We start from the raw sequence: 72,089 nt of genomic DNA, 5'->3' as shown, positions 1-72,089 counted from the left end.
CCATCCACACCTAGCCTAATTCGACATGGCCATGTCGAATTTAGCGCTACTCCCCTCGTCGGGGAGGAGTACAGAAGTCGAATTAAAGAGACCTCTATGTCGAACTAAATACCTTCGCGGTGTGGACGGGTGCAGGGTTAATTCGATGTAACGGCGCTAACTTCGACATAAACGCCTAGTGTAGACCAGGCCTATTATGTACTCGGTATCCATACTGTTGGTCCGTTGCGTCTGGAGTGCGGTACGTATGTTTTAAGTTCTAATGCTATTTCTAGTTGATGTTTTACCCTCTCCCCTGAGTAGAGTTGTAAAAGTTTTAAGTTAGATACCATTTTAATTGATGAATTATCTTTCCCACTTGTCCCTTCCCAATCCAAGTTGTAAACCATCCCATATTAATAGTAATAAAGCAGCCACTTGGCTTTAAATCACAGCCCATTGCATCCCGTTCCTTTCTCCTCCTCCCCCATTAAACACCCACCTGAACCTCGCTTGTCTTTGACAGCGCCGTGGCAGTGAGCCACCACCCCGTCAGACTCTGCATAAGGCCTTTAGAATTCTGAGTTACAGGTCCACTTCATTTTATAGGTTACAGGACCCAACCTCTCATACAATTTAGTTTCTGTAAATCAGGCAAGTTAATATTTTATATAAAAGGTGAAATCATTTTCACTCATGTAGCACAATAAACCTGTACACTATTTGACACTGGAGTCTCTAGTCATTGAGGGTACATCTACACTGGAATAAAAGACCTGCAGCATGGCCGCGGCTGGCCTGGGTCAGCTGACATGGGCTCATGGGGCTAAAAATTGCTGTGTAGTGTTTGGGGCTGGAGCCTGAGACTCTCCCCCTTTGCGGGGTCCCAGAGCTTAGGCTTCCGCTCAAGCCTGAACATATACATAGATTTTTACAGCCCTACAGCCCAAGTCAGCTGATCGAGGCTACCCAGGGTGTTTAATTGCTGTGTAGATGTACCCTAAATGAAAGTGTCTATAGAGCTAGTTGTTTAGGTGCCTAAATATACAATCTTATTTCCACTGTGATACAGCAGGGCCAGAGGGCAGCAGGAGAATTATCGATGGGAGATATATAATCCCCAGAATGATCATAGCCTTATTCCCTGTTGACTGAGGAGAGGTTACTACAGGTTAATTAGAGCACCTGGAGCCAATTAAGACTCTGCCAGAGAACTAATAAAAAACCATGCTTCAGTCAGAGGGGAGAAGGGAGGGAGAGCTGATTGTATTTAACCAGAGGATCAGAGTACCAGGGGAAGGGAAACCCTGCTCCAGCAGAGGGACTCCCCAGGCACAGAGGACTGAGAAAAACCCTGCCCAAGAGGAGAGAAGTCAGGGAGCCCAAGAAGCTAAAGGGGTTGGGGGCCAGAGTAGAGTGTGGGCCTGGGTCCCTTCCCCACTCCCCTCTTCTCTCCCACCAGCGGAGCTGCCAACACCCAAGAATAGGGGCAAGAGGCGGCAGCCTGACCCATCACATGAAGGAAAAGCGCAGGACCCACCATAATAGTGTCTGCCATTTGCCACACCACCCAGCCAATGAAACACACATACTAATGCTTTCCAAGACTTTCAAACAAAAAAAATCAGTTAATGCAAGTTATTTATAGTGCTATCTTTGTGTCACAGGGCTGCCACTTACTGCCTCCAGAGTATCCCCTCATGGCCATGGGTGACCCTGAAGTACCCTGCCTCTGTTTTCCCCTTCCTTGGGGCTTCCTAAACTCTCCCCAGTCCAAAGGAAAGTAAACATTCCACAATTAGGTCCAATTTATTCAATCATCAGGTCCACTGGCCCTCCAGGCCCCAACCCCAGGTTCAATGTCTCTGTGTTACACTGGATTATCAACAGAAAGTCTTTCAAAATAGAACACAAACTCAGTCCTCATCCCCATTTCAGTTGAGCACGGCTGCTTTTCCCTGAGGATCTGGCTTTCTGCTTTCCACCTGGAGTTTGACCTTCTCCATAGCCCTTCACTGCTGGCACCTTCCTCCATGCTGACTCAGGGTTTTGAAGGAACCTCTTGTTCTCTGCAGACATAACCACAGCTTTCTGAACACTTTCCTCTTCCCCCTCAACTTCCAGTATAAAAGCAGCAGGACTCATTTGATTGTTCTCAGGTGGGGCTCATTCTCTAACCAGGGTTGGCTAGCCCCAGCCCTCCTGCAATTAAGGGACTAGCCACCCCGTTACACTTTACAGTGACATTGTAAGAAAAAGAAACTAAAGTAATATTTCACTTGCAATTGAATTACCCACAGTTGTTAATTCCAAGTTCAAAGTCCTGGTGCCTTTACTTCTTAGAGGCAGTTTTCAAACACAGCAGATAAGAGAGCCTAAGATGAGACACCTGCTTTTATACTTTCAATCAGAGTGACACTTGCAACCTCAACTCTTCAGACAAGAGTAAATGTACAGTAACTATAATATAATGAGGCTGCTTCTCTCTGTCCAATTCTTCAGCTGCAGATATTTTTAGGTCAAGAAAAGTAACATTCCAGTCAATGCAGCCTCAGTGTAATGAACTTTTTTTGAGCTTCCAAATTTGCAGCTTTGTGGTATACTCTAGATGCAGAACCAAGTTCCATCATGGGGGGGGAAAAAAACAAATGTCCCAAAATTATAAAAATCAAAAGACTACACTTTGCCCACCTCCTAAAAGCTAACACGGTTACACATTTTATCTATATATTTCTCCATTAATAGACACATATTAATGAGTTTTGGATCCAATGTTAAGAGATTTGATGGGTGCAAAACAAATGATGTTTCAAAGCTTAGTATTGGCATACTGGTACCTCTATTTTACAGGAATAATGTGCTTTGTATAAAGTTGATTTTCACCACCATGCCTCTCGTGTACCTATAAGACTGCAGCATTCAATGGGAGCTGCTGCATGTTCAGCACTTTTGAAAACCTGACTTTAGGTTCCTAAAGATGGATTTACGAACTTAACATTTTGGAAATCTTGTCCCTAGTAACCTGATGCATACAGCTGTAAAGCAACAAAGTCCCCAGTGCATTTAGGCCATAACAGCTTTAAACTTTTTTTCTTAAACCCCATCTGTCATGGAAGAACTTGCCTGTACTTTAGCACATGAGTACACCAACAGTCATCCTCAAGAATCTAATTGCCATATAATCATGGTGTCATGTTGTTGAAATCAAGTTACGTGTTTAGCATGTCTATTTAGGAATGAAGAAAAATCACTTAATTCAAAACAAAGTGCAATCAAATTATCTGAGAAAGGAAAGTGAACAACAATTAAATCCATATCAGAGAAAGTACTCCTGACTGACTTCTACAAAGGGATTTAGTGACAAAAATCTGTATATGTTCATAATAAAGCCATGAAACTGAAACCATTAACATTTCAAATTCTGTTGTAAAAATGACAATACTTAATCATTGGTATAGGGGATACGTTATTTCCAGTGCTAAAGATCTTATTTACATGGATGCAACTGAATAATTTGAGAGAGAAAATGAAAACTAACCTCAGAAGAGCAAGGTTTCTGGTTTGAAAGCAAAGCAACATTAAGGGCAGTCAGACAGAATATTCTTGAAAAAGCACTGCATTAGTTCTAACTCTTATTGTCTATTAGACAAACATAAAGCAATTCTTCTTTGAACACGGAAAGGAGCTGCTGTCTAGAACAAACTAGACAAACGTATTTTAACAATCACATACCAGTTCATACTTTGGAAGGAACCTGCTAATGTGTATTACAGATTTACAAAACAAAGTAAAAATTTCCAGAAAGAACCATAATGTGTCCTGAAGACAGCATCTCTTCCAGAAGAGTTCCTTGTGTCACATGGTATTCTGTGGAAGTGGAGAACAGATCACAATTCAAGCCAAGAGTATAATCATCACCAAATCCTGCAGACCTGGATAAGGAGACTAGCACTTCATTTAAGAGGCTATTCTATTGCCAGGGCTCTTGGTAGTCTGTGAATTTTCCAGCGGAATCCACTCTTTGCCACGGAATTTGAGTTGCAAAACCTAAGCTCTATTCTTAAAAAAAAAAAAAAAAATCTAGTCATTGGTGGGAAAAGTACCTTAAAAGGTGAACAAAGTGAAAATTGATGCAATGTTGGTGTCTTGAATTTTTAGACTGAATACAAGAGATCTGAAAAGCATTAACTGTCCCATTCATGTTGACTTGTTTAACTCTGAAACCTAAAAATGTCAATTTCACTGTCAATATTTGAGCAGTAATGTCTAACTTCTTTGCTTATCCTACAACCCCAAATAGCCTCCTTTATCTCCATAGAAGCCAAAAGTCCTAACTATCCACTCTGCAGCTTGCAACATTTACAAAACAGTTCAAGAAGTCATAGCACATTGAAAACTGAAGATGTAAGGACTGTGTAAAATAACAAAATGTAATAGCTACATAAATAATACACAGGCAATTAGGCTGATTGCAGTACAGTAACTCCTCACTTAATGTTGTAGTTATGTTCCTGAAAAATGCGATTTTAAGCAAAAGGATGTTAAGCGAATCCCAATTTCCCCATAAGAATTAATGTAAATGGGGGGGGGTTAGGTTCCAGAGGAAAATGTTTTTGCCAGATAAAAGGCATTATATACATTTTAAACAAGCAATTTAATACAGATATTAAACAGGCTGACACCCCCCTATCAGCTCCCCTACGCCCACCCCCCCAGCGCCTCCCGCCTGCTGGTGGACCCTGCGGATCAGCGCCTTCCCCCTGCTCCTGCGCCTCTTGAGAGCGACAAAGAACTACAAGTTGTCAGCCTGCATCTAGCTGCTTAATAAATATCCTCTTTTGATTTGTTCTACTGAAGTCCTCTCTTGTCTATAATCTGCAGGGTCACTCATATTTTCAAATTAATGTACAAATATTAAATCAGTTCTCACAACACACCTGTGAGTTAGATAAGTACTAGCCACATCTTACAAGTTGCTGCATCTGAGAAAGAGATAATAAGTGATTTGCCCAAGGTTACATTGCAAGTCAGCATCAGGACATACCTGCTTCCAAAGGGAAAATGAACAGCCTGAGACGCACTTCTCAACTAACCCTGGCTGGGTGGTTGGTTTTGGTTATTTGGGGGAAGGGGATCATTTGAAAAAGGAATCACATAAAATATAAATGTGGTTAATCAAAATTATATATATCCCCTGACAATAAGTGAATTCAGACCATCTTGTTCATAGCCTATTTGCACTGGGACCAAACATAGGTTCTCTTTAAAGCTCTTTATTAAATTCCTCCACTACTGTCTTTAACATCATTTTAACAACTGGAATAGTGGAATTTGTAGTAGCAATGGCTGCCCCACCAGTGAAAGCCTTGAGAGCCTGGGAAATTCCCCCCAAGCCTGAGGATAGATAGCCACATGTCAGAACAGATTTGATTTCTATCCCTACTTCTATGATCAGTGCACTAGACTATTTTGTCTCATAGACAATTCTGCCATTACCCAACTCAGTCATTCTGCATCTTCTTTGACTTTCAGAAAAGACATGTTTATGAAAAGCAGATGTATGTCACGTGGGATCATAATAGATGTGCTGTGTGACATGACCCAAGGATGTCCTGTGTCAGCTTGTCTCTGGGTCATGGATATTTTTGGAGCTTTACTGTCATTCTGTTCTTCTGACTTTTAGGGGGCATACCATGTTCTGGTACAGCAGTTTCTCAAGGAATGGCAATCTGACCAACCACCACACAAATAGACAAACTTTGGCACATTTGGCCGATTCTGCTGATGACTGGAATAGCAGTTCAGGATTGAGTTACATTGGCAGAATTGTGTATTACCCTGTAAAAAGCCTGCCTCATTAGTACTACCAGTCAGCTGCTTTGAGCCTAAATGGACTCCCTCCAAGTTAAAGGTAGTATAAAGTGTTTCTTGTCAAATGTATGTATTTTTGTAATCCAGGTGTTCCTTTTTCTTGTTTACTTACTACTCTCTTTTTTTTTATTGTTCATTGACTTATTGTGAAGTGCTTTTCTCTCAAAAGTAAAGAAATAATTGCCAGTGCTGGTGAGATTTAGGACCTGTTCCAGCTCCCATTAAAGTCAACTGGAATCTTTTCAGCTGATTGACTTCAATGGGAGGTGGATTAGTTCCTTAAACACACATAACAAAAAATATATTTAATGAAATTGAGAACTTTCAAGTAAATTTCAGCCACCAATGTGTTCATTTCTAAAGCTTCTTACTATTTTTTCTTAATTACATTTGTCATGTTTACAATGTAAATGAGTCAGAGGCTCTTTTTACTTGTGCAGTAATAGGACTTAAAAAACAGCTGAGGGTGCTATGCAGAGGTCAGTGTGTGGTGCTGCTACAATTCATCATGACTGTGGGTTACAAGTTGCAGTATTGATTTGAAGTTGGTGGCAGATATAAGCAGATAGGTATACTTTAATAGGACCAGTGAAGTACTCGACTTCTAGTAGATAGTATGTAGCAGTAATTCCATGTGTCCTGAAGATGGCTGGAGTAAAATTAGCAACTGCCCACATATTTTGCAAAACAGGTCAATCTGATTTAGGACAACAGCTGTTAAAGCCGGATGGAACAAAGCCACCATCATGGCTGAATTGCATCTGTTTTTCAAGAGTCATCTACTCAGCCATCTGTGACTTAAACCAATGGTTATCTTGGCTACTGAAAACTAGAAGGGAATGCCTGGGGGCTAAATTGGAGGGAGTCATTAATGCATCCCTAAAAAAGGGAAAACTCAAGCAACACTCAAACAATCTATGATAGAGCTGTTGTTCAAGAATCCAACTGGAAATACTAGCATCATTATAAAATATTGCTTGTTTTCTAATTACCCCTTTCTGGGGTAGGTCACTGAGAAAGTGTCAAGACAACAGCATCTGCTATCTTCAAATTATTTGGATCACAACCATGGCATGCAAGTGGTGTTAATCACAGAGGTGATAATCTCATCAGAGCAATAGACAGGCCGAACATTCTTGTTACCGCAAGTTTTCAGCACCCTTCAATACCCATCGATCATGGGATGCTGTTGACAGAACTGCAGCACTTTACAGGGGCTAATGGAATCAACTTAGAGTGATTCTGGTCATTCTGTTCAGAGAAACCCCCCAGGGTGATGCTAAATTCCATGATTTTTGTATTCAATTTCTATGTGAAGTTGCAGGGAGAGATTGTTAGCTGGAGTAGGCTACTACATAATCAGCCTTGGAGAGAGTTATTTCCTTACTCTTCCAATATCTGGCCCCTAAAAGAAAACCAGCTGGTTTATAGTCAATCTGAGTAAAATGAAGGCCATGTGTATTGGCAGGGGAAGCATTCTGAGGATCTACTGCAGTATGCAATTTTTCTCTGAGGTTAGATCACGTGTCACACGTTATCAAAGTGGTTTGCAAACTCAAGGTTTTACTGACTCTTCTCCAGTCCTTGAGGCCCAAAATGCATGTGTCTTTTTTTCCATCTGTGATTGGTCCTTTCCCTCTCAAATGTGCCCCTTCCCATAGACATCCAGCATTTGTTACCTCTACACTAGACCAGTGGTTCTCAAACTAGGGCCACCGCTTGTTCAGGGAAAGTCCCTGGTGGGCCGGGCCGGTTTGTTTACCTGCCGTATCCGCAGGTTCGCCGCTCCAGGCCAATGGGAGCTGCAGGAAGTGGTGCAGGCCGAGGGACGTACTGGCCGCCACTTCCCGCAGACCCCATTGGCCTAGAGCAGCAAACCGCGGCCATGGGGAGCTGTGATCAGCCGAACCTGCGGATGCGGCAGGTAAACAATCCGGTCCGGCCCACCAGGGGCTTTCCCTGAACAAGCGGCGGCCCTAGTTTGAGAACCACTGCACTAGACTACAGCAATCTTGAATGCTAGAACCTTTTCTAAAGTGATTTTCTAATTTGATTCTGACAGCTATTATGGGTGTTTTTGGTGACCATGACCCTGAGCAGAACCTTTCCCATAGTCCATAAAAAGATTCACCATTGTGGCAGAGTGGCTGCCTACTGAGCATAGGGATCACTTTGCAGGCACCCTGACCCTTCAACTTCTCTCAGGCCCCTTAAGAACTCCAGACAGCACTCCCACCCAGTGTGGTTTTAATAATAGAAAAGGTTCAAAAAATTCTCCAGATCCTTAATAATAAATATGGTTCAAACAATCTTCAGAAAATCCCCAGGATAAAGTCCATAACCATATCACAAAAGATCATACTCAGCCCTCATTCTTCTGCAATTTCAGTCTGCTCTAGCCCTTAAACATTGGTTTAAGAACAGTGACACTTCATCCTACCCTCAATCCACACAGCACTGCTTTTAAACAGGTTTCAGAGTAGCAGCCGTGTTAGTCTGTATCCGTAAAAAGAACAGGAGTATTTGTGGCACCTTAGAGACTAACAAATTTATTAGAGCATAAGCTTTCGTGGACTACAGCCCAGAAGTGGCTGTAAGCTTATGCTCTAATAAATTTTAGTCTCTAAGGTGCCACAAGTACTCCTGTTCTTTTTGCTTTTAAACAGGCAATCAGTAACATGCTCTTTTAGCATTAATACACTGTGACATTACACTCCATATTCTTTATGAAAATATGCTTATGATATGAATATGACATAACTGAGATGTACTTTATGCAAGATAGCTCATGTAAGATATCATTGGAAAGGTTATGATTTACTGAATATGATTATCCTATTTGTATGCATGTATCATTTCTGTATCTAAAGTTCGGAATATGGTCTATGTAACAATTACAACTGGGTGTGTATTTGGAAGGCATCCACCAGATGACAGGCCATCAGATTTGATGGGCCATTAGGGAGGAACAATAAGACTGTGAAGATACTAATCTCTCTCCCTCCTGGGATGTGTCCTGGGACATAACTGTGACACTACCAAGGGCATGTCTTCATTAGTAGCGTTAAAGCGCTGGCCGTGGCAGCGCTGCTGCAGCAGCGCTTTAACATGGCTGAGTAGTTGTGGGATAGCACTGGGAGAGAGCTTTCCCAGCACTATAAAAAACCCACCTCCACAAGGGGAATAGCTCCCAGCACTGGTGCACTGTCTACACTGGCACTTTACAGCGCTGAAACTTGCAGTGCTCAGGGGGGTGTTTTTTCACACTCCTGAGTGAGAAAGTTGCAGCGCTGTAAAGTGCCAGTGTAGACAAACCCTAAGTCAAGTGATCTTGTCACCTGATACTAAACACTATCTTGGACTTCTTGTAACTTTCCACTAAAAAGGGAGGGGGCTCAAGTTTGGGAAACAAAGGATTCCCGCCTTATGTAAACCTTATTTATGGGTGGGGAGGAAGGCAAATGGGAATCTCTACTTCATGGCCTGTCTGCCCAAGAAGAAAGACTGCTAAAGATACCCAAAGGACAGGCAAGTGGGGAGTCCAGACTGAGACAGGGGTCCAGTCTGAAAAGAAATATAACTGGAACTCTAAGCTACAGAAACTTTGCAACCTGCCTAAAATAACATTTACGGTAAGAATGTAACCTGTTCCTTAAGTATATTGAACTTAGCTTGCGTATTTTGTTTTATTTGCTCTGTTATCTGCTTTGTTCTGTCTGTTATCTCTTATATTTACTTAAAATTCACCTTTTGTAGTTTATAAACTTATTTCTTGTTTATAATATAACCCAGTTTGTGCAATTCATAATTAGGGTGGGGGTTAAGAGGCTGTGTATACCTTCCTCCACATTGAGTGAGGAGGCGGATTTCATAATATACCTTTGGGTCTGCACTCCAAGTGAGGTGGACACCTGAGTGCTGGGGCAAGCCCTTTAGCTGAGTCTTCCCAGAGCTGATCTCAGTGTCTGTGTTGTTCTGCAGTTGGGTGTGGCCTGCCTGTGTGTGTGCTGGAGGAGGCTTAATAGCCTGGCTCAGCAAGACAGGTAAAAAGGGTTCCCAGGCTGGCAGAACAGGCGGGCTCAGTGGTATCTCAGCATATCAGATGGCATCTTAACAGGGGGCAACCCTTCGCAGTGGCATAGTCGAGCAGGATAGTGTGCACAGTTTATTGCCCTTAAACACTGGTGGTGATTTTAGTGAGTTTTAAGTGTAGTGGCTGGAGAACAGACAAAGTGATTTTCTGTTTGCTTATTTCAGGTAAGAGAAGTAGGGACAGGAAAAACAGCAAAATGAGTGAAAGTGAAGCTACCAAAAAGTTGGAGCTCCTTCAGGCACATAAGAACATAAGAGATAGATGGAATTAAAATAGATGGAAATTGATGAGCAGAAGGCTATACATCATAGGACCATGGCACTCAGGCAGCTAGAGGCTGACAAAGAAATGGAGGCACAAGCAACCAGACAAAAAGCAGACCATGAGAGCACCATGGAAATCCAGAAGCTAGCCTTTGAAGAGAAAGAAAAAGAGAGAAAGCATGAACTGGCTATATTGGAGTGGAAGAGACAGAACCCCACACCAGGGGGCTCCACCTCTCCAAAAATCCACAAGTGGGAGTGGCTGTGTCCAGCATATATCAAATCTGGGGACATTGCTGAGTATTTCATCATCTTTGAGAGAATATGTATGCTCCATGCAATTTCTGGTGATCAAAAGATGACCACTTTGGTTGCAAAATTGACTGGGAGAGCTCTGGACATACTCAATAAGATGCCAATGGGTGGTGCTTCCAATTATGGTAAATGTAAGGACTTGGTTTTAAAACAGTTTCAGATTACACCTGACATTTATAGGGTAAAATTTAGAAGCCTTAAGAGAGGGGCTGGATTAAGTAATGTGGCTTATGTGAACCAAATGAGAGATCTACTGGATAAGTGGGTGAGGAGAAAAGGTATTACAAGCTTTGAAGGAATGTGTGATTTGGTTGCTCAGGAACAGTTCCTGAATATGTCTAGTGATGATGTAAAACAGTGTTTATGGGATAAAAAGGTGGAAACAGTTGATGAACTTGCAGCTTTTGCAGATAAATTTGAGCAATCTCAAGCACCTAGAGAAGTTAAAGTTTGGTGGGAAGCAAGGTCCCCATTTTACCCCTGGAAAGAAGGACGGTGGATGGGAGGCTGGATACTCACCTCCCCAGGTTCACTCCTCCAGTCCTCATCCCAGATCTGAAAAAGCTGAAGAGCCCAGAAGGTGCTATTATTGTAATTCCACTGAGCACCTGAGGAATAAATACCCTGTGCTCATAGGTGGTGAGTTATATAGGCCCATGGTGCCCGTGCTCCACCAATATTCAGGTACGTGGGCCCGGCTCCACCAATGTTTGGGCTTATATTTTACATACATTTTGATGTGAACAATGTCTCTGTTCACAATTTTCCACTCAGCATCAACTTGAAGGGAACACTTAACCTTATTTTCTTAAGGTAGCACAAACCTGTGTTGTGAAAACAGGCTAAATAATCAGGGTGCTTTTGTGACGCACAGGCTTCCGACAGTCTGCACACACAATTATGACAATGACATGGGACTGCGATGCAAACCCACGTCATTTTCAGCATCGTCTAAGCAGGTGGTTGAAAAGTCTCTGTCGCGAATTCACCCACTCTGCACCATTGTATCTCTTACAAATAAGGCCCTGATCCAGCTTCATTTGAAAGCCATTCATACTTTCAAATACTTTAACTGTATGAGTGCCTAAGGGAAAAAACATACAACTTAAATTCAGCGGTCAGTTTGGGGTATGATCGTGTTTAGCTCAATACTTGATTATTTTATACTCTTTAAAGTAAAGTATATAATTGGTTGTATACGCATACTACAAAATATAATGTATTCTCATAGAATCATAGAAGATAAGGGTTGGAAGAGACCTCAAGAGGTCATCTAGTCTAACCTCCTGCTCAAAGCAGGACCAGCCCCAACTAAATCATCCCAGCCAGGGCTGGACATTGAAGCAGGTGAGTGCTGCTTCTGAGTTTCCACTTTTAATTGGCCCTTGTGTGCTGCTGTAGCTTCATTTTATCCCTGCAACAAATTCTCAATTCGTAATTCCCCAACACATGGGTGCTTAGAAGGGCCAACCTGGCCAGAGAACGTAGGAATGCCAGGAGCAGCTCATCTTGGGTAAGTTTAATTCTGTCACTCTGTTAATTTCTTTGTTTATAAAGCCACACCCTAGTCTAGGGGTGAGTTCAGACTATTTCAATGCAGGCTAAGAAACTGTGGACCCCACAGTTCCAGCAGGAGCTAGCAAGCTAAAGGATCAATGACTTTGATGAAATCCCCTTCTATGAATCATTGGCTGCTCCAGGCCTTTGGAATAATAAACCTGAGCCAGGTTTGGCAAGCTCAGACAGATATAGTGTCCTAAGTGTTACCTTGTCAAAATTTGCAAGATGATGGCCTCTCTCTCAGAATTAATTTTCCCTTGCCTTTGCCCATTCCCTAGTTCTTGTGATGTCAGTTTTGAATTAAATTTGACTTAACTCTACTCCTTGGAGCTGGCAATAGCCAGTGGGAATGATTCAATAGCAGTGTTACCATAAGTAGACATGAGGAAGGACTAAATAAAGTGTGCCATCATTTGTGTTGTAGGCCACAGATTTGAATTCCAGCAATCATCCACATGCACCCAAATTGCCATTGTATGTGTTTGGTGTAGTGGTATTGAAAGGTGGAGGGATCAGTTGGAACAGCTTAGCAGAATTGTCACTGTGATATGGGGAGAAGGACATGTATAATTTGAGGTATGAATTATGCCTCACTTCAGTGCTGAGTTCTGTAGATTGTATCAATAAAGGTGCACCAATGGGAGTCTTCTTGCCCTGGGGACGATCACCAGGCTGGTGGGATACGTAACAGTGGTCTCCGAGGCTTAGTGAGGGGTAAGTGAAGGCAATGCGTGTGATGCTCCCCAGGGGTACTCTGGGTTGTGAGACACTTCATCACCACCTGCCCATAGCATGAAGCAGTTTTGCCTAATGCCTGCTGTAGCTCAGCTTTGACACCAACAGTCTCTAGCCACAGATAAGCCCTGAATTCCAGGGCTCCGCAGACCTCACTCTCTCTGTGCAGGCTAGTGACAGTCACACACCAACCCTGCTCCCCCGAGCCCCTCCGCAGTATCCAGCCTGTCACTGGACACTCCCAGAAATGACCAGATAAGCTGTCTCTGAAGAGATGGTGAACACACAGCTTGACTAGCACAACTCAGGATCAGGTCCTTTGTAACATTACAGCACTGAAATATGTTTATAGTGAAATGGTAAGTATTTTATCAAAGAATAAGTTTTAAGAGATGGTGAATAAGGATAAGTGGAAGCAACTGGTTGCATGTAAAACAAAGGGCATAACACACTTCTTAGCTTTAAAATTTAAACTGAACTCTAACAGGCTAAAATCCTTGTCTAAAAATGCTTCTCACCTAAAGCAGCCTCTCGCAGTGTCACTATGCCAAATGGCCAGGATCTAACTTTCACGAATGCAAAAAGCACTGTCCTTTTTGCTTCCTCAGAGATGGATAACAGGGTGCTATCCCTGTCCCCCCAGAGATAGTCCAGTAAACCTTTGAAGTGTGTCCTTTTGAAGTGCACCCCCACATATAAAACTCTTCTCCCCACTTGCTTGTTTTCCTGTGTGCTCCTTTCCTGTTGACTTCATAGGTATATGTTGATCTGGAATGCAAATGTAGCTCCCATTGTGTCTGGCTTACAATTCTTAATCTACATATCAACTGAGGCAATGACTAAACATCCTATGTCTGACAAAAAACTTGTTTGCCAACTCTGCTTCTAAAATGTATCTTCAGCACATATACATAACTCCTTAAATATCACCCATTCATACATCACGCGATTATAAGGATCAGTATGATGTAAGCTTCCATGGGATACCTCACAATACGTTCTTTATATGTGCTAGTTGTAATGAGTTTGTCAGGCCTGATGGGAGTTGCTGTTACAGAACATTGAACCCTTTGCCAGTTGGCATTGTTCTTAAGGTCACAATGTCTCAGAAGGAATCTGTAGGAAAAGGGTGAAGGAATGATAACATTTTGTAAGTCTGGGGTGGTTTATGTTGAGTAGAACAGAGACTACTCAGGTTTCAGAGTAGCAGCCGTGTTAGTCTGTATGGTGGGGCGATTGCCCACACTCAGAGAGGGTGGGCTGCAGCAGGTCTAGGCGCCTGCGCAGCCGCCCAACCAATCAGGGAAGGGCTTACAGAGGGCCAATCAGAAGACAGATTGGGGCCAGCCAATCAGGGCCCGCCTCAGCCATATAAGAGACTGCCCAGAGCAGGAGCAGTCAGTCTGTCCCAGGCCTTCAGAGGGGAAGGTATGTCTCCAGAGCTGGGAGGCCAGCACCTCGGACAGCGCAGTGCAGGCCAGCCTGAGAGTGGGAGAAAGCCCTACTCCATAGCCTGCTAGGCGGCAGGCCTGGGAGGAGGAGGCCTAGCGTAGCGAAGGGCTGTTGGGGAAGCGGTCCAGAGGGATAGTCAGAGGAGTAAGGAGAAGGAAGACAGTGAGACTGTCACTCGAGGGCCTCTGGACCGGGACTCAGAGTAGTGGGCGGGCCTGAGTCCCCCCCCCCTTTTCCCCCTTTGTTTGCTGTGCTACCCTGCGCACAGCCGCAGACCGCAGGGAGCGGCCGGTCAGAACCACACCAGGTCCTGGATTGTGAGGATCGGACTTGAGGGTGTGGGACTGCTGTTTAACACACCTCCCCCGGAAGGGGGTGTGAGTGGACAAGGGGCACTGTCGGAGCACAGTGCTCCGAAAGAGGACTCCGTACCTGGAGGGCGACGCAAGTCCGCGGCCCCAACGCAGGTGGAACGACAGGCTAGACGCCACCCGAAGGGGCGCCCTACTGGTTCGAGCCAATTCCCCAAGACGACCAGGAGGAGGCGCCACAGCGGTGAGCTACAACCCTGTCACAGTCTGTACCCGCAAAAAAACCCAGGAGTACTTGTGGCACCTTAGAGACTAACAAATTTATTTGAGCATAAGCTTTCGTGGGCTACAGCCCACTTCTTCTGATGCATAGAATGGAACATATATTGAGGAGATATATATACACATACAGAGAGCAAGAAAAGATGGGAGTTGTCTTACCAACTCTGAGAGGCCAATTAAGTAAGAGAAAAAAACTTTTGAAGTGATAATCAAGATAACCCAGTACAGACAGTTTGATAGGAAGTGTGAGAATACTTGCATGGGGAGATAGATTCAATGTTTGTAATGGCTCAGCCATTCCCAGTCTCTATTCAAGCTTAAGTTGATTGTATCTAGTTTGCATATCAATTCAATCTCAGCAGTTTCTCGTTGGAGTCTGTTTTTGAAGCTTTTCTGTTGCAAAATTGCCACCCGCGGGTCTGTCATTGAGTGACCAGATAGGTTAAAGTGTTCTCCTACTGGTTTTTGAATGTTATGATTCCTGATGTCAGATTTGCGTCCATTAATTCTTTTGCGTAGAGACTGTCCAGTTTGGCCAATGTACATGGCAGAGGGGCATTGCTGGCACATGATGGCATATATCACAGTGGTAGATGTGCAGGTGAACGAGCCCCTGATGGCATGGCTGATGTGATAACATCCTATGATGATGTCACTTGAATAGATATGTGGACAGAGTTGGCATCGAGCTTTGTTGCAAGGATAGGTTCCTGGGTCAGTGTTTTTGTTCAGTGGTGTGTGGTTGCTGGTGAGTATTTGCTTCAGGTTGGAGGGTTGTCTGTAAGCGAGGACAGGTCTGTCTCCCAAGATCTGTGAGAGTTGGTAGGGCAACTCCCACCTTTTCATATTCTCTGTATGTGTATATATATATATCTTCTTACTATATGTTCCTTTCTACGCATCTGATGAAGTGGGCTATAGCCCACAAAAGCTTATGCTCAAATAAATTTGTTAGTCTCTAAGGTGCCACACGTACTCCTGTTCTTTATTCTAACAAGATTCTCTCATATCTTGTAGAGTATTGCTCACCCAAAATCCTTGCAGCACTTTGCAGCCAGGTTAATTGTGACCCTCCTTACATAAAACAAGCACACTATCAATGTGCCTCCTCATTTAGGGTTACCATATTTTACGTTCCCAAAGAGAGGAGATTGGGCGGGGGGAGGAGAGCTGGGGGACCTGGAGGGAGATATAGTTGGGGGTACTGGAGTGGGTATGTGAGGGGTGCTGGAGGGGTGTGTGTATTGGGAGGGGTACCTGGAGGTGCTGAAGGGGATAGTGGCAGCAGAGGTTCTCACTGGACACCTGCACAGTGTCACTTCTTGTCATAGTGGCAGGGCGGCTGGCACAAGCCCCTCCATGGAGCCAGGGCTCTTAGAGGAAGGACCAATTGGAAAGTGCACCAATTGCGTCTTTTTCTAAGCTGCAACATCTGCTCTGCAAAAACCCTGGACTTTAACTCTTATTTCAAAAATCCACCTGGACGGAAAATGGACTACCAAAAAAGAGGTCACGTTTATGAAAACCCAGACATATAGTAACCCTATAACCTCGTTGAAGGGCTCAGTGTATTGCTTTGCACTTCAACATATACCAGAAGAATCTTTTGTCTTTATTCACAAACAGGACACCCCCCTTGCTGTTTGTTTATTCCTGTAGATTTCATTTCTTGTAGATTTTGTAGTCTCTCAGTCCGCATGTGGCTTCGGATGCAAATGAGAATACTCTGTGAGGCAATACTCTGTGAGGCATACAATAAATAGTATACAAGTGACCAGACAATGAGTTAAGTATAAAGGAACATTTCCTAGGCATGTCACCTCCTGGTAACCTGTCTTAGCTCCAAGACCTTAAGAACATAATTTTCACTATAGATATGTTACTTCTTAAACATTATACATAAATATATTTTGCAATGATAATGATGGGAAGTGAGCTACTGGCGCTCGGTAGAGACCTCACATGTCACCCTGTGGTGAACTATTATGCAGATACCGATCCAAGGGATCCCTGTAAAACCCTACACACCTCCCGTGTCCTCTTCTAGTTGGCATGAAGAGGATCCTGGGTCACACATGGACAATTTTATTTTTCCAATAAGAATAAAAAAGATCAGACTTAACAGGAGCAGTACACTTGTGTGCAGGCATCAGTTGATTTTTCTAGTCTTCAATACCTATGAAAATCTGGCCCGAAGAATGTAAGCCATACCTGCAGAAGGGGAGACTCTCTCCTGGGAAGCAATGATTCTGAAAAGGATTTACGAGTCAGAGTGATTAAGCAACTAAGCAGAAGTTCCCAGTGCGACGCTGGGCTAATATGATCTTTGGTTGTATAGAGAAGGAGTAGTGAGTAAAAGGGAGGCCATGTTACCTCAGTATATGGCATTGGTGAGATTGATACTGGAATACTATATCGTGTTCTTAAGTATTATTAGTTATTAAAAAGGATGTTGAAAAATTGAAGCAAGTGTAGAAAAGAGCCACAAAAAGGCCTTACAATGAGAGACTTAAAGAGCTCCATCTGTGTATCTTATCAAAAAGAAGATTGAAAGATGGCTTGATTATAGTGTAATACGTACCTTCACAGAGAGAAAATACCAGGTGCTGAAGGGTCAGATACATTAGGCCCAGTGCAGGGATAAGGGGTGACATTATATGGCCTGTGTTATAGATCCCTTCTGTCCTTAAAATCTATGAAATATCATGGAACTGTGATAATGTAAAGACAATTTATTGGCCAGGGCTATGAAAATAAGATATCCAATCAGAAATATAAATAAATCAGTAGTAAAATGAACATCATTTGGCCACTTGACTTCAAGGGATTATAGGACGTTTCTGGAGGCCAATCACAGTGCAGTAATGCAACACTTCGTCCACACTGACACGTTTCAGCCAGGGAGCATGAAGCTCTATGCTTCTCGTGGAGGTGGATTAAGAGGGGTTCTCCAGCCGTGGAGTCCAGGCGCTCTAAGTGCCTTGTCAGTGTGGTCACCTCAGGAATTAGGGCACCCGGGGCTGATTTAATGCGCTGTAACTTGCAAGTGTAGCCATAGGTACCGACTCCATGGGTGCTCTGGGCTGGAGCACCCACAGGGAAAAATTAGCAGATGCTCCCACCCACCAGCAGCCAAGCTCTCCGCCCCCCCAGTGCACCATGTCCACTCTTACCCCTCCCTCCCAGCGCTTCCTGCTGCCTAATAGCTGTTTGGAGGCCCTTAGGACTTTCTGAGAGGGAGGGGGAGAAGCAGGGTCACGGTGCACTCAGGGGAAGAGGTGGAGAAGAGGCTGGGCAGGGGTGGGGACTTGAGGGAAGGGGTGGAATGGGGGTGGGAAGGGGCAGGGACTTTGGGGAAGGGGTGAACTGGAGGCAGGTCAAGGGCGGTGCAGGGGCAGGAAGAGGTGGGCCAGGGGCAGGGCCAGGGTGGGGGGTCGAACGCCCACCAGGCAAAGTGGAAGTCGGCATCTGAGTGCAGCCAAGCCCTAAGCTAATGTTATAGGTTTAAACTGGTATAGTTATACTGCCATAACGCTGTGTGTGGACACAGATCATAGAATATCAGGGTTGGAAGAGACCTCAGGAGGTCATCTAGTCCAACCCGCAGGACCAACCCCAACTAAATCATCCCAGCCACTTGTTCAGGTATATGAGTGCCTTTTTAAGTTTAGCTTGGTTGGTTTGTAAGAGTCTTAAACTAAACCACAAAAAGCACTCTCACATGTGGCACCTCCCAGCCCCGCCCCTCCCTATCGCGGGCCGCCGCAAAGTCCCGAGCCTCTGCGCCGGCGCCTGCCCCCTCCATCTGTCTCAGCCGCCCCTGGGCACGGCGTGGCCCCTGCACAAAAGCTCCCCACTCTCTGGCCCCGAAAACGTTCCTTAGAGCTACGGGAGACGCAGCAAAGCAGCAACTTCAGGCGACGCTAGTGAGCATGCGCATACGGCTGGCGCGTGCTCAGTAAGGGCAGCAGAGCGGGCCGGGTAGTGACCCTCCCTCGCCCCGCCCCGCCCCGCCCCACTCCCGTGCTGATGGCCCCACCCTGCGACTCAGCGGGGGAAGGTAACGGCCGCTGCTGTTCTCGCTCCGCCCCGGAAGGGCAGTGCCGGGCGGGAAGCTGAGCCGAACGGAGCGGGCAGGATGGCGGCGCCGGGGCTGACCGAGGCGGCTGCTCAGTGGCTGCGCTGGGACAAGGTAAGGAGCGGGGCCCGGCGCGCTCTCCCTGCCTGTCCCCAGCCTCGCTGTCCCCGCCATCGCCCCGGTCGGCGCACGGGTGGCTGACTGAGCTCCCCGGGCTGTCGTGACAGGCGGCAGAGTGCCCGGCACGCCCCCTGGGCCAGCTGCCTCTGAGCTCTGGCCGGAGCCGCTCGCTCGCTGCCTGCCCGCGGGGTGTGGGTCGCAAAGCGCAGGAAGCGGCGGCGTCCCAGTGCCTCCTTCGCTTTCTTTTATGGAGCTGACGGAGAAAAACACCCCGCTCGGCTCGGCTCGGCTGTGAGGGCACCTCTAGAAACCCTCGCTAGTACGAGAGGAAGAGAGTCGCATCCGGCCTGGGGCTGGAAGAAAATAGCTTCATTAAGCCTCAAGTTTTAGGCCAAACGTGTTGATTAGAATAATACCTTGATAGAGCAATAATACTCTTGGATGCCTTCCCGCCCTAGATCCCAGAGCCCTTGGCAAAGGGAGTATTGTTGTTACGTGTCGCTAGGGCTGGAGAACAAGCATTGCATTTCCAGAACAATTATGAAATCATAGAAATGTAGGACTAGAAGGGACCTCCAGACACCCCACTGTTCTGGAGGGAGAGGGCCCCGCCCCTCAGCTGGCCTGGTGGTTAAATATAAAAGTCAGGCTTGATTGAGAGCAGGAACTTAAACTTTGGTTTCCCACATCCCAGGTGAATGCCCCCTCTTTCTCTCTGGTTTTGACCAATAATTCCATTCTGAACCTCAGAAAAAAAATTAATCCAAACAGTTCATTTCAGCAAAAGCTCCTGGCCTTCTGTACAGTGTTACAGAACAGGAAAGTGAGGCACAGGGATGTGATGTGCCTAAGGCTACCCAGCAAACCAGTGTAGTGTAGAGCTGGGCCTAGAACCCAGATCTCCAGAGCCCCTGCCCAATACTCTGTTAGGTCCCACTGCCTGGCTGCTATCATAATCTCTACTACTTTTTTCAGAGTTGATTTTAATTATTAGTAGCCCCTTCTTAATGATGGCACTTTACTTGGCTTTTGAATATCCTATATAAATAAATTAATGGAGATATCCTATCTTCTAGAACTGGAAGGGACCTTGAAAGGTCATTGAGTTCAGCCCCCTGCCTTCACTAGCAGGACCAAGTACTGATTTTTGCCCCAGACCCCCTAAGTGGCCCCCTTAAGGATTGAACTCACAACCCTGGGTTTAGCAGGCCAGTGCTCAAACCACTGAGCTATCCCTCTCATCTGGCTCTTACATTTAGTTTGTTTTCAACAATGTTGTATTTTAATTTTCCTGTTTTGTCCCTATGACATTACAGGGTGCAATCCAGACCAGAGCGGCTGTGTCATCCCTGCCCTGCTACCTGCGGTGCCTTGCAATGCTTTGCTGTTGTAGCTTCCAGCTTGGGTCACTCATAATTAGCCTGCCAGTATGCAGGTTGCACCCTAAGTGTCTGTGTAAAGCCACGGCCCTGGTCCAGCGGCTTTGACCCCCAGCAGCTTCCAGGAGTCTTGGTTACTATTTGCAGGTGATCCCAACATGCCACAAATCCTGAGTCGTCTTCTCCCCCCCCCCCCCCCCCCATGTGTGTTCTGCAGTGTCCAGTCCTCTCCTGGACAGTCAGGGTGCACTAGGCCCTTTGCCCCTCTAAGGGGATCAGTACATAATAGCTTGTTGCCTTCAATTGAGTTACACAAACAATTCACAACACTGGATTAATTTTTGATTAAAGAACAAAACTACAAAAAGATAGATATTGAGTACAAGAAATGAGGCATTAAAGTCAGAAATGGTTACAAGAAAAATAAAGAGAAAACGCTTTCTAAACTTAAACTAGACTTGCTTCAAAGTGAAGTTCCGTACCACATTTCCAGTAACATTGCTGACCAAACTCTCAGGCCAGAATCTGGCCCCAAAGTCCAATGGTTGTTTCTCTGGTGGTCTTAGGTGGAGAGAGAGATGGGTACGTAACAAGAACTTGGGGTGTTTTTGCCCCTTACTTTTATAGTCCAGTCTCCCTTTCAAAAGCATTTTCCTGAGTGTGATGTCTCACTAAAGTTCTTCCCAGCTGAGAGCAAGTAGACATGGAGTCTGGTGGAGGAAGGAGGCTTCATGGTGTTTCTTTTCATCTATTTATGCTGAAATGTCGATTTTTCTTTCTTCTCCCACTTGCTGTCTGAGGACTCTTTTTACAGCTTAGATGCAAATTGAGATAAACATACGTTCTTTTGTTTGACCGGCCTCCTTAACCAGTTCTACTTAATCAGGGCTATGTGAGTTTGAATATGTGCCTTTAACATCATACAGGGGATTTCATAACTTTACACATAATGTTGCTACTGTTCATACATTTCACCATAATATTACTGACCAGTGAGTCATTAGTTTTCAAATTATAGCTCACAAGACATATTTTGTACAAATATTATTATTGTAGTACGTAGGATGTGAATACAGGGGTGCATCCTTTTGTGTTGCAGGGGAGCTTTATAAATAAATAAGACTCTTTAAAATATAACTCAGAACCCCATACAGTATTTTTCATCTGGTGGTCCTGTGTAATTGGGTCATAATTAACAATGTCTTCTAAGGCAGGGTTTCTCAAAGCTGGTGCACCGCTTGTTCAGGGAAAGCCCCGGCGGGCTGGGCTGCGGCCCCAGGTTCGGCTGATCGTGGCTCCCACTGGCCGCGGTTCGCCGCTCCAGGCCAATGGGGGCTGTGGGAAGGGTGGCCAGCACATCCGTCGGCCCCACTGTTCTAAGGTGGATTGACTTAACTCAAGCAATTTAAATCACCAATTTTAATCATGATCAGCAAGCAGGAAAAATTGTTTAAATCATTGATTTTAATTGTAGTTTTCATTTCTACTTAGGTATTTTTCTAAAGAAAAGTTGTTTCTAATTAGCTGGTAACCATTAAATCATGTTGATTTGCAACTAAATGTGGTCTTTGCCAAAAAGTACCAAGTTTAATGTAATGAGGACCGACCATATCATTACTCACTTATGATGGATTATTTATCTTAAAACAGATTCAGATTGTTAATTTTTACATTTTTATTATGTTAAAAATGGGGAAATCATACACTTCTTAATTACTAGACTAATTTTTCACTTGTAATCTTCTAATAGAAATTGAAATTCAATTTAGCATGTGCAAAAACATTTTAAAGTTGTTTGTATTAGTTGACTAAAACTACCTGAATGTACTGGATGCATAAGCTTTTTTGTCTTATCGAAACAGGTGTAGTATTTAAAACTAACTGATTTATTAAAGAAAGTAACTATTATGTGTAGTTAGTAAATTAAAGTAGAATTGGACATTTGACCAATCCAAGAATAATTGGTCAAACATTGGTCAAATAATGTCAAAAATGGCCAAATATTTTAAAGCACTAATTCATTAGAACATTAGCAAAGAAAAGTAAGACTGTTGTCTCCAATAGGCTTAGCCTTAGGTACTTATTCTTAATTACAAAAAACCAAGTTACTTACTTTAATATAGAAAATGCAATTAACTCCAAGTACAATGTAATGAGAACCTCAAAAAAGAAAGTGTAATTATCTTTTTTAGCAATGTTAGGTTGGCATTTAAAAGAGAACATTAGTCATAGAATCATAGAATATTAGGCTTGGAAGAGACCTCAGAAGGTCATCTAGTCCAATCCCGTGCTCAAAGCAGGACTAACACCAACTAAATCATCCCAGCTAAGGCTTTGTCAAGCCCGGCCTTAAAAACCTCTAAGATGGAGATTCCACCACCTCCCTAGGTACCCATTCCAGTGCTTCACCACCCTCCTAATGAAAAGCTTTCCGTAATATCCAACCTAGACCTCCCCCACTGTAACTTGAGACCATTGCTTCTTGTTCTGTCATCTACCACCACTGAGAACAGCCTAGCTCCATCTTCTTTGGAACCCCCATTCAGGTAGTTGAAGGCTGCTATCAAATCCCCCCTCACTCTTCTGCAGACTAAATAACCCCAGTTCCCTTAGCCTCTCCTAGTAAGTCATGTGCCCCAGCTCCCTAATTATTTTCGTTGCCCTCCGCTGGACTCTCTCCAATTTGTCCACGTCCCTTCTGTAGTGGGGGGCCCAAAACTGGACACAATACTCAGGTGTGGCCTCACCAGTGCTGAATAGAGGGGAATAATCACTTCCCTCAATCTGCTGGCAATGCTCCTACTAATACAGCCCAATATGCCGTTGGCCTTCTTGGTAACGCGGGAACACTGCTGACTCATATCCAGCTTCTCGTCCACTGTAATCCCTAGGTCCCTTTCTGCAGAACTGTTGCTTAACTAGTCGGTCCCCAGCCTGTAGAGGTGCATGGGAGTCTTCCTTCCTAAGTGCAGGACTCTGCACTTGTCCTTGTTGAATCTCATTAGATTTCTTTTGGCCCAATCCTCCAATTTGTCTAGGTCGCTCTGGACCCTGTGCCTACCCTCCAGCGTATCTACCTCTCCCCCACAGCTTAGTGTCATCTGCAAACTTGCTGAGGGTGCAATTAATCCCATCATCCAGATCATTGATAAAGATGTTGAACGAAACCGGCCCCGGGACCGACCCCTGGGGCACTCTGCTTGATACCGGCTGCCAACTAGACAAGACTGAACAGTTACAGATGGGGAAAAAAATCAAAATAGAAATAAAACACAGAGCAACTGGAAAAGAAAGTCATTTTTAAATGACTAGCTAGGGAACAGGCCTACTCTTCAAACATCTTGCTTATCCTCTTTTGCTTTATCTTTGCATTGATGACCTGTTATACAAATAAAGATGTACATAAAAGTTTGTTCTAAGATTCTAGCCAATCAGTCAGTTTTGTTTTCCCAACAGGTGACATTAGCATGTAGTAAAGTGAGTGATTAGGACATTTAAGTAAGCTAGCTAACAAATGGCACCATGATACAATCAAAAAGCTAGGCCACTGCCTACATCAGGACATTCTTTGCTCGAATATTTGACCGTAGTCAAGTAATAGGTGGTTTATGGAGAGCGCCTCCCAAATGTGGGGCAGCATGGTAGAAAGCATGGAGGTGCTTGTGGGAAAATTTTAACAAGTAGGTTGATACTGAATGACAGGTATTGACTGTGTAGGGCCTTGGAAGTGAATACAAGTACTGTTACCAGATTTGCCCGTTACTTTGGGGTACGCTCATTTATTAGGGTTACTCTTCTGGGCTGGGGGGGGGTTCTGTAATTCTATCAGTGTACAGCTTGTGTCACTTGTGTGTTCATATGGAGCTCTACTTCTCCCTCCTGCAAGTCTCTTCCCAATGGAGCTATCCTGCAGGACCTAGGTTCCCCAGGGCTGTGTTCTTCCAACCCCGGAATCAGATGAGTGTGTGTGTGTGTGTGTGCTCTCTCTCTCTCTCTCTAACAGAGCAAGTCTGAGTGGACTGGTCAGTCAGTACTTTAAAGCTGACCCCTTATATGTCTCTGGACTCAGTGAACTGGGTCAAGCAGGATTTCCAAGCTGCCACCCTTATATGCCCCATGGCTCAATAGTCCAGGCCAAGCAGCACTTCCAAGTTGGCACCCTTATATGCCACAGGTACTACACCTGAATAGAGTAAGCCTGAGCAGGCTGGGTCGAACACCACTTCCAGGCTGCCATCCTTGTATGCCCCTGGACTCAGTAGTCTGGGTCAAGCAGCACTTCCGAGCTGCCACCTTCATATGTCACAGGTTCAGCACATCCCTATCCCCACTTTCAGGTTACAATTGTTCTGGCAGTAACCCACTTGATGAGCAAACGGCACAGTATTTTGGGCACTACAGGGATCTTTCTCTTAGGTAAGAGAAGTGTTGCTGCAGAGTAAATAGGGAAGCCAGAAACACAAAAGATTAAAGTTCAGAGAGGGAGGGAAGCAACCAGCTTAACCATAAAAGTTATTTATTGAATAATAGTGATAACCACACAAGGAGAGCCTAAACAAACATAACAGTTACATTATAAAAGATTACAAAAGTCATATATAGAAAACTATACCTTATCAAACAAGTCAGGGTTAAAAAGTTATACCTGAGGTGGAAAAGAAAACACACAGAGAGAAAGCTGGGGTTTCACCACTCCATGAAGCTTGAAGTGGTCGGGGTGATGGTAGCTGAGGGTCCTGAGGGCAGGAGACAGGCAGAGCCCCCAGCATGATCAGTCAGGAAAAGATGAAATCCCAGTGGAACTGATGCAGAGTTTGGATCCATGCATCAGAACACTTACTTGAGTGTGAGTAGGGTTTTTTTGTAGGGAAACAACAATGGTTCAAGGGAGAACAATAGATTTGTTTATGGGTAAACTGATGACTCAAGGGTTTTCTTTAGGCTAGACCAGGAGGTGGTCAACCTGAGCCTGAGATGGAGCCAAAATTTACCAATGTACATTGTCAAAGAGCCACAGTAATACGTCAGCAGCCCCCAATCAGCTCCCTCCCCCCCCCCGCCAGCTCCTCCTGCCTGCCAATCAGCACCTCCTCATCCCTTCCCACACCTCCTGATCAGCTGTTTCATGGTATGCAGGTGGCTTGCAGGGGGAGGAGTGAGGGCATAGCAGGCTCAAGGAAAAGGGTGGAGTGGAGGCAGGGCCAGGGGTTGAGCAGTGAGCACCCCCGGCACATTAGAAAGTTGACGCCTGTAGCTCCAGCCCAGAGTCGGTGCCTATACAAGGAGCTGCATATTAGCTTCTGAAGAGCTGCATGTGGCTCCAGAGCCACAGGTTGGCCACCCCTGGGCTAGACAGTAGGAGCTGATCACTTCTAGCTATGGGTGGTGGTCCTTCCAGGGAGCTCACGGTGCAATTAGGCTGCTTCAGTATTTTGGATATCAATCAAGGATTCATTACTAGAATTGGTCTGATAACTGCTGAGCTGGGTGTGTGCAGGCATAGGTTCATTAACATCTGGAGCAGAGATCCCCCATGATGCAGTGCTTCCCTGCTTTTCTGGTCCCAGAGTTCACTGCGGTAATCTCTGTTCTCAATTCTGTATGCTAATAGAGATGCCCCCCGTCTCATCTTTGATGCAGATGAGGCTAGGGGAGTTGCCTTAATCCTGTCACCCTTGTCAGGAGGGGTTTAGGTGTGTCTCCCACTGCCTTTTCATTGCTTTCTGTAAGTCTGTCTTCTGATGGGTTTTGGTTCAAGCAGAGGCTGGGAGGTGGGGGGCGGGGGTGTCCTTCATGAGTCAGACAGGCTGGATACTGCGTCCTTTCCCCAAGAACACAGAGCCGATTGGTATCAATACCTTATGTTGGATGTGATAATGAAGAGGGAGCCAGTGGAGGGATGCAAACAGAGGGGTGACATGGTCAAAGCAACGGGCATGGAAAGTGATGCAGAAGCATTCTGAGAGGATACAAGTGGGGCAAGATTGCATTTGTCAAGGTCAGAGAGAAGGATGTTGTATTAATTGAGATGCAAGATGATGGGAGCTTGGATGAGGGTTTTAGCTACATGAATGGATAGGAAAGGCCATATCTTAGAAAGGTTATACAGAAAATATTGGCAAGATACAGCAGAAATGTGAGGACCTTGAAAGATCTGAAGTGAAGATAACGCAAAGGCTGTGGGCCTGAGTGACAAGCTGGATGATGGTGGTGTCCACAGTGATCAAGAAAGTAGGTATTCTCTCTGCACCTGCACAAGAAGCTACTGCTATCAAAAGCTGGTTTAGCACTTCAACAAACTCTCGTTCTGCTTGCTTAGCCAGTGACTTTTATGAGGCCTGTCATAATTTCAAATTTAATTTTAAGTAGTTTTTCAAATAGAAAAATGTACTTAAACATTTTAATACATTAATTTTTATCAACTGCTATCTTCTTTGAAATTGCAGATGTTCTTGATTAACATGCTGTTTGGTCACTGTGATGATTGAGAAAAGGGGATGAGCCAGTCTGCAACTGTTTTTCACACAATGAGCTCCAAGAATATTTGTTGTTGAGCAAACCCAATTTGAATTGCTATAACCCTTGTACGCGTACTGTGATCCAAGTAAACACCACTCAGGTACTTGGATTCCAAGGGGCTTGCTTTAATCCCAATCGAAAGTTACAAAATCAAAAGTAAAGTTCACTTCTGATCACTGATAAACTGCATATCACTATCCCAGTTATAACAAAATAAGGTCCTGATCTTGTGAACTGTTATGCATGAAAATGGTTGCATTGATTTTGTTGGAATTACTCCCATGAGTCACAGTTTGCAGATAGGCCCCAGGATACTTTGTCAATACATGATGTACACAAAGTTCATTTTCTGTATTTATTTTCCTATTGTGAAATAAAGTATTTTTTAATATGTAATTATGTTACTTTGTGGGGAGAGCTTGTTTGTTTATATTTTTAAAAAATCCTGTAGCTGTTTTTACACTTTACAACTTTGTGGTGAGCTTTGCACTCAGCAATTCTCTGTAGGATCCTCTATAGGATGTAATTATTTTAAAATCTAACTTTTGTTGCACTTCAGTAGACAATGTGTGCAGTCATGGGATGGATAATTCATTGCACAAGACACCACATATCACATAGCATTGTTGCCCAATCTAGCTAAGGTACTCTATTGGCACCCATCACTGTAGCATCTGAATGCCTGTGATGTTCCCCTCTGGTGTTGTTGGACAGCTAGGTCACTCCAACTCTTGACCCTGGGAGCCAGCCTTACCCTGTTCTGCTGTGAGAACCCCCACTCCTGGGCTGTTCATGCACAGCCTCTGGCATGTAAGCTGTTCCCAGCTACTCACAAGCGAATGACACTGGCCAATATCTCTGGTCCCAGACACGACCCTAGGAACCTCCGTCTTGCAGTGTCCAGTTATGCCCGCTGGACGCTACAAGCTTATCTGAGTTCGTCAATTTAACAAATAAATTGATATGTACCAGGCTTGTTATCCCAAGAGGAGCCTCTGACATACTTCAAACACACTGCTTCAGGTAGAATAAACAAATTTATTAACTATAAAGATTGATTTTAAGTGATTATAAGTCAAAGCATAATAAGTCAGATTTGGTCCAATGAAGTAAAAGCAAAACGCATTCTAAGCTGATCTTAACACTTTCAGTGCCCTTACAAACTTAGATGCTTCTCACCACAGGCTGGCTGGTTGCTCTTCAGTCGCTTGGTGTGTGTCTGTAAATGTAAGCGCAAGAGAGCGAGCATGGCAAATGTCTCTCCCTTTTAAAATGTCCTTTCTTCCCTCTTGGCTTTGAGCCCCTTCCTTCCCCCTGCCCCTTCAGAGTCAGGTGAGCATTACCTCATCGCAGTTCCAAACTGACCAAAGGAAGGGGGGTGACTCTCTAAAAGATTCTTTTGTTCCTGTGAGGCTGAGCTGGGTTTGCCCCACAGCTGCCATGATGAGGTGTGAACTGCCTCTCTGCTCTTGGAGAGTTTTTGCCTGGGCTTATTTTAAGCCAGGGGTCTCAAACTCAGATGACCCCAAGGGCCGCATGAGGACTAGTGCATTGGCCCGAGAGCAGCATCACTGACACTCCCCACTTGCTGCCCCTGGCCCCGCCCCCACTCCACTCCTTCCATGAGGCCCTGCCTCTGCCCCGCCTCTTCCCACCCCTTCCCCTAAGTCCTCACCCCAACTCTGCCCCTCCCTGCCCCCAGGGTGGGCAGGACGGGTGTGGGGTGTCGTGGGGGCTCAGGGCAGGGAGTTGAGGTGCAGGAGGTGTGCAGGGTGCAGCAGGGGGCTCAGGGCGGGGAGTTGGGGTGCGGGCAGGGCTGGCTCCAGGCACCAGCGCAGCAAGCAGCTGCTTGGGGCAGCCAACGAAGAGGGGCGGCATGTCCGGCTCTTCGGCGGCGGGTCCCTCACTCCCTCTCGGAGCAAAGGACCAGCCGCCAAATTGCCGCTGAAGACTGAAGCAGCGGTGGTAGAGACGAAGTGTCGCAGATCGTGATTGCGGCTCCTCCCACCCCTCTTTTTGCTGGTTGGGGCAGCAAAAACCCTGGAGCCGGCCTGGGGTGCAGGAGGGGTGAGGGGTGCAGGTTGTGGCAGGGGACTCAGGGCAGGGAGTTAGGGTGCAGGAGAGGTGTGATGCGGCAGGGGGTTGGGGTGCAGAAGGGGTGCGGGATACAGGCTCCGGCCCGGCGCCGCTTACCTAGAGCGGATCAGGGGTGGCAGCGCCGTGCACGACGACCAGGGCAGGCTCCATGCCTGCCTGCCCTGTCCCTGTCCCCGGCACGCTCCGCTCCAGGAAGCAGCCGGAGTCCCTGGGGAGGGAGGGGAAACAGCAGCATGTGCTGCTCTTGCTGCTTCTCCTGGTACCTCCCCCAAAGCTCCCAGGTACCTCTCCCAAAGCTCCCATTGGCCGCAGTTCCCAGTTCCCGGCCAATGGGAGCTGCAAGAGCATGGAGCCCTCTATTCACCTCCCACTCCCCTGCCCGGGGCTGCAGGGTCATATGGTACTTCAGCCACTTCAGGGAGCAGCGCGGGGCTCGCGGCGAACGGGGTAGGCGGGGGGAGAGGGAGCGCGGTGAGCTTGGCGGGCCGCGTGAAAGAACCCCATGGGCTGCATGTGGCCCACGGGCAGTGTGTTTGAGACCCCTGTTTTAAGCCATGAGGATACATTTTTGAGCCTCATAACTACATGCATGAAATTATAACCTGTAACAATAATGCTCAGTGCATCATGAGCCTTCTGAAGACACCCGACATGACAAACTTTGCATTGGATACCACACAATCATTTTACAAGGATGCACATGGGGGTGCTGATGTTCCCCCTAAGGTACAGAGCATCACAATGCCTCACAATCATTAATGTATTTATCCTTACAACACCCTGTGAGGTAGAGAAGAAGTATTCATCCCATTTTGCAGACAAGGAATTGAGTCAGAGAGAGGTAAGTGACTTGCCCAAGGTCACACAGGAAGTCTGTGGCAGAGCAAGTACTCGAGATCAGGTCTCACAGGTCCTAGGCTAGCACCTTAACCACTGGACTATCACTTGTCTTAATGTTCTGTCTGGCTCATCAGAGCTCAGGGAAATACAACTATTGTAGACATTTGAACCCAATACTCTTTTTAATATGGAGATTGCAAATGTAAGGGTATATTAATATGGTGAAGATCTTGTGCACTTCATAGAATGAGATATTATAATTGTTTCGCATGTAACATTCCAAGAAAAGGGGAAAATACCTCCAAAGTGGTGCGCATAATGAACTAAAAAACAAAATAAAAAAAAAAACCCCAAAGCCCCCACCACATTATGAATAGAGTAAGGTTGTATTCTAGAATTGGTGATGAGACCCTTTCTTCTAATTCCCTCTTCAAAACTCACTTATTCAAGGAGGATTAAAGTAGCTTATTATTAATCTTAAAAAGTGTAACCGTCAGGATGGATGAATATATTCTCTCTGATCTTCTCTCCATTTTCATCCCTTCACTTATTTCCTTCTCCTGTAGTTATTGTATTAGGAAGACTTTAAACTTGTGGGGCAGAGATGCTGCCCTTCCATCCCCCACCCCCTGCTTCATGCACATTTGTAATACTATACAAGTAATATTTCAGAATTATTAATCTCCCTAAATAGCCTTTCAGTATGCTTTCTCTTTCAAATTCCTTTATTTGCATAACTGAAATTCTCTCATCTTGTATTCTAATATTCTTGTATCTGGCAGACTTTCAAAAGTAGCAAAGATTTCTAAGATTTCAGCGTCGGGTTCTCAAACTGGTATGCAAACTGCAATTGGTATGCTGCATTATGGGTATAGTATTGGAATAACAATCCATTTTAATAACACTGATTAAAATTATGAAGGTGTTATGACCAATACTTTGGAGTTTTAGATGTGCTATACCAAGTCTAGTCTGAGAATCAGTTCAGTAGAAGAAATGGTAAGGAATGTCACAGTTTGAGACTAAAGTTATAACAAGCTTCTTCAGAATAGCAATATATTGTAATTTTATCTTTCTACAGAATACTAAAACCTCAGAAATAGTGAAGCAACTGGTTGCTGAAAAAAATGCAGGAGAACTACAAAAATGTTTTAGTTCACGGATGGAGTTTGGGACAGCAGGACTCAGAGCACCCATGGGGGCAGGAATTTCTCAGATGAATGACTTGACTATTATCCAGACAACTCAGGTACCAGGTTCACTTTGTTTTTTCTGTTATTACTTAACTGCAGGGTTTTCTTATTCATTTCTACTGAATGCAGATTTTTAATGAAAAAGTAACGAGATGAAATATGGAAATAAAATTGAGCTTAACCACTGTCCAAAACCTCAAGGGTGGTTTTCAGTGGGAGCAGAGTTAGGCCAATGTTGACCACTTCAGAAAACCCACTAACATCTATTGAAATTCCACAAAAAGAACAGGAGTACTTGTGGCACCTTAGAGACTAACAAATTTATTAGAGCATAAGCTTTCGTGGACTAAGAAGTGGGCTGTAGTCCACGAAAGCTTATCCTCTAATAAATTTGTTAGTCTCTAAGGTGCCACAAGTACTCCTGTTCTTTTTGTGGATACAGACTAACACGGCTGCTACTCTGAAACCTGTCATTGAAATTCTAGTTCTTCTTCAAGTGATTGCTCATGTCCATTCCAATTAGGTGTGCTTGTGTGGCAGCCGGAAGGCTTTTCCTCTAGCACTACCCATTGGGTCGGTCTGGGCACTCCCTGAGGTAGTGCCTTCATGGCACCGAATGTAGGGCCCTACTGACCTGTCACCACTTCAGTTCTTTCTTACCATCTGTGATAGTTAGCTGGAACACTCGTTAGCTCTTGCTTTGCAAGTGCAACTTCTCTAGTAGTTTGAACTTTTGTCCTGTAAATAGTTAAATTAGTGTCAGATAAGTTTCAGTTAGCAGGTAATCCCCTGTGACCGGAGTCCCAGGGGAGCCAACTTAGGTCACTCAGGGTGAACTGCAAAGAATGGGCAGACAATCCCCAAAGCTGGTGGATATTCCAATATTTAGATTTACCAAGCCAGCACAAAACAGCTTCTGTAATACCTCACTCGTTACTCAGAAGCCAACAACATAGTTCCCTTAAAGTAGCCCAGCCTCAGGCCTCCACCCAGATGCCCAAATCAAATATGATGAGGATTACTGAAAATCTTATTCATCATATAAAGAAGTTCTACCAATTCCAAAGAATCAGACACATTACCCCCCAGGTTAATGAATACTTCAGATATTACCCAAATACATGCTTACAGCCAGTTCTTATTAACTAAACTAAAATTTATTAAAAAAGAGAAGAGAGTGTGTTGGTTAAAAGATCAGTATACCTACAGAAATGAGTATAATTCTTGAGGTTCAGATTCATAGCAGAGATGGTGAACTTTGTAGTTGCAAAGAGTTCTTTCAGAATTGGTCCATAGGTTATAGTCCAAATTATATTCAGGGTGGTCCAGTCAGAGCTGGGATCTCAATCTTGTGGCTTAAGCTTCCCCTGCATTGAAGCATCAAGCAGATCTGAGATGACAGGATCAGGACCCAAGCGTCTTTTATATACAGTTTTCTAACAGCCACTTGACCATACAGTTCTGGGTGAACAATAGGCTTCTAATGTAACCTGTTTCCTAAACCTCACCGGTAATTAACTACATGGATTAACATAAACTACTTAATGGATACATTATCTTATCACAAACTTTAAAGAGACACACAGACAATGACATTATTGCACCCAAGATTCATCTAAATGTTAATATTCCCTTTTGATCTCTGAATCAATAGCTATAGTGACAGACAGGAACTGTCTGTTTACTTGGCTAGCATTAAACAGGGTATGAGTACACGCATACAATTAGCATTACCTCTGATTTCTAACGATATAGGTTTGCATTTCAAAGTTCTACCTTATCTACCATAGAATGGCCTTAATTACCATTCACACACTTTTCTAAGGTGTCCTTAATTGTTGACCCAGAGTCAATCAACCTGCAAGCTGCTTAACTCTTTCTGGCAATGTGTCACACTTTATATAAGATTTGTTGCAATTATATAACAGTTGTAGCAACAATAGTTTGCATGATCATATTTTAATTAGATAACGTCACACCCTCTCCCTTTATTGTCCCCGTTTACTCCGGTACTGGGGCATGCCTCGATTCCTGGGGTTTAAACCCAGTGCAGTGTGTGGCGAGTCTATGCCAAGAAGTAACCCCCATGCTTCCTGCTTGAAGTGTTTGGGGGAGAGTCACCAGAAAGAATGCGGCAAGATCTGCAGGGGATTTTATCCGAGGACTCAGAAGGAGATGGATCAGCACCTCAAGATCCTTCTGATGGAGGCTGCTCTACGTCCTCGCTCAGACCCTGGCTCGGCGGAGCCGACAGAGCACCTCAGCATTTGTGTGCAGTGTGCCAGCACCGATGAGGCATGAGTCAGCGCTGAGGAAGGACTTTGCCAGAGACCCTTGGCACCAGCAGGGTTCCCTACATAGGTGTCCCACATAGGGTAGTGGGTGGCACCATTCTCAGTCCCCAGTGCCCCATAAGAGGAGGAGACCAGAAAGGGGCCGCTCCCGCACGCCCAGACCAGCGCAGAAGGAGCCCACCACCCGCATTGGGCCATGTAACTGCTAAATTTTAGGTTTCAGAGTAGCAGCCGTGTTAGTCTGTATCCGGAAAAAGAAGAACAGGAGTACTTGTGGCACCTTAGAGACTAACAAATATGCATCCGAAGAAGTGGGCTGTAGTCCACGAAAGCTTATGCTCTAATAAATTTGTTAGTCTCTAAGGTGCCACAAGTACTCCTGTTCTTCTTTTTGCTAAATTTTAGTAATTTTCAGTTCATCTAATATAAGTACTGTAGAGCAATCTCGCTATCATGGAAGTGCAACTTACAAATGTAGATTTATTTATTTTTTTTATTACATAACTTCACTCAAAAACAATGTAAAAATTTAGAGCTTACAAGCCAAACACTAAGACAAACAAGTTCGTTTACGGTGCCCGATTCTTTACAATGTCATCTGAAAGTGAGAACAGGCGTTTACATGTCATTTTTGTAGCTGGCGTTGCAAGGTATTTACGTTCCAGATGTGCTAAAGATTCATATGCCCCTTCATGCTTCGGCCATCATTCCAGAGGACATGCTTCCATGCTGATGATGCTCGTTTAAAAAAAAAAAAAAATGCATTAATTAAATTTGGGACTGACCTCCTTGGGGAAGAATTGTATGTCTCCTGCTCTGTTTTACCCGCATTCTGCCTTATATTTCATGTTATAGCAGTCTCGGATGATGACCCAGCACATGTTGTTCGTTTTAAGAACGCTTTCACTGTAGATTTGACAAAACGGAAAGAAGGTATCACTGTGAGATTTCTAAAGATAACTACAGCACTCAACCGAATGTTTAAGAATCTGAAGTGCCTTCCAAAATGTCAGAGGGACAAGGTGTGGAGCATGCTTTTAGAAGTGTTAAGAGCAACACTCAGATGCAGAAACTACAGGACCCGAACCACCAAAAAAGTAAACCAGCCTTCTGCTGGTGGCATCTTATTCAGATGATGAAAGTGAACATGCATTGGTCCACACTGCTTTGAATCGTTTCAAGCAGAACTTGTCATCAGCATGGATGCATGTCCTCTGGAATGGTGGTTGAAGATGAAGGGACATAGGAATCTTTAGCGCATCTGGCATGTAAATATTTTGCAATGCCAGCCACTGCAGTTCCATGCCAATGCCTCTTCTCACTTTCAGTTAACATTTTAAACAAGAAGCAAACAGCATTATCTCCTGCAAATGTAAACAAACTTGTTTGTTTGAGTGATTGGCTGCAAAAGAAGTAGCACTGAGTGGAATGTAGGCTCTCAGGTTTTAAATTGAAACTAAATTGAAATTGTTATATTTTTGAGTGCAATTATTTTTTTGTACATAATTCTACAAATGTAAGTTCAACTTTCATGATAGAGATTGCACTACAGTATTTGTGTTAGGTAAATTGGAATACTATTTCTTTTGTTTCTTTTTTACAGTGCAAATATTTGTAATCAAAAATAAATATAAAGTGAGCACTGTACACTTTGTATTCTGTGTTGTAATTGAAATCAATATATTTGAAACTGTAGAAAACATCCAAAAATATTTAAATAAGTTATTTTATTGTTTAACGGCATGGTTAATTTTGATTTTTTTTTTAAATCACTTGACAACCCTAATTTATGTACAAAATTGTTAGCTTAGTTAAAGGAGCTCCATTGCTTTTCCTACTGTCTCAAGCATTAAAAATCTAGGAAATCACAAATTACTCAGATTTACTAAATTGGCTTAAGCCTCAATTTGCATAAAAGTTCTAATGCCACATAAATTCTAGAGTAGATTTGCTGTACATGGAGATGCTGAATAAAAGTTGGGTCCTATCCCGTGTCACTGATTTATTTTGTCCTAAACAGGCTTCATTTTGGTGTTTTCTGAGATTAAAAATAGAATGTATTGACTAGTAGTGATTTACTTTTTCAGGCCAGAAGCATGGGAAAAGAGCATCTGTATTAATCATTTTTGAAGTTCTGTAATCCAAATTATCATTTTTATCTAGTCTACCTGGATTAAATTTTTCATTTGGAATTATTCACATTATAAAACCCATCAGTGTTAGTTTTTTGTTTGAAGACTCTCCATTTTCTTGGTTTTCAATCAATATTTCTTGCTCCCGGAAAATTGTACCCTAACCCAATTTAGAGTACTTTACTTGCTTTTTTTAAAGATTTTAAAATTTATTGCAGTCACATTTAAAAATACTAAGATTGAGTTCTGAGTTTTTTGTCTTTAGGGATTTTGCAGGTACCTTGAAAAGAACTTCAGTGACCTAAAGAAAAGAGGGGTAGTTATTGGTTTTGATGCTCGCGCCCATCCTTCAAGTGGAAGTAGCAGCAAGAGGTACGCTTAGTAATCTGTAGAAATGATTTTCTTTGCATGTTATATGGAATGTATTCTAGTTTGGTCACTGCTTGAATAGCATTTTCTTAGGAGCAGTTAGATGTGTGTGCAATTTGAATGTAAAAATGTGTACACTGTACATCTGAAGATCAGAAATAAAGCTTTGCTCTTCTTTGGCATTTTGGTATGAAATACAGGTAAAATCCAGTCTGTACTGCATAATTTGGACCATGTTTGTAACCAGAATAAGGGACAAATGAATTACACCAGAATCAAATCTATATGCTCCTTGTGAGTTTTATTTAACTGTCTAGTAAGAGAATCTCATGAATGTATTTCCAAATAAACTTTTATTGTCATTTAGGTTTGCAAGGCTTGCTGCAACAACTTTAATCAGTCAGGGAATTCCAGTGTACCTCTTCTCCAATATAACACCAACACCTTTTGTGGTATGGTTATCTATAATTTCTTTTTCATACAACATAATGGGGTACTATCAAGTACAAAAAACTATTATCTTTTTTTAGAAAAAACAAACTGATTTATCAGCTCATTGGTTTGCTACTCTCAGGCTTATTTAAGATCCTAGCTGCTTCAGGTACAGTAAGCCATAGAGGAACTGATTAGGATATGCAGTCGATATTTTACCCTGAACTTCTCAGCTTCTTCTGAAGCAGCCAGTGTTCTGCCTGTTTCTGATTCCGTTTAATCATACTGTGCTGCTGCCCAGATAGCAGCTCTTCTGAAGGATGGGGATGTGAGGGCCACCAGAGTTTCTGAAGGATATGTATGTCCCTTCACACCTGCCTGATGGGGTACATGTTACTTATTGAATTTTGGAAGCTTAGCCACTACACTTCTGCTTATGAGCAACGGCTGATGTCTTCCAAAAGATGCATATATATTTATAGATAGGGGAGCTTGAATGCCAAGAATCTGGACAATATTTCCAGCAAATAACATTATTTAAACTAGATCAGCTACTAACTAGTTGGTAGCTGCCAATGGTATTGGGTATTTCAGGACCTCCTGTACTGCTTAATGTGTTTGCAATATCATATTCCAGTAACTTCTATCTAGTGTTAAACTGGCGCTATAGAAGCACACCTGTCTAGTAGCAAAAATATTAAGCATTTCTTAGATTGAAACAATAAAGTCATATATCTCCCATCATCCCTGGGTTACTATGTTCTACAAATATATTATTCTAATTTCAAAATAGAAGAAAAAAATATTGGTTTTCCTATACAATACTCTTCAATGAGGCCATGCTTCAATGATTTGTCTTTCAGGAAATTATTTTAAGCCATGTGATGGCAATGACTGCTCTTTAATGAGGATATGCTCTTGTAATGGTCATGCTTAGGTCTTTAGTGTGTCTTGTGCTCATACTTTTTCTACATGTTTGCTCATGTAACAGCTTTCATTTCCTCCTTTAACGTAATACTGTGTGAATTTTTCACTATTGCCTGTTCTTGACTGTTGGTTTGCTCCTTTTGGCCATGCTGGGCTGCCATGCAACTAACAAGATTTGGTCCCTAACCCAGTGCACAAAATGCCTACTAACTAGTCCAGTAACACAGTGGTCTGGCTACTGCTCTCAGGAGACAAGCATTATTTTTAAAATGTCCTCTGAGTTAGGAACACTTCTTGATGGTGACAGTCGTTCACTGTGCTGTCCCAAATTGGAGGAATCTACTGTACTCTGAATTCTGGTTGACCTAAATATGGATACTCTATAGCTATAATTTTAAATAAACTTCAATTGAAACATGCTGTGAAGGGAATTAGTTATACTTACATTTCACAGCAGTAAAATGAACTGGGCTAACATTTTTCATATACATTATTTCTTTGTTTTCATTATTTTGGTATATTCAGTCCAGATTTAGTCTTTGGAAAATCAAATATTCTTTGTTTGACCTTACACTTTTATTGGACATGTGTGGTACTGAATATGGCTGCACTTAACCAGTCAGGCCACTAGATGGCATGGCTCACAATCAATAAAGAGAATACAGATATTTTCTAGACTTGAAATCATGATTGTATGGTTGCATCGATGGCTTGATTTTCAGAATTTGACAGGATGGAGACCCCAGGATAATTCTCTTTATACTATTGTTTTACAGCCCTACACAATAACTCATCTGAAACTTTCTGCTGGAATTATGATTACTGCTTCCCATAACCCAAAACAAGATAATGGTTACAAGGTATTCCTATATAACTTAAATCTTCCACTGTTTTCAGACATGACTATGTAATAATAGCATTTATAATAGCACTCTGTATGTTCAAAAAAGCTATCCAGTCCTTAATCTTCATAGTAGCCCTAGGAAGGAGGGAGGTAAGTAGTATAATCCCCATTTTACAGATGAGACAGTGGTTGGCCCAGGGCTATACTGCAAGTTAGGGGCAGAGGCAAGATTAGAACTCAGATCTTTCATTCATCCTGTGTTCATTCCTCCAGAATGTGTTGCTTACTGTTCTAAAATGTTTATATATAATGTTTTTAATTTTCAATAATCTTGCTGCTTTTTCAAATATGTTCAGACCTTTGAAAGTTTTAAGAATTTTATAGTAACATGACTTTAATGATTTGTTGCATGTGTGGAAGTAGTTCGAAGACCAAGAGAAGCAGGTGGTGTTGGGGACTAAAAGTTTTTGACTGCTTTTGCAGTTAAAAATTGTCTTTTTTTTAGTACCCCCTCAAAAAAAAAATCTTCCCTCCCTCCCCACTCCCCCCACCTCTTGTCTCATGCATAGTGGTTATATATAAAATTAGAGGAAACTATGTAGGTTGATACAATATACTATGGACAAGTATTAACTACCTGCCTAGCAAATGGTCTGAAATTTAGTTTTATCTCTAAATGAGATGAGCCTGATGGTAGTCTACTTGTTTTCCATGGGGGATTTAAATATAGGGTATGACATCCTCAGAAAAACAAAGCTTGGGGAAATCTATATCCAAAGTATGTTACACTGTATTGTTTTAGCTGTATTTACTGGAATCAGCCATGAGTTGTTCCAGGATTTAGCCAGCTAAAATCAGTAAAGGTATTCATGTTTAAAATAACCCCTGTGTGTCCTGTGTACCATTTAGGTTTATTGGGAAAATGGTGCACAGATAACCTCACCTCATGACAAAGGAATCTCTCAAGCTATCGAAGAGAACCAAGAGCCATGGCCTCAGGCTTGGGATGACAGTCTGGTTGACAGCAGCTTGCTACTTCATGATCCTTATGTCACTATCAATAAGGACTACTTTAAAGACATACAAAAGCACTGCTTTCACAGGTGAGCTGGTGATGATTGATTGTCATTCTCTTGGTGACAAACCTATATTTTTAACTTGATTTTAAACAAGAAAGATTAAAACTAAAACTGGGGATGGGGAGGGGGAGCAGCTGGGTACTAAAACTTTAACTTCTGTCAGTTACATTAACTTCATCCTTAGGCTAGCAACTGCTAAACTCAATATACTAGAAAGCCAGGAATGTATGAAAAATGATGCTGCAATATTACAAACTTAGGAGAAGAAATGGTTTTAGTTCTTAGTTGTATGTGCCTCTAAGTAAAGTATTTAAAAATTATAACAAGTATATGGTGAGTGACAGATAAATAACATAGCAACAGATAGTACTGTGGTTCAGTTTAGCTTCTGCTCCTATGTAGAAGTCTGTTTAAATGCCATTACTCAACTTGGGGTACTGAATGTTATCAGCCAGTCATGCATGTTATTCCCCTCCTCTGGTGCTCTATAAGGTTCTGTAGAGCTTATCTTATCTGATGTCTTGGTACAGTCATATGTAGGGCTAGAGATAGTGGTAAAAAAAGGTACCTTTTCCAAACTAACTGTCTTTGGTTTCATAGTTTAACATTGTTGCAAAGTATTGAGTCATGGTTGTTTCTGAACCCTGTTAAGTGGCACACAGTGGCCATATTAATTTAACATCATCATTAATTTACTTCATTTCAGGAATATAAACAAGGAAACAAAGCTAAAGTTCATCCACACTTCTGTGCATGGTGTAGGCCATGAATTTGTGCAGTCAGCCTTTAAGGCATTTGACTTTAAACCTCCATTGGCTGTTCCTGAACAGAAGGATCCTGATCCAGAATTTCCAACAGTAAAGTACCCAAATCCTGAAGAGGGTAAAGGTGTACTGGTAAATATCTTTTTTTTTTTTTTTTAATATTTGCAATCTATATTAAAAAGTGTTCTCTCCACCAGCCAGAAATTGTCACTGTAAACCTAGATATGAAATTTTTATAAAATAGTTTTTTCGTTTTGAGTTTTTATTCCGTTCGATTTCTTGAAAAGCTAACAAGGGTCTTTTCATAGTTCCTGTTTAGCTTTTAATGAACTGGATAATAACAAGATAAACTACTAGAAGATTTTTTTTTCTTTTGCTCTCTAGTAGAATATACAGTATCAGCATGGAGACTAAAATGGCCCTTAAAAAAAGAGAATGTTCCTCCATCTTTAAAAAATGTCCAATTACAATAAATTTAACAACCTGAATCCAACAGCTGTTAACAGTTAAACTATAGAATAAGATGATACCAAATTAGCTGAGGGATGAAAACATTATCTAAGGCCTTATCTGCAAACATTCATGGGAGTAACTTGACTTGTGTGAGTAGTCCGTTAACTTCAATGCAGTCTCATTGAATTCAATGGGCTTTAAATCAGCCCCCAAATGTAGAAATAGGTGTAATTAATTTACTCTTCACACTCCCTATCTTATTTTGATGTACTGCTGCTACCCATTGAGATCTCTACAATACTGAGGGTACCCTTGAATGAATTAAGGAGTGTGTTTCTACTATAAACATAGCTTTGTGATTTTGTGGGGTCAAGTGAAAATAACATGGGAGTGTTACAGACCTATAAGAAAGTGAAAATATTATTTGGAAGTATTGATCTTTCTCTGGTGTTGCACTTTACCATTGTTTTCTAGACGTTATCTTTTGCTTTGGCTGAAAAAGAAGGGGCTGGAATTATTTTAGCAAATGACCCAGATGCTGATCGACTTCTTGTTGCAGAGAAACAAGAAAGGTACAGTAATAAAAATATGCTGTAGTTCAACCACAGCTATTTGACTTGAAACCTGAATTAATTCTAGGAAGTCCTGTGGCCTGTATTATGCAGTCAGACTAGATGATCACAATGGTTCCTTCTGGCCTTATCTTTTGTAGATTCATAGATATTATTGGGAAAACCTGAGATCTTTAAAAGTGTGGGGGAGAGGGGCGGGGGGGAATTGCTAATACCTATATTGCAATAGCACCCAGAGGCTGCAATGATGATTTAGAGTCCATTGTGCTAGGTGATGTACAAAAAGAAGACAAATATGAAGAGACAGCTCTTACCCCAAATAGCTTAGTCTACTTTATAGTTTATCAAGGTTTTTAAATAGAAACCTTCCGTAGTACACTGCAAAACATGCTTTCTCACTCATTTAATTTAGTAAGTAGTAACTAACATCTTTAATTGCATGTCACTCTTTCATTGACCTCCAGAATCAGGGGGACAGCATAGTTCATTCAGATATCAACCCCCCTTCTATCTTTTCCCCAGTTCAAGAATAGGGGTAGTGATTGACTACATATGGTAAGATATTTATCAGACACCTTGAGCCTGATTTTTCAAAGATGCTGTGTATCTGCATCTCCCTTTGACTCCTGTGAGATTTGTAGGTGCTCAGCAACTTCCAATGATCTGGCTACTAGTTCTCAATTCCATTGTAAAACATGCATAGCTGGACATTTGTACCTGTTTAGATTCTGTTGCTGGGGCCACAGAAAGTGGGGACCTGCCACATTTGTCAGATGTGCCTGTAGCCTATGTGACTTGTAATTCTGTCTTACCATCCAGTAGTCCCCTTGAGTGACCAGCATCACATAGACAGCTTCTGAAAAGCTGTACTAGATGATAGAGATTCAGTTGGAGTGCACTGCTGAATACTACCACCCAGAAATTTAATGTTTCTCATTTCACCTAATCTGGTAGAGCAGACATTAATCTATACAGCTGTCAAGCAATTAAAAAAATTAAACACAATTAATCGTGCTGTTAAAACAATAATAGAATACCATTTATTTATAGTTTTTGATGTTTTCAACATTTTCAAGTATACTGATTTCAATAACACCGAATACAAAGTGTACAGTGCTCACTTTACATTTATTTTTGATAAAAAAATATTTGCACTGTAAAAAAACCAAAAGAATTAGTATTTTTCATTTCTCCTAATACAAGTACTGTAGTGAAATCTCTAGCATGACATTGAACTTACATATGTAGAATTATGTACAAGAAACTGTATTTAAAACATAAGACCGGTCATGCTGGGTCAGATCAAAGGTCCATCCAGCCCAGTATCTTGTCTGCCAACAGTGGCCAATGCCAGGTGCCCCAGAGGGAGTGAACCTAACAGGTAATGATCAAGTGATCTCTCCTGCCATCCGTCTCCACTCTCTGACAAACAGAGGCTAGGGACATCATTCCTTACCCATCCTGGCTAATAGCCTTTAGAGCCTACAAGTTTATTCAGTCCTACTTCTTGTTCAGCCAGTCACTCAGACAAATAAGTTTGTTTACATTTGCAGAGATAATGCTGCCCGCTTCTTGTTAACAATGTGACCTGAAAGTGAGAACAGGCGTTCGTATGGCACCTCATGTAGTTACAAGGTATTTACATGCCAGATGCGCTAAAGATTCATATGTCCCTTCATCTTCAACCACCATTCCAGAGGACATGCGTCCATGCTGATGACGGGTTCTGCTCGATAATGATCCAAAGCAGTGCGGACTGATGCATGTACATTTTCATCATCTGAATCCGATGCCACCAGCAGAAGGTTGATTTTCTTTTTTGGTGGTTTGGGTTCTGTAGCTTCTGAATTGGAGTGTTGCTCTTTTAAGATTTCTGAAAGCAATGCTCCACACCTCGTCCCTCTCAGATTTTGGAAGGCACTTCAGATTCTTAAACATTGGGTTGAGTGCTGTCGCTATCTTTAGAAATCTCACATTGGTATCTTCTTTGTGTTTTGTGAAATCTGCAGTGAAAGTGTTCTTAAAACGAACAACATGTGCTGGGTCATCCGAGACTGCTATAACATGAAATATATGGCAGAATGCAGGTAAAACAGAGCAGGAGACGTACAGTTCTCCCCCAAGGAGGTCAGTCACAAATTTAATTAACGCATTTTTTTTAATGAGCATCATCCGCATGGAAGCACGTCTTCTGGAGTGGTGGCTGAAGCATGAAGAAGCATATGAATCTTTAGCGCATCTCGCACATAAATATCTTGTGACAATATCTACAACAGTGCCACGTGAACGCCCATTCTCTCTTTCATGTGACATTGTAATTAAGAAGTGGGTTGTATTATCGCCCATAAATGTAAAACAAATGTGTTTTTTCCTCGGCTATTGGCTGAACAAGAAGTAGGACTGAGTGGACTTGTAGGCTCCAAAGTTTTACATTTTGTTTTTGAGTGCAGTTATGTGACAAAAAGTGCAACTTGTAAATGTAGATTTTTCATGATAGAGATTGCACTACAGTATTTGTATGAAGTGAATTGAAAAATACTATTGTTTTTTACAGTGCAAATATTTTAATCAAAAATAATATAAACTGAGCACTGTATACTTTGTATTCTGTGTTGTACTTGAAATCGATATATTTGAAAATGTAGAAAAACATCCAAAAATATTTAATAAATTTCAACTGGTATTCTATTGTTTAGCAGTATGATTAAAACTGCGATTAATATTTTTGTCTCTATTAATTTTTTTGAGTTAATTATGTGAGTTAACTGCGATTAATCGACAGCCCTACTGTAAACCTGTACTGAAGGTGGACTTCAGGTTTTCATTTCCTTGCAGTACAGAACAAAGTTCTGCTGCTTCTGCAAAGGGCAGGGGCAGTATGGGTGATATTTCACTATATATGAGCTATCAGAGTGATTTGAAACCCAGGCCCCATCCTTGACACAGGCTGAGTGCTGAGAGAGTGCTATTTAACATGTCTCCTCCTGTGGTTGTTGAAATTAGAGAGGTTTGAGTTTACACCACTCCAATGAACTCAGGCTCTCAAGCTCCCACGGAAGAAGAGGAGGAGAGCACAAGTATTCTTCCTGCGCATCAGAATTGCTCAGATCTTCTTCATTCCTACAGCAACTCAAGGGCTTTTCCTTGCTCCAGCTGTGTGGATTAGAGAGGCTCTTCTGTATCTGGGAAGAGGAATGGACTTGTCAGCACCCTCTCCCCTGGGTCCATTAAGGACATGTAGATGAAGCCTGTCATCCTTTACTCTAAAATGTTTTATGCTGTGTAGTTGTAGCCATGTCAGTTCCAGGATATTAATGTTTTGCCAGCAAACATACCTAGATTTGCCTTCTTCCCCGCCCCTTTTGAACAATGATTATATCATATAGTCTCTATATAAATTCATGGTATGCCCACATCTTGAATACTGCGTGCAGTTGTGGTCACCCCATCTCAAAAAAGATGTATTTGAATTGGAAAAGGTTCAGAAAAGGGCAACAAAAATTATTAGGGGTATGGAATGGCTGCCGTATGAGGAGAGATTAATAAGACTGGGACTTTTCAGCTTGGAAACCAGATGACTAAGGGGGATATGATAGAGGTCTATAAAATCATGACTGGTGTGGAGAAAGTAAATAAGGAAGTGTTATTTACACCTCCTTATAACACAAGAACGAGGGGCCACCAAATGAAATTAATAGGCAGCAGGTTTAAAACAAAAGGAAGTATTTTTTCACACAATGCACAGTCAGCCTGTGGAACTCCTTGCCAGAGGATATTGTGAAGGCCAAGACTACAACAGGTTTCAAAAAAGAACTAGATAAATTCATGGAGGATAGGTCCATCAATGGCTTTTAGCCAGGATCGGCAGGGATGGTATCCTTAGCCTCTGTTTGCCAGAAGCTGGGAATGGGCAACAGGGGATGGATCACTTGGTGGTTACCTGTACTGTTCATTCCCTCTGGGGCACCTGCCATTGGTCACTGTCCGAAGACAGGATACTGGGCTAGATGGACCTTTGGTCTGACCCAGTATGGCCGTTCTTAGATAATGATGCGTGCACTGAAGTTTTAAATCAGAAGTACATTTCAGTCAGGAACAGAATTTCCAAGTCCACTAGCATACTAGCAAAAATAAAATGTAAAAAGCAAGTGTGTTAATTAGGAAGAAGGTCAAGCAGCCAGCAAAATGTTGCATGTGTCAAACACACACACAAGACTTCCTTGGCACTGAGGGAAAAGAAAATGCTTCTGCTGGGGACATTTACCTAGAGCAGAGTGCCAAATGCATCTTTAGGTTTTTTTTAAATCTGATTTTAATATTCTGTATTAGAAACTCTGCTTGTAGTTTAGCACACTTTTTATAGCAGTGAGAGCTAGGTCTGAATTAAGCACACAATGTGTGTATTTGCTTTTCTGTGCCTTTCTCTTTCCTGATCTCTTGGCCAGCCATAGTCCTTGCATTTTGAGTCCTGTCCTCTTCCTCCTGCTGAAGATGTTTGTACACTAACTAGTATGTTAAGAATAGACTTCTACAGTATCTGTACTTCTTCCTTGACAGAAACTCCCGTTAGAGCGCAAGTAGTTTGTCATCTGCTATTACACTAAACTGTTGCTGGGCATTACTTTGTGCCTATTGGCATCAATAGATGCAAGAGACTGAGGCTGCTTCTCTTTCACAACAGGTACTGTTTTTGTAGGTCTTCATTTATGTCAACTTTAGTGATGTCTTTGTTCCCCTTCACAACTGGGTTTTTGAACAATTTTCTCTCTCTCCTTTTCTCTTCTGCTTTTCTCTTTGTTTTCCTTGCTCTTCCAATAATTGAGTCAGCTTTGACCCTTTTGATATTTCTCCCTATGTTTGAGACTTTTCCATTCTTCCTTAATGACCTAGTGTACTGATGTACTTGTCATTAAGTGAAAATTAGTAGCCCAGACTGTCACTGAACCCACTCAAATAATGGTCATTTAGTACCGAGTTGTTTTACCCTAAGTCATGTTGGTGCTGTAGCTTGTGAATGCGAGGTCTTTTTTATCAAGATATGATGTAGATGCTCCAAAACCAAAATACCTTAATTTAAAACTAAAAATGCAACTGTTAAAGCTAAAGAGAATTAAAAACAAGTATCATCAAATGTGAATAGTGAATTGTTGCAGCTTTTGACAGGCACATAAGCCAATGAGAATGACAAGGAGAAGAATGTCTTATTTTAGTTGGATTAAAAAAAAGTAAAGAACATTTTCAAATGGAAATAGACACCCAGTTCCCATTGATTTTTTTTTTCCAGTGGGAGTTGGATGCCTAACTCCCATTTGTCCTTTGAAAATCAAATTCACCTCCACAGCAGTTAGATTACTTCATCTGTTCTGCCAATTTTCTTGTATACAACAACTATTAAATGTTCTCCAGTATTGTCTTTTAAATTGTCTTTATAATGGTTGCATCGTGTTTTGTTTTCAGTGGTGAGTGGAAAGTGTTTTCTGGCAATGAGCTGGGAGCTCTTTTAGGCTGGTGGATCTTCACTTGCTGGAAAAATCAGAATCAAGACCCTACTGCCATCAAAGATGTGTACATGTTATCCAGCACTGTCTCTTCCAAAATCTTGAGAGCAATTGCACTGAAGGAAGGCTTTCACTTTGAGGTAAACTGTTGTGTAAAAGTCTCTATTCATGTTTTTGTTTTTCTGTGCAGTTTATCTTACATTTCCCTCTTCCCTCCTTGCAATCTCACTTTAGGAGACATTGACCGGTTTCAAGTGGATGGGAAATCGAGCCAAGCAGCTCACGGACCAGGGGAAAACTGTCTTATTTGCATTTGAAGAAGCTATAGGTAAGAAATGAACAGTATAGATAGCTCTGGTGCACTGTAGAACAGTAAAGATCACTTCTGCTCCAGAAAGTGGCTATGTAAAAATGCCATCATTTCAACACTCACTCCCCATGAGTGTTCAGTATCATATCTATCTGGTTGACTAAGTTTTTACTACTTATTGTAGCACTTTAGAAGTGATGCAGATATGGTAGTGAGCTGGTTTGTACATTATCATCAGAATTGTTAACGCAATTCCAATTGCAGAGTATGCATGAGCCATGAAGAAGCCAAGTTAACTTGAAATCTGAGATTCAAGTTCCCATGGGTGACCATTTAAAAAAACAACTCTAATTGTTATGAATAATTGACACACAAATATGGCACATTTGGGAAGCTTTTTCTTTCTTTCTTTCTTTCTTTCTTTCTTTCTTTCTTTCTTTCTTTNTTTGGGAAGCTTTTTCTTTCTTTCTTTCTTTCTTTCTTTCTTTCTTTCTTTCTTTCTTTCTTTAAGAATAGCACTCCAACACCAGTGAAAGAGTGAGTTTTGGAGTTCCGTTGGCACTACCACATGCTGCCATATGGAAAGAATCAAATTTGGGACCAAACTCTGTGGTTAAGCTTCACCATTGTGAAACTTTGGTATTCCCCCTCTCCCCCCCGTTAAAGTACCTCTTATGAGTAGATCTGCAAGTGGTTGGAAAATGTTTCACTGATATAGATCTACAGTACTAAAGTGTGTAATTTCATCTTTTTGTGCAGAAAAATCACCTGAAATGTTACTTACAGAAACGTTGAAGTTTATCATATAATCATTTTTATGGGTGCTCTTCCTAACACCAGAATGTGATGAAAATACTTTTGTTTACTAAAACTTTCAATTTCTGCAGTGTCAGTATTTTTTGGTCAACCTGGTTTTCTCTGTATATGCTAGTTCCTTTTGTTACAGGTTTATTTTCATATGCTTTCTTTTGTTTAGGATATATGTGCAGCCCTGTTGTCCTGGACAAAGATGGCGTCAGTGCTGCTGTTATAACTGCAGAGATGTCTAGTTGGCTAGCAACCAAAATTTTGTCTTTGTCTCAGCAGCTGAAAGCTATCTATGATGAGTGAGTTGAATTTCATTGTCTAGTTATCGGGTGGTCTCCATCTCCAATATGTATGTTCACTTGCTACTGAATAATATGTAATACAATATAGAGGCAAAGTACTTTTGCAGCAGTAATTATCTTCTTGCTAGTTGCCCTGTCTCATAAAAACAAAGCTTAACATATTCAATGCCTGTGTCTCTCTCTTTTTAAGAATATACACAGTTGCCTCAACTGACTGTTCAGTTTGAGTCTTTATTCATGTGACAAGCTATACAACTGTTTCAGTAGCACTTTCAGTACCACATAGATCTTGTAGGCAAGAAAAAAAAACAGATTCTATAAGACAGGGTCCAATTCTGTATGAAACATGAGATCTATTCTCCCATCAAGCACATCTCTTTGGCATTAATGGGCATTACAAATTCACCAGATGCCAAATGGAACCTCCTAAGTTTACAGTGTGGTAGCTGTGTTGGTCCCAGAGAGAGAGACAAGGTGGGTGAGATAATATATTTTATTGGACCGGCTTCTGTTGATGAAAGACACAGGCTTTAGAACTACACAAAGCTCTTCAGGTCTGGGAGTGTACTCACCACTAAATACAAGGTGGAACAGATCGATTAGCATAAGAAATTAACACACATTCTAAGGGGCCATTCAAGGTAAAGTGGCCCGTTAACACCCCTGCAGTCATAGGACAAAAAAGGAAGGGTTAGTGGGTTACTTACAGTTTGCTGTAATAAGTCATAAATCCAGTCTTTTTAAGACCATGATTTTTAGCGTTTAGCAAAGTTGTGAATTTAAGCTCCCAGACTTATCTTTTGAAGGTTTGTGTATCTTGGGAAATGGTACAGCCTCATCCCTCCATGAACCCACCCCAGGGATCTTCTACATGCTTCACAAGATACGCAAACAAGGCATAGCTTGTTTCTTTAACTAATAGAAGCTAGTCCAATAAAATATATTATCTCACCCACCTTGTCTCTCTAATATCCTGGGACCAACACAGTCACAACACTGTAAACTTAGGTGGGTCCATTCAGCACCTGATGTATGTGTAATTCCCATTAATGCCAAAGAGATGTGCTTGATGGGAGACTAGAGCTCATGTTACACACAGGACTGGCCCCTGTCTTTTATATAATGTTATTTCGTGCCTGTAAGACCTGTGTGTTCCTGAAAGTTTTGCAGATACATGGTATATGCTTACATTAAACAAGGCATAGGCCGACGGTTACTGGTCATTTTGTATGTAAGATCTTCTGCCCTGCTCGCTATCCCTTAACACTGGCCCTGGCTTTTATATGCAGTTGTTATGGCAGAGGTGGGGTGTAGAGGTTTTTATAGCATGTTGAGGGAACTTAGAAAGAAAAAGGTTGAGAACCCTTGACCTAGATGCATTATAAACACAAATGTATCATGGTGTGTTTTGTATCACAATGAGAAGATATACACTATGTGTTCTCCAATCATTATATTTTCTCTTAACAGGTATGGCTACCACATTACTAAAGCTTCATATTTTATCTGCCATGATCCTAAGACTATTAAAGAGTTATTTGAGAAACTTAGAAATTACGATGGAAAGAACACTTACCCAAAATCATGTGGCAAATTTAAAGTTTCTGGAGTAAGGGATCTAACTACTGGCTACGATAGCAGCCAGCCTGATCAAAAGGCGGTAAGTATTGTGACAAAGTTCCTCCTCTATCTTGGTGGGTCCTGCGTTTATTGGTGGATTTTCTTGTCTCAAAGATTCACCATGTGGGTTGGGGAACAGCCAGAGACCTTCCCCTATAGGAGAACCCACAGTCCAGGTCAATTGGAGGTTTGGGGGGAACCCGGGCCCGCCCTCTACTCCGGGTTCCAGCCCAGGGCCCTCTGGACTGCAGCTGTCTATAGTGCCTCCTGTAACAGCTGCATGACAGCTACAACTCCCTGAGCTACTTCCCCATGGCCTCCTCCAAACACCTTCCTTATTCTCACCACAGGACCTTCCTCCTGGTGTCTGATAACACTTGTGCTCCTCAGTCCTCCAGCAGCACTCTCACTCTCAGCTCCTTGTGCCTCTTGCTCCCAGCTCCTCACACTCCCATCACAAACTGAAGTGAGCTCCTTTTTAAAACCCAGTTGCCCTGATTAGCCTGCCTTAATTGATTCTAGCAGCTTCTTCTTAATTGGCTCCAGGTGTCCTTATTAGCCTGCCTGCCTTAACTGGTTCTAGCAGGTGCCTGATTACTTTAGTGCAGCCCCTGCTCTGGTCACCCTGGAAACAGAAAACTACTCATCTAGTGACCAGTATATTTGCCGTCTACCAGACTCCTGTACCCTACTGGTCTGGGTCTGTCACAGTATCCTTTTATAAAAATAATGATCGATCAGATTTTATAGTCTTATGATTAACAATATACTTAACACTGAGAGAAAAGTGAAAATAGCAACTAAAAACTACAGATTCTTGTAGCCATACTTTGTGATCTTGTCTAAGCTGCATAAAATGGCAGAGTCAGCCTAGGAGGCTTGGAGGATTGTGCTATTTACTACAGCTTCAAGTTTTTCTCTGTTTTTTCCTACTGCTTGGAGGGATTATCTTTCCCCTCAGCATTGATATAAGAAATGTAAAATATCTATTCATATGTGAAACTTTGGGTTCTTTAGCCTTCTTTTAGAATCAAGGGTGATTTGTATTTATTTTTTTTCTTTTGATAGTTACTGAGCACATGCTTTATGTAGCTTTTTCTATATGCTACCAAAATCTTGACAAGATTTCAAGATGTGTTATCTAATAGTGACTCACAAGCCATGACATGGCTTCACTTTTCAAATCCTAGGTTGAGGGCAAGATTGTGACTAACTCTAATATGTCTGTTGAAGTTGGGAGGCCAAAATAAAATAGTTCAGTTGATGTATTTGGTACTGAATACAAGTTGTTTTTTATCCTCCTTGCATCATTGTATATATTTAAGTAGTGAACTTTTAAGGAAGCTATTCTATGATATGTGTGTATGTCAATATGTATTTCTAGGTGCTTCCTACCAGTAAAAGTAGCCAGATGATAACATTTACTTTTGCTAATGGAGGGGTGGCTACTATGAGGACCAGTGGGACAGAACCAAAAATCAAATACTATGCTGAACTCTGCGCACCTCCTGGAAACAGGTATTGTGTTGCTTTTAGGATTAAATTCAGTTATTTTTTTTAAGGCCTATTTTAATATAATTTTAATAATTACACTCTTTAGCAAAAGAATTGTGCAGAATTAAAGCTTGGGACACATTAATGGCCAATTCTTGCTGTCACTGAAGTTCCATTGAACATTGTCTTGACTTCCATAGGAGCAGGAAGGGGCCCTCAACTTGATACCATTTTAAAATTGTATTAAAATATTCCAAGGTAACTTGAAAGGGCTGCTTCCTTTCTCAAATCTTTTTTTGTTTCAAAGTTAATATTATCAAGACTTCTAATTACTGAAATATCATATTTATTCCTTTGACTCAAGTAGCCTTGAAATCAACTGTCATAAGTCAAATAACATCTTGGTATTTATCCCATTTGTTTGACACCAGGATGAATTTGGCCCACTTTCATAAGTGTATAAAATTTGGAGAGGTTTTTTTCAAAGAACATACTCTTAATTATGTGGTGGGACTTCTGGATCCCTCATCAGAAGCTCTACGTTATCTTTCCTCTCCTCTTTCAACCAAGGACACATTTATGTAGATGTACAGATGCTAAAAACTGGCACATGTCTGTATGCTTTAGGCTTTCTTGAGATAAATTAAGAGTACATCACAAGTAATGTTCTAAGTGCAGTAATTAGTATAACCTACCATCATCAAAGCAAGCAACTTCAAATCTCAAAGCACCCTCCTTCCCTGTTTTTAAAAGGGAGGAGGGGAAATGTGCCTTATAGTTTTGACAATTAGCATATGTAGCATTTTACTTTTTAGGTTAGTCATTCAGATCTAGTCCAGATTGGTAGTGTCTGAACCATGCTCTGTGTGAAATGAATTGGTGGCTCAGTTGGCCTCCACAAAACAAAAAAACACTTCTTGGAAGTTTCAGCAGAAGTCAGGAATTGAATAGAAATGGAGACTGCCGTATCAATGTGCTATGTTTTGGCTGAAGCACATTGATGGAGTATTGTGGAGAAGTTTGCATTTCTTCCTTTTTCTGTATCCATAACTTTTTGATTGCTAAGCTGTAGTGATAATTGAAGATTTTGGACACTAACAACTAACACAAATAGAAAACAGAAAACAATGTCTATGAATTGCTCATCAAAATTTATCTTTAAATATTTAATGTTGAATATTATGGTAATATTTGCCTAAAGGCCCCAATCCCATTGTGATAGACTCTATATAACAATATCTGAAAAAAACAGTCCTTGAGTTTACAATCTAAGATGAGGCGACAGATGGATTCAAAAATATGAATATATGTTTATAGCATATTTTTAAAATACTTTAACTTTTGTTAAATAAGGCTAATGGTATTTATGCTTTATCGTGAATGAAAGAAAATGTGATACAAGGTCTAAATGTTGCTAAACATATGAACTAGGATGAAATGGGAAAGATTTGAAGCTTAAATCAGCTGTTGTCGTATATCAAATTATATTTTGAAAAACATGGACAAACATGTAAATTCAGTTCCTTGATACCCAAAGATTAGAGCTAAACACTGAGATAGAACCACATGTGGTTCTAAGAAATCAAGCGTGCAATTTTACTAGCATTAATAGAAAATGTGCGGTTAAAACATCACACATCAGACTGAGGGCTAGTCTAGACTAACAGTGCTTGGGCAAGTTGGGATATAAATCTGTGCACACTGGGGAACTTTTATCACACAGTAGCAGGGGCCACACGGACTGCTAGTGTATTGTAATTTACATCCCAGCTTGCCATGCACTAACTGTCTTGACAAACCCTCAGAATATAGATGTTTTTTCCTTCTAGCCTATTTTGGTGCTCTTCTTTGATTTTTTTGGTTTTGTTACTTGGTTTTCCTTTTTTTTTTTTTTTCCTTAGTGACCCTGAGCAACTGAAGAAGGAATTAGATGAGCTGGTCAGTGCTATCGAAGAGTATTTCTTTCAACCAGAAAAAAATAAACTGCAGCCCAAGGCAGAGTAAACAATTAAGATGGTTTCCTTGATTGCACTGTCTTTGCAGCATGTTATGGGCAAAACCCTACACTATTTAAAAAGTAGGGATTTTTAAGGACCAAAAAAAAAAAAATTATTAAAATATATGTCCTTACCAATATGTGTTCCACATCCTCTTTGGTCTAATGTCTTCTTTTATCTGGGTAAATCAAGGGATTCCTTATAAAAACTAGCAACCAAATATTGTCTGATACAATGCAAATATGTTTCAATAATCAAGTCTTGTTCTAATAAAATATTGTATTGTACTTGCCTTGCCTTAATTTCTGTAAATGCAGTCTGCTTTTTACATGTATGTAGCCTAATTTGATAGCAATGTAACGACCACGTTTTTGATGATGGGGAACTGGATAGTGCTGCATGAATATGTCTAGTTTTATCTTTGCAAGGCAGGCTAGTTGTGTAACTAAGGGGCACTGGAAATCTGTAGGTAATTTTGGTAAAATCAGGGTAGATGTCCCTAGAAGAGCAGGTTTCCAAAAGTGATTTTTAGCCACAATAGCAGGATTTTACTGGGGTTGATGGTGAATTTGTAGGTGTTGATAAAGTGCTTGACCACCACACTTTCATTAATAATGAACCATGTAGACATGTTTTACTGCTATAAGACAATAATAATATGGTACAGGAGTAAGGTTATATACGATACCAGTGTATGGGAAGCCATGTGATGCAGTGATGTTACATTTACCTTACACAGAAGGAGTGCTCCCCAAGTTACACATTTCAGCTGGTATTATTTATACATAATACAAGTTGTATATCTCTTTACATGTCACTAAAATCCAACCCATCAGTTTGTCCCAGCTTCCTAACTTCTTGTTCTGTTATTTTAGATACTAGCATTCTAGGTACTGGTCCATGAAGATGCCTCCCCTAGCTTAAACTAAGACATACATTCATTCTATCTTGATTTTAACAAGTTTCTTATGTGCTTATACCAAATGTTTACATCAGCAAATGGAAGAAGTTATGGGATTATGGTGTAGGCTAGTTTTAGGCTACATCACTATTACAATATTTGTGCTTAATGTTGTTGGTGTTTAATGCATACTAATATATATATAAAAATATGGAGCAGATAATATGTATTACTACATATATGCTAGGCAGCATAAATTAGTCAATGAAGCAGAGCCAGAATGGACATTGGTTGTCTATTGCCAGGGTGTCTACGGAAATGCAGCATCTTGGGTTGGAGTTGAGCATGCCAGCCCTGTGTCTTTCTGCCCCAGCATGATATTAAGTGTCTTTAGAGAGACTGGCTTCTTGGTACATATTTATATAGTGCCTCATATGATGCAGCCCTGATCTTTGATTGGGCCCATAATTACTTATTAAATACTACTAATGATAACGAGTGGAAGGGGTTTGCTATTGACTTCAGTGAGACTTAGGATGTTACACTTTGTACAGAAATCCCATGCATATGGCTTTTCGTTGTCCCTGTAGTTATCTTCTGAAAATGAAATGCAAGGACAACTCTAAATAACTTATTAAAAACCAGGGGAGGACACACTGCAGTCTGGAATTATGACTATATTTCACTGAGGACTTATATAATGTGTGTTTATTGTAAATGTCATATTAATGTTGGGGATTGTACAACATGCAGCCAGTGTTGGTCAAAATGTTAGTCTGTAACTCAACATTCTTGTGTATGTTTGTTTTATTGTGCTAAAATGTATTTGGCATAGTGTAAACCTGAATTGAATCTTGAAAACAAAATATAATTCCTTTTAAAGTGAGATTCCTGTATTCCAATGGTTTCCTTTGTAAACAAGTGGTAAAATGGAAAAAACAGGGTACTGTAAAATAAATACTACTGATCTCACTCCATATATGGGTAGTTGCTAGGATTTTATTTTGACGCAAGGGAAAATGTTAGGCTGTACACAAGATATTAGGCTATGACAACGCAGAATGTTTATAGCTAGACAGTTACACTGTAAGTAAAGTAATATCCTATTGCAGATGATATCTTCGTAGATAGCAAAAGCCCTGATGTCTTACCCCTTATTTCAATGTTTCTAAAGTCCAGAGAAGTGCAGTAAGAATTAATTTGCTTCAGTCACCTTAACTTTAGAGCAAGGATTATTCTAAACAATAAAACCTGATGATAATTTGTGTAACCTTCAAAAAAGGGTACACCGCTACTGATGCCTGGCTGTCACTGTTCTGTACATATTCAGAATGACTTTTTTACAAACCACCAAGACAACTAAGTGTAATTAAGAAGCAGTTAACCAAACAAAACATACACACTATATAGTGGAGCTTTTATGAAAATGGCAACAGAACATATTTGTTAAAACTAGCACATTACTTTTTAATTCAAATGATTGAAGGCTGTATCAGACTACGTATGGATCTTATTGATAGCATGTAGGTTTAAAGAGGAGGCAATAGTGAGTATGGTGGGTGTGCCAAAGATAGCCCAATGTGGCGCTTAGCTGCTACAAGCTCTGAGAAGCAGAAATGCTTACTCTGTATAACAATTAAAATCCTATAAGAAATGGTGGCCACAAAGTGAAAGACAGAAAACACAATGGGAATAGTATCAGAGGGGTAGCCGTGTTAGTCTGAATCTGTAAAAAGCAACAGAGGGTCCTGTGGCACCTTTGAGACTAACAGAAGTACTGGGAGCATAAGCTTTCGTGGATAAGAACCTCACTTCTTCAGATGCAAGTAATGGAAATCTCCAGAGGCAGGTATATATCAGTGTGGAGATAACGAGGTTAGTTCAATCAGGGAGGGTGAGGTGCTCTGCTAGCAGTTGAGGTGTGAACACCAAGGGAGGAGAAACTGATATCTGGAATGGCAATATACAAAAACCTGTAGGAGAACACTTCAACCTCCCTGGCCACACAATAGCAGATGTAAAGGTTGCCATCTTACAGCAAAAAAACTTCAGGACCAGACTCCAAAGAGAAACTGCTGAGCTCCAGTTCATTTGCAAATTTGACACCATCAGATCAGGATTAAACAAAGACTGTGAATGGCTATCCAACTACAGAAACAGTTTCTCCTCCCTTGGTGTTCACACCTCAACTGCTAGCAGAGCACCTCACCCTCCCTGATTGAACTAACCTCGTTATCTCCACACTGATATATACCTGCCTCTGGAGATTTCCATTACTTGCATCTGAAGAAGTGAGGTTCTTACCCACGAAAGCTTATGCTCCCAGTACTTCTGTTAGTCTCAAAGGTGCCACAGGACCCTCTGTTGCTTTTTACAATGGGAATAGTAATTTTCAACTTGGTAAATGGTTAAAAGGACTGGATTTTAATGGGAGTCATTTTGGTTGGCTCAGTGAATCTCCTAATGTGATCAGATGACTAAAAAAATGGGACAAAAATACTGCTAAGAGTGACCGCTAGAGATGGGACACAAGAGGGGGAGTACTTTGAATTACTACAGTGAATTCTATCCCAGTTTTCTGACTTGAGGGTCTCGCCTACATGCTCAGGGTCTAACTGATCACCATATTTGGGGTTTGGAAGCAATTTCCCCCTAAATCAGATTGGCAGAGATGCTAGAGGTTTTTTGTCTTCCTCTGCCATGTGGGGCATGGGTCACTTTCTGGTTTGAACTAGAATAAATGGTGCATTCTCGATAAGTTGAAGACTTTTAAATCAAGATTTGAGAACTTCAGTAACTTCAGCCAAAAGTAATGGGCCTACTCCAGGAGTGAGTGGGTTAGGTTCTGTGGCCTGTGATGTGCAGGAGGCCAGACTAGATGATCCTGGTGTCTTATGGCTTTAAAGTTTGAGTCATAGAGACCAAACACTTACTAAGTTTCAGAAACGGAGACCTAAAATCAGCAGACATATCTATGGTAGTTAGGATAAAATAATGGATATAAGCCCTTATGCTTCAAGGCATATGCCAACTATTAACTGATGGTTAAGAAGTTTCTCCTATGGGCAAATTATTTCACGTGTCCATAAAAAGATTTCTTGCAACCAGTACTAGCCATTGCTGGAGACAGGCTACTGAACTAGATGGACCACTGGTCTGATTCCAGAGTTCCTATGTGTAAATGTAATTTACATCTATTTACTGCAGTAACTCACCCAAAAACAATTTGCTTTGGACTTTCACAGAAGTCTTAAATTTATACCTATATATGTAAACAGCAGTTCTAAAAGGTGTTAAGATGGTTGTCTAGTCGTGTAGCCACTTGGTAAAAGTATCTCCTGCAGTTTATTACAAATACATTGTCATGATTTACAACCATTTGTTTCTACTAAATACTTTGGAAAGGAGCGAGAATGAAGATAGATTTAACTTCACAGCCAAAGATGGTAGGCATCTTCAATTTCTAGTATTACTAAAAACAGCAAATATTTGTAATAAAAATAATATAAAGTGAGCAGTGTGTACTTCGTATTCTGTTGTAATTGAAATCAATATATTTGAAAATGTAGAACAACATCAAATATTTAATAAATATAAATCGGTATTGTTTAACAGTGCGATTAAAACTGAGATTAATTGTGATTAATTTTTTTAATCGTGTTTAATTTTTTTAGTTAATCGCATAGGTTAACTGCAATTAAACGACAACCCTATTTTTTAGTATCAATGGACAATAATGTGCTAGAGAACTAAAAATTCTTGCCCTACTAGGTATTTAATGCATCAGTATTTTCTACAATCATCAGTCCAAGAGATAATGTGCAATAAATTACCTGTTTGTCTCTAGGTAGTAAGAATAGGCCAAGGTATTACCCATCCCCATAATTTGTTTTTCTCAGCAATACTCACCTTTCATTGTAGGCTGGATTATGTTATTTACCTTCAAGAAAAGTATTTGTACATCAGTTTAACTACTTGAAATGATACATTTAGTGCGTCTGATGCATTTTTCTATGTAAATACCTAAAAATATTACTATTTTCCTTGTCAACCAGCCTATCTTCCTCAGCAATAGCACTGAAAAAGTAAAACAAACCTCTTTACTGGAATCCTCTTTACATGACATTTATTAAATATTTATAAGTGACAGTTTTTCTGGATTGGTATGAATTGATGTAATCATTGATATAAATCAGAATTTTATTTTCCTATTCAAATCCAGTGTTCATTTTGAATTGTGTTGCGCTTTAGTGCTTATTCCCTGAGTAAAATACATTTTATTTGTGACAAAGTCCAGATGAGTCCACTTGTACCTGATTAAGCTTTCAAGAAAGTACACTAAAATGGTGTCTGAAGGATCACCACATAGTGTTTGGATGACAGCCATTCCACCAAAGATTATTGCATCATTCTCTGGAACATGGTTAATAAGGTGTTCTCTACCTTTGGATTGAAGAAGATACAGCAGAGATGACTTGTTGGTCTTTGCCAGAGTATCATCAGCACTAGCAAGAGGGTAGGAAACTGCTCCCAAAGAGTGGCTCAAGATTTCCCTGAGATCATACAAGAAGTCTTGCAAAAAGAGTTTCTTGTCATTATGAAGGATCATGTCTTTTCCAGGTACTTTTGCTTTTGGTTTGACTTGATCACTGAATGTTTTCTGGCTTTTGATGGGAGAAGAAAATGTCCTGAGTAGCAGAAAGCAGACACAGGTAAAATTGCATTGATGGACTTCTTGAACCATTCTCCTGAGCAGCAATCATATAATTTGTAATCTCACTAGTGGCTACAACACTTAAAGACACTTGTCCATCTTGAGGAGCACCAAAAGGATTGATCATGCATTCAGTAGTGCACAGAATGCTCATTATAGCTGTCTCATCATCCTGAATTTTTGTGCTGACAAGATCTTTCTTTTTCCATGCCTCTGGAGTCATGCCTGCCATCACTTCACGCTATCTCGTTATAGCAGCTCTTTTATGTTGTGACAAGATCCAGCGATAAACTGCTGAATGGCTTTGCGTCAATCCAATCAAACCACCTTTTGCTTTTGAAACTTTATGGTAGGTTTATTCAATTGTCTGGTCACATGCAATTTAAGAGAACCCAGGTCCACTTTGATGTTGGGCTGTCCACTGTCCTCAAGAACTGAGTTCTGTGTAACATTCTGTGTGTGCGATGGGGAGTTTCTCCATTTCCAGTCAATATGATAGACAAACTATACCAGGTATCTTCTGATTGTAAGAGAAGAACCAGGGTTTCATGAAGCGTATAACTGAAAGATGCAACTCCCAGTCAGATGCTTGGGTTGCTCTCACAAAAGGGAGCAAGATTTGCACCATGTTTATGTAAGAGCTCCAGAAGGCAAACATTGGGTTCCCTTTGCTCTTTCTCTGGACAAAGTCTTGATATTTCATGACTACATTGGTGATTTCATCCGCTCTACACAGAACATCAAACAAGTCAACAGGGAATGCTAGTTTCATTTTCTTTTAATGACCTCTAAGTACTTATCTGCTTTGTCCATGGGAAATGATTTAAGTCTGGAATCTCAGATGCTGCATGTTTTCATACAGAAGTGTGTATGCTCTCATGCTGCAATTATAACACTATCCTCTCGGAACACTCTGATCCTTGAGCAGCAACTTCTGACTCTATCAAGATACCACAAAGTTCTGCATCCACAAATCCTTTGCCAAGGACACCTAGAAATGACATGCAGCTATACAATTTGCTTAGCAACACTATCAAACATCTTGTGTAATCATCTTTGCATTGGACTTGTGCTTTTGTATATATTGCTTGTTCAAAGACCAAGACTACATGATTAATTTCAAGCTTATCAGCTATACAATACTTTTTTTTCAGAACTGTGTAGACAGTAGACATCTGTTTGGTGATGCCTGAATAACTGGAAGGTAAGGGATAGCTGATTTCTCAAGAGTGCAGTCATACTGAAGAGTAGTATGAAAACATGTTCCTCCAGGAAGTGTACATGAGTCAGCATTGAGAGCCTTCATACAAATATATGCCAGTTCATTTCTCAGTACAGGTTCCAGGTTTGATCTGTAACTGTCAGCTTTTAATGGGGCATGTGTATTATGACTCAAGTCTTGTGGACCTTGCCTCTGTTCTGATAGTACTGCTTTATCACAAATTTACGGGGTGCTTTAAGAGAACTACATACACCTTTTGGCAGTGGTGCTCTACTTAATGTTGGAGTTGATTCAGTGATGTGGCTCTACAGTATCCAGAGAGGGTTTCTTCTTCAAAATCGATATGGTCCCATACTAGAACTGTTGAAGCCGCCTTTGCAAAGCCCAGTGGAATCTCATCAGAACCTTTATCAAGCTATAGCTGAGCAAGGCATGTGTCGTCATGGCTAATTACAGTATTTTCAGATGCACAATGTCCCAGTTTGTTTAGTATGGCGACCACTTGTCAAGTGTCTAATTGTCAATCCAAGGCAAAGGGATTTAGGTGACTGTTTTCAACACTTGGATTCAAGGTAAACAAAGTCTTGGCAAAGTAATATGAGTTTACAGTCCACATCATCTGGAAGATCAACATAGCCAGCCAGTGTTGGTGCCTCTGATATGCCAATAATAAAGGGCATCAAATTGTAAAGTTCAACTGGCATGACAGATGTTGCAGATTCAACACTTAAATCGATTGTTGTTAGTGGCCAGAGACAACTCGTTCCAGGAGTGTCCTCCAACGTGCTCTTGATGATCAGTGCACCACTGTGCGGAGTCCTAGCCGACTGCACATCAGGAGCTTGTGTATTTACTGTTGATGATCTTGAGAGGGTAGGTCAGCTTGTGGTTGAAAATGAATTTGTTCCTCTTCACTCACAGTTGTGGCTGTAGCTGTTTCTGCCTCTGATTGATAAGGAAGTCTATTAATAAATGTACTTTGTTGAAAGTGTGTCAATTGTGACAGACCCAGACCAGTAGGGTACAGGAGTCTGGTAGAGGGCAAATATACTGGTCACTGGATGAGTAGTTTTCTGTTCCCTGAGTGACCATAGCAGGGGCTGCACTAGAGTAATCAGGAACCTGCTAGAACCAGTTAAGGCAGGCAGGCTAATTAGGACACCTGGAGCCAATTAAGAAGCTGCTGCTAGAATCAATTAAGGCAGGCTAATCAGGGCACCTGGGTTTTAAAAAAGAGCTCACTTCAGTTTGTGATGAGAGTGTGAGGAGCTGGGAGCAAGAGGCGCAAGGAGCTGAGAGTGAGAGGGTGCGCTGCTGGAGGACTGAGGAGCACAAGCGTTATCAGACACCAGGAGGAACGTCTTGTGGTGAGAATAAGGAAGGTGTTTGGAGGAGGCCATGGGGAAGTAGCCCAAGGAGTTGTAGCTGTCATGCAGCTGTTACAGGAGGCATTATAGACAGTTGCAGTCCACAGGGCCCTGGGCTGGAACCTGGAGTAGAGGGCGAACCTCCCAATTGACCTGGACTGTGGGTTCTTCCAGAGGGGAAGGTCTCTGGGCTATTCCCCAACCCACATGGTAAATCACTGAGGCAAGAAGCGCAGGACCCATCAAGATAGAGGAGGAACTTTGTCACACAATGTACACCATCTCACTGACATTCTTGTGTGGTGTATGAAAGGTGAGCTGAGGGAAGTTGCATATCAGACAGTATTTCAGTTGGCCAACGCTGCAATACGAAACCATGCATGATTTCTAAAAACCGGGTTCTCTACGGTAAATCATGATTTATCGTAGTTGTAAATCATAATTCTGCTACTATGCTTTAAATTTGTTTTGCTATAGTATTCAAGAATTACTACAAACTTAAACAACGAGGAGTACTTGTGGAACCTTAAAGACTAACAAATTTATTTGGGCATAAGCTTTCATGGGCTAAAACCCACTTCATCAGATGCACGGAGTGGAAAATACAGTAGGCAGACTCTCTCTCTCTCTCTCTCTCTCCATGAATTGCCCCCTATTGTTACTCACACCTTCTTGTCAACTGTTTGAAATGGGCCACCCTGATTACATTGGCCTCATTACCACTACAACAGTGATTTTCCTCCTGTTGATAATAGCCCACTTTCACGTTAATTGAATTGTCTCATTAGCACTGATCCACTACTTGGTAAGGCAACTCCCATCTTTTCATGTACTGTGTGTGTGTATAATCTGCCTACTGTATTTTCCACTCCATGCATCTGATGAAGTGGGTTTTAGCCCACAAAAGCTTATGCCCAAATAAATGTTAGTCTCTAAGGTGCACAAGTACACCTCTTTGTTTTTGCTGATACAGACTAACGTGGCTACCACTCTGAAACCTACCAACAAACTTAAAGGTTAGAAAAATGCTGTGATGTTTAAATTTCCATTTGTCTCTGCCATGATTGTGTCTAAATGATTATGAAAATATTGGTCTATATAATGTATCACTTATCTGTAACTTGAATCATCAAGACCTTCTATGCTTTTTTTACAAGCTCGATGAAAATCTGGGTAAGAACATAAGAACAACCATACTGGGTCAGACTAAAGGTCCACCTAACCCAGTACCCTGCCTTCCTACAGTAGCCAATGCTAGGTCCCCCAGAGGGAATGAACAGAACAGGTAATCAAGTGATCCATCCCCTGTCACCCATTTCCAGCTTCTGGCAAACAGTCTTTGGTAAGGGTAAGTCTTGTCATCCGCAATACCTCCTGATCTACAATGAGCCTCTGGTGGATGACGGCATATAAAATCTTGTAGGCTTTGCTGTACATCTGTTCAGCACAAGTAGGTTTATCCTTATCTACAAACTTTGTCAAAAATCTTGTGTAGTCTCTGTAACATGTTTTATGGTACCGGACTTCAACTGCCATTCTGTCCTGGTATGTGATGACAATATTCTGATCCTTCAGTGCTGCAGCTCTCTTGATTTTTACGGCATCTATCATTTCTGCCTGGTCTCGTTAATCTTGCATTTATGGGCCACAGTAATGTATCACTTCCTTTTTTGGTATATGATACAGATGGCAGGAAAGACTGGTCCAGACGCACAAACAGGGAAGGCAGATATTGACCAAAGTGTCTTTCTGGGGTTGGGCAAAGATGTGGAACTGGTGCTGGAAGAGGTACTGTCCATCAATCTGTTTCCCTGCAATATTAACTGCTGGACACAGCATTTTCTTGCATTCTCTGTGCTTTTTATCTATAGCAGGTGGGATGGAATCCTGTGTCACTGGGGATGTCATCAAATTCTTTTGACAACTGCTGTTGAAATGCTTCAGCAATGTATCAATTCTCACCATGCAAGTCAAACCATGCTTGAGCACATTCATGGTATTTATCCTACCTGACACATTTAAATAGTTGAGTGGACTCCTTGATTTGAGGCTAGATGCATATAATGATACAAATACATTATTAAACTGGAGTTCTTGTGAATCTTAGATGATTGATAAGAGATTTCTTGGTCATCTTCACCATTCTTGAGCATGGCCACATTGGTTTTGCATGAATACACGTGTTAACTGGTCAAATCCAAAGCTTGCAAGTTTTATTACTGTCGTCTTTTGTGTGTGCACGTGCCAGGCTCAATACTGGGTTAATTTTTCAATAGTTGCATGCTGGATGCTGAAAAGTGGTGGAGGAGGGGAGCGAAAAAAAAAACACAAAACTAGGTAGCAGTCAATAATGCAGGGATGGCCAACCTGTGGCTCCGGAGCCACATGCGGCTTTTCAGAAGTTAACATGTGGCTCCTTGTATAGGCACCGACGCCGGGGCTGGAGCTACAGGTGCCAATTTTCCAGTGTGCTGAGGGGTGCTTACTGCTCAACCCCCGGCTCTGCAACAGGTCCTGCCACCACTCCACCTCCTCCCCTAAGCCTGCTATGCCTTCACTCCTCCCGAGCCTCAGGCACACCATGAAAGAGCTGATTGGGAGGGAGGGAGGGGGAGGTGCTGATCCGCAGGGTTGCCGGTGGGTAGGAGGCACTGGGAGTGGGGTGGGGGAGCTAATGGTGGGTGCTGACATATTACCGTGGCTCTTTGGCAATGTACATTGGTAAATTCTGGCTCCTTCTCAGGCTCAGGTTGGCCACCCCTGCAACAATGAAATAATTTCCTGGAAATCAACATGGATAACAATGTTCACTGCTGTGCTTGCAATATCCCATAATATTAACTGTTCTTGATAGAAAAATGTGGTGACGCTAGGTACAAGCACTTTTCAGTGTGTTCCTACCTTGTCTATTTTGTTTAAAATTAAATGTATCATCATTTGGGATACCAAAACCTCCTTATAATATGTAAAGCATTTATATGCTACTCTTCTGCAATGCTGCCACTAAGGAAACTATGATGATTACAGGAAAACACATGACTATGAACATTTAGGAAGAAATTAATTTAAAATATCATACATTTATCATGCAGATACTTTGCCTGGAGTTAAAATGGAATACGTTAATAACTATTCTGAACCGTGGATATTGCTGTTAGATAAATTAGAGGTTGGGGTAAAGTTTTGCACCTGTAATTTTACCAAAATAGCATTGTGGCTGATTATTGCACACTATCTGTCTGCATGATCAATGAGGAAAATTTTGGGGTATAATATGCACTAGATGGACTAGACTTCTGTGCTTTATAAGCAATTTCATGCATAATTCAGAGATAAAAATATGAGGTTTTTGAGCATTTTACATATGTTTTCATCTGGTTATCATGTATGAGCTGCATGATTCTTTCACTAATTATTTCAATATATTTTTGAACATATTTCAATCATTTTGTACTATCTTGGACCCAGATCAGGCAATTATTGTGATTCTGCTGATTAAGCATTCTTTAATCAGCATAGTGTCAAAATCGGTTGACCGCCAGCTAACTTTGGATGCATGACAGGGTTCTTGGCAGAAAGCTTTTTACACAAGATCTCTCAGTTATTGCCTACATAAAATTGCATAGAATATGTAGTACCCTTTTTCCTGGAACAGAACAACACAATAGTGGGCCTTAGCATATGGCCTGTGAGCCACTCTATGATTGGTTCTCAGTGAACTGTGGGAGAATGTCTTTCCTTTTAGACCCATGGAAGAGGGGAATTATGGGACGGCATTGGAGGACTGTCAGTATGCAAGTGATTTAGTCTGTCCCCTCATTACAAAGTGGGTGGGTTACCAGCCTGAGTGACAATGGCACCCAAGCCATAGCTAGCCAGAGTTTAAAGCACCACCAAACTCAGGTGAGAGAGTTGTGTGTGCACATGTGGGGAGTGGCAACACCAGAGTAAGAGCCCAAGTTAACTCTGCAGTGAAGACATACCCTAACCCTGAAGCAACAGCAGACAAGAGGTTGCACAAAAAGAGGAAGGGAACCAAGCATATTTGATGATGTTACTCCTGGGCCCAGTAAAAGAGAGAGACAGAAAAAACACAACCAATCAACCAAAAAAACCACCTTCAAACACTTAACAGGGGAGCAGAAAAACTTACATAATACTTTTTAAAAATATATTTTTACATCAGGATATAAGAAGTGCTGGATCAAAAACTGTCTTTTTAAATTAATCAATTTCTAAAAATGTAATTGGACAGTGGCTTTGTAAGGTTAAATGTTTACCCAAATATTTGAAAGCACTGGAAATTCAGTTAATGTAAGTAACCTGTTTTATAGAGAGGCCTTGAGAAAATCGTGCGGTCTTCTGCATCCATAACAGTTTCATTTTATCAGTGACCACAGACAATGGAACACCTTAATTTTAATTGTATAGTGGTTGTGCCATTTTATGGTTTCCTTTATACTCCTTGCTAGTACATATAAAAAACTTTTTGCTCTTTCATGATTAAACAAATAGCATGCAGAAGAAGTCTTTCCGCACTTGCATTAAAAGACCCATGCTTATGAGATTCTGTGGGGACCTAGTTCAACCTTAACAACTTGAATATTTTCAAGGTTTTGGATATCTTGTAAGTTTTTAACCAAAACTCTCTGAATTTCATGGGTTTTAATTGTTTTTCAACTCACATTCTTGATAGGTATGCTCAAACCACATCTGTGTGTCCACAATCTTAATTTCACCTTAACAAAAATGTGTGTGTGGCTTAGGTACTTAAGCATGATGATTCTTGCTCACATGCAGAGGTCTGAACTGGTTACCAGAGCTAGGGTTGGGAAGGGACTTATGGTTGCTCATTTTTCTTTGGAGTATTGAGCAGGGATCATCTGCTAGGATTGGCTGGGCATATTCCACACGACTGATCTTTCTGTAATTACAGTGAGTGGACGTTGCTGAACTGAGGCTCTCATGGTCTTTGGTTTCTGTGTTTCTAAAGGGTAACACATGCAGGAATCTAAAACTAATGATTTTAGGCCTTGATCCAAACTCACTGAAGTCATCAGCAGTATCTCTTGACTTCAATGGGCTTTAGATTTGTTTATTTAGATTTAAAATAATAATAAGATGTCCATGCCAGGCTCTTGGCACCCTAACACATAATACAACAAATGAGGTCCTTAGCCCAGTTAGTGTTTTTCCAGATATTTTTCCATGTTTGTCCTATTCTGCTATCAACCATTATTATTCCTTCCTTAAATATTTATTTATACATTGGCCTCTCCTTTTTGTTCTATGCCTGCATTAGAAGTTATTTCCAATTTTTAAAACTTAAACTATTATTTACCCCAGAATTACCAGAAACATTACTTAGGATGCTATCAAAATAACTATGAAAATTCTTAAAAAAAAAAAAAAAAAATTCAAGGTGCAGCTATTGGGTTTTGTGCTGCCCCTATGGAAAAGTCCCCAAACCCTTGCTTACTTTCCACTCTTGCTTTTCTCTTTGTGAAGGGCAAAAACGTGTCTTGGCTTCTCTGACTGTCTTGGGATTCCCAAACCATAGGAACCCATATATTTTAAACCACTTAACTTTGCTTTTTTCTGAAATTGACTTTTGCTAACAGTGTCTGGCTCCATCCTCACCACTTACCCATTTATGCTCCTATATGTTAACTGAAAGTCTTTATTACAATATAAAATAATAGGCAGATTCGATTAGGAAAGATGCACTGTATGTTTAGGGATAAATACTAAACTCTGGCCCAGGCACACAGAGAGAGAGAGAGAGAGAGAGAGAGAGTGTGTGTGTGTGTGTGTGTGTGTCAAGGTGCTTCTACTTCTCTGCCAATCCTGAGGACACTCTGCACTGGGCCAGTTCTGTGGTGCAAGTTAGAGCAACCTGAATGGGATGGTACAGCAGCCAGGGAGTCCTGGCCATACCTCATTTTCCTCAGTCACTGTGGCTGGCAGCTCTACATTACCTGAGGATCCCTGCATAGGGAAAAGTCCTCCAGAGACTAGTTGTAAACTGGTTTCAAGGCAGTTCTGTACTAGCAGAGCAGCATGCTCCTGCTGTAAAGCAGAAGATGATCTTGACTATCTTTCCTTCTGCCACCACTCTAGGTGATCAAGAGTAAGCTATTAGACATAGTATAGTGTATTATTTTTTATGTAAACTAAAATCATGCTTTCAGCAGCTGAGTCATTCTGCAGGAAGTCTCACATGAATTCTCTTTTGTTTTGAAATGCATTATAGTGCTTGAATGATACTAGTGAGAACCCAGAGGAGAGCTACTTATGTCCTCTGAATTAATTTGTTAAAACTGTAAGTAGGCTTGTGAAATGTAAGATGGCTAAATCAGTTTTCTGTCATATGTAAAAGGAACAGATGCATGAGGACAAGAGCCATTCTAGCAAACTACCCACATCCTGTTTCTTGTCAGATGAATAACAGTCAGCATTTGTAGGGCCCACTCAGTGTGAGAATTGCCTAGGATAGGGGTGGGCAAACTTTGTGGCCCGAGGGCCACATCTGGGTATGGAAATAGTATGGCGGGCCATCAATGCTCGTAAAATTGGGAGTTGGGGTGCGGGAGGGGTGAGGGCTCAGCTGGGGCTGCGGGGTTTGAGAGCAGGTTTTGAGAGAGATAAGGGGTTGGGGGTGCAGGAGAGTGCTCTGGGCTGGGACTGAGGGGTTTGAGAGCAGGAGGGGGATCAGGGCTGGGACAGGGGGTTAGGGTGTGGGAGGGGATCAGGGGTCCAGGCTCCAGGTGGCGCTTACTTCAAGCAGCTCCCGGAAGCAGCGGCATGTCCCCCATCTGGCTTCTACATGTAGGGGCAGCCAGGCAGCTCTGCACGCTGACCCATCTGCAGGCGCTGCTCCTGCAGCTACCATTGGCTGCGGTTCCCAACCAATGGGAGCTGCAGGGGCAGTGCTTGGGGCGGGGGTAGTGTGTGGAGCCCCCTGGCTGCCCCTACGCATAGAAGCCAGAGGGGGGGGGACATACCGCTGCTTTCAGGAGCAGTGTGGAGTGGGGCAAGCCCCCGACCCCGCTCCCTGGCTGGAGTGCCAGAGTGGGGCAAGCCCCGGACCCTGCTCCCTGGCGGGAGCTTGAGGACTCAATGAAAATGTCAGGAGGGCCGGATTTGTATATATACACATGTATGCTGTATTGCACAACCTAGATTTTGCAAGGGATATATATTAAGAGAATATAGATGTTGACTTATAAAGTTTTACATGCTTTGGCTCCTACCTATATGAGATACCACCTCTCTGCCCATGACAGCTGAGGCCAAATCAGGGCTGGCACAACCCATTAGGTGACTTTGGAGGGCGGCGACCACGGCGGTATTTCGGCGGCGGCAGAAAAGCTGGCAGCGCTCCTGGGTCAGATGCTGTGCTTGTCCTAACTTCCCTGTGTGAATGAGGTGGGTAGAGCATTCATATGGGTGGGTAATTATTATTGGTAGAGTGGGTGGAGGAAAAAAAATTGGCATTTCAGTACTGGGGAAGGGAGATGCTTTTTGATGACTTTGACAATTATGATTTGTATAATTATATTTGAAAAGGTGCATGTGCCTAGCAACTTTGTATAGTAAATGCCTTTTGATTAATGCAAGGATTTAAAAGACCCTAAATACAATAAAAGATCTAATTCTGCCTCCTCAGTGATGAAAAATCTGCTGCTTCTTTCCCGAACATCTCTAAAACAGGCCAACATCAGAGGAACAAATCTCTTGTTTAGAGGATTGAGCTAACCGTCACTCAGCCATTGCTTAATTCCAGAGATTTTACTCAACCTTCTTACATATTTCAGGGGGAGGAGAAAACAGAACTGAAACTAAAATGAAGAACTGAAGATAAAGAAGAAAAAGAACTCTGAAGGAAAGGTTCAAGACTGATTACTCAGTTCATTTGTCCAATTCTGTGTCCAAGATTTCAGAACAGGTTAGATAAACACAGGTAAGGGATGGTCTAGGCATACAGGATGGGTGGAATAGACTAGATGACCTTTCCTTCCAGCCCTAGATTTCTATGATCATATATTCCAACAGACATCATTAAACTATAAATCTTCCTCACAGTTGTCTTCATCTCCCATCCCTCAAGTAGTACAGTACAAAATTTGTGTGAGAGATAATAAATCTGAAGTTAGATAACACAGAGATGTTTATTCCCACCATAGACACACAACTGGACAAGTGGACTATCTGAATAACCAGGCTTGAATCTGGAATTACTGCGAAGAAAATGAATACTCACCATTGAGATCTATGCTGAAAGTATTGCACTAAATAGGTGCAATATCTAGGAACTGTCTGGCATTTTCTCCAGAAATAACAATTATTAAGACCACCATCAAGAATGTTTGTGATCTGAACTGAGCCCCAGAGCACAAGGAAAATCCTAGTTGGTTTTAGTGAGAGCTGGATCCCAAAATCACTGCAGATGAGCATAATGAGCCTGATCTTTAGAAGTGATGAGCACCTGCAATTCCAGTTAGTCAACAGAAGCTTCAATCACTCATCATCTAAGAAAATCAGGCCCCAGGCAAATGAGCTGGTTGACTCACTAATGAGAAAAATGCTGTTGGATTAAGATGAGAAACTGGCAATGATATATATTTAAAAGCACAATGGGATATGCTAATGATGGATTGACACCTTTCATTTTGAAATTGGTAGTTTTGTTGATTAGCTGCAACCTAAATATGATTTAAATGTAGATTGAATTACCTTCATTTTAAATTTCCTAAAGTAAGTTGGCTAGAAAGAAGTAAATACATTTTATCTTCATTGCAAATTGTGCATCTAGTGTGACAGATACACAATATACTGGTTAAAACTTAGTGAATCAAGATGAATACCTGTAAGGTCTATTGTATTAAAAATGCAATTGTTCATTATGTGTTATTGTCAGATTGTATGTGTAACTTCTCTAGGAGGAGGTGTTATGCCTATGTAACTCCTCTGGTTACCAACCCCTTGAAGGTTTCAGAGTAGCAGCCATCTTGAAGCTTTGCCATGGAGGGGGGACCCATTGTCTGGCTCATTATCTATTAATAATCTCTTCAAATGTTAAGACTGGATTCTCTAGAGACCAGCAGACAAAGAAAGGATGTTGGGATAAATAACATGGTGGTGAACTGATTCTAGTCTTTTGTTCTGATCCAGGGCCCCAGTCCTTAGGGAAGGGTTAGAAGGACTTTGATGGAGTAAGGCCTGATAAGACTGGATGCTTATTCTCAACAAAGAGTGGGATGAATATGAAATCATAGGCAAACTCCTGGGTGGAGTTTTGAAGGTCTGTTCATGCTAGAACCCATGTTCAAGGGTATGATCTGTGGTAAGCTTATTAGCATCTGTGTAGGCTTTTTTTATTGTTCTTCATGTGCTTTCTCTGTCGTGCTTTTATCATAAGAATAACATAGGCTTGGTTAGGAAGAATTATATGGTAACTTCTAGCTGTAGCTACTACAATGTGTATCATTTCTGTGGAGAGAAGCGACGCAGGTCTAGTTAGGCAGTCTGTCTTTTGCTGGGAGTAACACAGTGAACTGGTGCAGCCTGGAAATACCCTGTGCAGAGCTGGGAGAGAGACACATGTCTCTACCCAAGAGAGGTGACAACTTGAGGTCCAGAAGCTCAAGAGTGGGTATCCTTGCTGCCCCATAGAGGGGCAATATGGCTGCTGCCCTGAACTGTGACTTCTAATACACAATAGCACATATTTAAAATAAATTATTTATTTGAGATATGGAAGGGAACACTTGATGCTGTTGCTGTTCACTGAGCTAACAAGTGCCTATAAAAATGATACTTTTAACATGCACATTAATTGGTCTATAAAACAAAATGACTTGTATTATATATGTATATTGCTTAAACTTGTCATTAATATCCTTTGTAAAGTTACTGTGAATTCAACTTTTTTGCTTGGTAGCTGCTTTTTAAAGTTTTAATATTTCAATCCTTCTGACGTTGATTTCAGTATACAAACAATAACCAGCCCTGAGTGCTGACTGTGGCCCTAGTGCTGCAAAGACTTACAGTGCCTAAATAAAGCACACTTGTGACTAGCCACATTAAAGTCAGTAGGACTATGTACAGTGAGTAAAGTTTACGCATCTGCATAAATCCTTACAGGACAGTGGCCTCTTGGGACTCCATGCCCTGAGGGCACCTGCGTCCTATATATAAATAAAACAAATAATTTAATCCTATACCAAGAAAAATCACCCAGAAAAAGATCTCCAGCACCAAAACTCTCAACCCACCCTCCAGCCTGCACAGAAGAGTGATGGAAACAGGAGAAGTTAGGCATGAGCATGACTGAACTGACAAAGTTTTCTTTGTTTAGCAAATTTCATTCTTTAAATCGCATTTCCTTGCATTATAAAAGCACACAAATGCAGCCAAAATGCTATATTCTGTAGTTCAGCACCCCATTGGAAGGAATAGTTTTGGTTTCTGGCTATTGGTCTTCAGAAAACAGGGTAAATGAAATCAGGTCACACACTGTCCAGACATTTTGAACAATGGGATGAGCATATTAAGTTAACTGATCACATTCTCAGGCACATCTAAATAAAATATGATCTAGATGATAGCATAACAGTAGCTTCTGAACAAAAGGAAAAGCCTAAAATACGGGTATGTTCACTGGCAAGTCATTTTTAAATGTACTTATGGGGGTGGGTAATAATTTAGAAAACCTAAAATAAGTGCGCAAAAATACAAAAGCAACATGCCTAATATGTGACAACAGCTCAGCTCTTTTATGACTGTTTACTTGTAGTTGTATTATCAGAACTCTCCTTGCCTGTGAAGACAATTATAAACAAATTCTGTTATGTGTTCTTGCTATTTATCACAGTGTATGTTTGCATGATTTATATTTTGCA

At 41.6% G+C, this 72,089-nt stretch overlaps 1 protein-coding gene across 2 annotated transcripts; it reads left to right on the top strand.

Annotated features, from left to right (window-relative positions):
• Nucleotides 1-18,900: 18,900 nt before the first annotated feature.
• Nucleotides 18,901-54,861, top strand: PGM2 (phosphoglucomutase 2). Of its 2 annotated transcripts, none has more exons than XM_034771878.1 (14): nucleotides 18,901-19,053; nucleotides 30,976-31,143; nucleotides 35,779-35,885; nucleotides 36,250-36,334; nucleotides 38,018-38,101; nucleotides 38,995-39,188; nucleotides 39,871-40,060; nucleotides 40,856-40,953; nucleotides 46,411-46,591; nucleotides 46,686-46,779; nucleotides 47,738-47,867; nucleotides 49,341-49,530; nucleotides 50,875-51,008; nucleotides 52,886-54,861. In XM_034771878.1, exons 1-14 carry the CDS (start codon nucleotides 19,000-19,002, stop codon nucleotides 52,986-52,988), a joined length of 1,812 nt encoding a protein of 603 aa, XP_034627769.1. In that variant the 5' UTR covers nucleotides 18,901-18,999; the 3' UTR covers nucleotides 52,989-54,861. The 2 variants fall into 2 exon arrangements, with proteins under 2 accessions (XP_034627769.1, XP_034627770.1); XM_034771879.1 differs by lacking the exon at nucleotides 18,901-19,053 and adding an exon at nucleotides 26,890-27,057 and having other exon boundaries at nucleotides 52,886-53,023.
• The last annotated feature ends 17,228 nt before the right edge of the window (nucleotides 54,862-72,089 follow it).

This window comes from Trachemys scripta, chromosome 5 (assembly GCF_013100865.1).
Source record: "Trachemys scripta elegans isolate TJP31775 chromosome 5, CAS_Tse_1.0, whole genome shotgun sequence".
NCBI classification, from domain to species: domain Eukaryota; kingdom Metazoa; phylum Chordata; order Testudines; family Emydidae; genus Trachemys; species Trachemys scripta.
This window is presented reverse-complemented; position numbering and strand designations above follow the sequence as displayed.

Excerpts from the sequence above, each read along its gene's own strand:
- PGM2 (XM_034771878.1), top strand. The coding sequence starts at position 19,000 with ATGGCGGCGCCGGGGCTGACCGAGGCGGCTGCTCAGTGGCTGCGCTGG. Across the intron at positions 36,335-38,017 it reads TAACACCAACACCTTTTGTG|CCCTACACAATAACTCATCT; the intron begins GTATGGTTATCT and ends ATTGTTTTACAG. Across the intron at positions 40,061-40,855 it reads AAGAGGGTAAAGGTGTACTG|ACGTTATCTTTTGCTTTGGC; the intron begins GTAAATATCTTT and ends ATTGTTTTCTAG.